A 71,695-nucleotide genomic window follows, 5' to 3' on the forward strand; every position below is an offset into this window, starting at 1 on the left:
GAAAGAAAGAAAGCAAGCAAGCTTGGAAAACATGTGATCTATTCCCTTAGAAAAGGTATAAGAAATTAGGAACGATGACATTGTAATAGCATTATCACATCAGAGCAGGAGGAGGAAGGCAGGGTAGAAAAACTTAAAAATTAAAAAGAAACTTAGAAATTAAGAGAGCAATACACAGAATGCAGGGACAAAGAGGAACAAAGAAGAAGCTGCAGAGAGAGCAGAAAGAGCAGACAGGCTTCTCCTTACCACGGGACAGAACAGGTCTTTATTATTATTACTGTTGGTGTTGTTAGTTAGTTAGTTAGTTAGTTAGTTAGTTATTTTAGTTATTTACATTTCAAATGTTATTCCCCTTCCTAGTTTCCCCTCAACATGCTCCCATGCCCTCCTCTATCCCCCTGCCTCTATGAGGATGCTCCCCAACCCACCCACCCACTTATCCTGGATCATCAAACCTCCAGAGGACCAAGAAGCTCTCCCCCTAGTGATGCCAGATAAAGCAATCCTCTGCTACATATCCAGCAGGAGCCATGCTTTCCCCCCACCCTCACTCCTGAACTCTTTGGTTGGTGGTTTAGTCCCTGGGAGCTTTGGGGGGTCTGGTTGGTTGATACTGTTGTTCTTCCTATGGGGTTGCAAACCCCTTCAGCTCCTACAGTCCTTGTCCTAACTTCTCCACCAGGGTCCCCATGCTCAGTCCAATGTTTGGCTGTGTATATCTGCATCTGTATTGGTCTGGCTCTGGCAGAGCCTCTCAGGGGACAGCTATACCAGGCTCCTGTCAGTAAGCACTTCTTGGCATCAGCAATAGTGTCTGAGTTTGGTGTCTGCAGATGGGATAGATCCTTAGGTGGGGCAGTCTCTGGATGGCCTTTCCTTCTGTCTCTGCTCCACTATTTGTCCCTGCATTTCCTTTTGACAGGAGGAATTCCGGATTAATATTTTGAGGTGGGTGAGTGGCCCCATCCCTCAAGTAGGGGCTATGCCTTTCCACTGGTTATGGTCTCTACAGGTTCTATCTCCCCTTTGTTGGATATTTTTGGCTAGTGTCCTCCCTGTTGGGTCCTGGGAACCTGGCATCTGGGACTTTCTAGTGGCTAATACCAGTTCCCCCTCCCCCACTGCTACACACCTACTTTCAAATTACTGACCTTTTATACTTTTCCCCATCTCCTCTCATATCTGAACTGCCCCTCCTTTTCTCTCCCCCTCCTATTTCCATCCCAGATCCCTCTCCCTCCCAGATTCCTCTCTCCCTTTACTTCCCAGAGATTATTCTCTTTCCCCTACCGAGTAGGACTGTAGCAACCACACTTTGGTGTGATCTTCTTCCTTCTTGGGTTTCATATGGTTTGTGAGTTGTATCATGGGTATTCCAAGCTTCTTTTTGGCTAATATCCACTTATCAGTGAGTACACACCATGTGTGTTCTTTTGTGACTGGGTTACCTCACTCAGGATGATATTTTCTAGTTCCATCCATTTGTCTAAGTATTTCATGAAATCATTGTTTTTAATAGCTGAATAGTACTCAATAGTGTAAATGTACCACATTTCCTGTATCCATTCCTCTTTTTAGGGACCTCTGGGTTGCTTCCAGCTTCTGGATATTATAAATAAGGCTGCTATGAACATAGTGGAGCATGTGTCCTTGTTGTATGTTGGAGCATCTTTTGGGCATATGCCCAGGAGTGGTATAGCTGGGTCCTCAGGATTAACATAGTAAAAATGACCATTTTACCAAAAGCAATCTACAGATTCAGTGTAATCCTCATCGAAATTCCAACTCAACTCTTCACAGAGATAGAAAGAGCAATTCTCAAATTTATCTGGAATAACAAAAAAAAAAAAACAAAACAAAACAAAACAAAAAAACAAACAGCATAGCAAAAAAAATTTTCAACAAGAAAAGAACTTCTTAGGGAATCACCATCCCTGACCTCAAGCTATGCTACAGAGCAATAGTAATAAAAACCGCATGCGTTGGTACAGAGACAGACAGGTAGATCAATAGAATAGAACTGAAGACCCAGAAATGAACCCACACACCTATGGTCACTTGATCTTTGACAAAGGATCCAAAACCATCCAGTGGGAAAAAGACAACATTTTCAACAAATGGTGCTGGTTGAACTGGCGGTCAACATGTAGAAGAATGCAAATTATCTCCTTGTACAAAGCTCAAGTCTAAGTAGATCAAGGACCTCCACATAAAACCAGATACAATTAATCTAATAGAAGAGAATGTGGGGAAGAAACTCAAATACATTGGCACAGGGGAAATGTTCCTGAACAGAACAATGGCTTATGCTCTAAGATCAAGAATTAACCAATGAAACCTCATAAATTAAATTATTTCAATTATTAAAAAGCTTCTGTAAGGTGAAGGACACTGTCAATAGGACAAAATGGCAATCCACAGATTGGGAAAAGATCTTTACCAATCTTACGTCTGATAGAGGGCTAATATACAATATATACAAAGAACTCAAGAAGTTAGACTCCAGAGAACCAAATAACCCTATTAAAAATGGGGTACAGAGCTAAACAGAGAATTCTCAACTGAGGAATCTTGCATGGCTGAGAAGCACTTAAAGAAATGTTCAACATCCTTAATCATCAGGGAAATGCAAATCAAAGCAACCCTGAGATTTCACCTCACACCAGTCAGAATGGCTAAAATCAAAAACTCAGGTGACAGCAGATGTTGGCAAGGATGTGGAGAAAGGGAAACACCCCTCTATTGCTGATGGGATTGTAAGCTGGTACAACCACTCTGGAAATCAGTCTGGCTGTTCCTCAGGCCTTTTCTTAACAGCAAGGCTGGCTTGGTCTTACTAAAGTGGACAAAGCCTTTTTCTTACAGACTTGGGTTTAATTCATTCAGCAATAAAAGGGTAGAAGCTTTTTCTTCCTCTATGTAATACAGATTGTAGCTTATTTTTCATCATGAATGAGTAAGTTCTTTCTGTACTAGCACTTGATCTTTTGCTCCATATACATATGTAAGTATGAATGTGTGTGCGAATATGTAATTATGAGATAAGTATGTAGTTGGGCCCAACTTGGAATGATAAAAATATATGAATATGTATGTGGGAATTTATATATGAGTGTATGTGAGTTTATGCATATTTGCTTGTGTAAAGTTTTTCCTTCTGCAAGTGGCTGTGTTCTGGTTCCAAAAAAGTTTATTGCTCCAAACTTCCCTCAGGCCTGATAAGTGATAAGCAAGGCTTCTGGGCAAGAGAGAAAAAAGCCCTAGCAATTAATCCTTTACTTAATCCCCAACTGTTTTAGGACAAGGTGCTAAATGCCAGTTAGTTAGCCTGTTCAGTTTTGTCAGGATGACCCATCTATTGGTGAGAATGGATATTGAAGTCTCACACTGTCAATGTGTGATGGTCAATATGTGATTTAAGCTGTAGTAATGTTTCTTTTATGAACTTGGGTGCCCCTTGTGTTTGATTGACAAACATTTTAAGATTACAATACCCTCTTGCTCGACTTTTCAGTTGATGAGTATGTAGTGTCCTTTCCTATCTCTCCTAATTAGTTTTGTTTTGAAGTCTATTTTGTCAGATATTAAAATGGCTACACCTCCTTGTTTCTTGGGTCTGTTTGCTTAAAATACCTTTTGTCTATCCTTTTATACTGATGTCTATCCTTGATGATGAGATGTATTTCTTAGATGTAGCAAAAAGGCGGGTCTTGTTTTCTAATGCAATCTGTTAGTCTGTGTCTGTCTCTCTTATTGGAGAACTGAGACTGTTGCTATTGGGAGTTATCAGTGGGCAGCAGCCTTTCCTTACTGTTATTTTGTTCTTATGTGTGGGTTTTTCCCTCGCTGGGTTTTTTGGGGTATGGTGAGCAAGGTGGAGAGAAGCATAAGGATGTTCTGTCTGTGTAGAGAATGATCTGTGACAGTCATACTTTAGATTGGAGTGAGTGAGTTTATGTAGTCAAATGACAAATCACAAGCAGAAGATAGATAGAAGCAGCAGATAGTAAAACATCAAGCCAGAAGTTTATAGCATACCCCAGAAGTGATTGCAATAGCCTTATTGAGAGAGCAAACATACCATCAAATTGAGAGCTTACAAATACCAGCAGCAATCAACTGGGAAAGCAGCTTTGGAGTTGGTTGGAGCTCCTGGTTGAGCATCCTCCTTCCATGCATGAGCTTCCAACTTGCCTTTCCTGAAGGCATTTTTATTTCATGGGATAAACAATAGTAACTGTCATTGGAAATGGTTTACTCGGGCCGCCCCTTCAGTCTGATCTCTCCAGAGTTCTAGATATTCTCACAGAGCCAGGCTTCTCGATAGTTCATTAGTTGGTCACTAATTGCCATATCCTCTGCCTACAAATAGCTCCCCTGGGAACAAAACTATCAGAGAGGTGGTATCTTTGCCCTGTTAGGTTTACTATGTGTGATGAAGACAACAACCACATAGCAGAGGTGTCCAAGCACAAGAAAAAGTCATTCTGCTGTGGTAGCTTCATGGTATCAGGAGTACAGACCAACTGAAGAGAAGTCTTCCAAAAGGCAGGAACACACAAGACAAAGGGAAGCCTGATGTCCTTCAGCTGATTGGCACTGATGTTTTTGGGTCTCCCTCATTAAATAAGGTCTGTTTCTCTCCCAGTATTCCTCTCCACATGAAGATTCCAGACATCATCTATCCCATGCATCTCAGTTCCTGGCACAGAGTCAGTTACAGATGTGTGAGGCAACCCAGGAATGAGAGAAAGAACCAGCTTGAAATCTGAAGGATCAGTTTGACTGCTCTGACCTTAAGATATTACAGGTAGGGATTCTGGAGATAATCCACTGTCTTCTCCTCTAGGAAGCCAATGATTGTCAACATAGGGGAACTTAGTATGTGAGTTTTGAAAAATAGACAAAACCAGTAGCCAAAGTCTGATAACAAAATTATTATATTGACAACTAATAGGTTAGTTCTTGAAACACTGTGACCTTTTGTTTGACAGTTTTTTACCAACTAAATGATGCTTTTTCTGAGCCAAAAGTTGACAAAAACAATGAAGAATTGTCTAATCACATTCTGGTGGTTACTGCTTTCTTTACCAAGGTATTGATGAGTCCATAGGATGATACCTATAACTAACTCAGTGTATATATGAGTGTACATAGATCAGCCTGATGTGTTGATGGGTCTTGGGACAGAGTTTCTGTATTATGTTTGTAAGAAACTCCCCTGGAGATTCCTCATAGAATCTGGTATTTACATCTAAGTCATGGGATGAGCTTTGTGAAGAGGAGAATTGAAGACCAGAAAAAAAGTTCATGGCCAGCTGAACTAGTATGCATGCCTCATACATGTCAGGTGGTAGACTTAAATACAAGGTTCTCCTGAAGACAGCAGCATCATCAGTTCAGGAAACACTAAGTGCAGAATAGTTGACATTGGTCTCTTTATTGTTCAAGGTATTGAGGATATGAGTACAGACTCAAAGATTCCCCCACTGGACAAGAAAGACCATCCTCTTGTTATGGGAGACATGTGGAGCAATTCATCTTCTCTACATATAAGGAGTTTCCCTGGCCCTGCCTGCATAGCCAGAGACAGAAACCAAGACACTCGGGCAAGTCTTATTTCCCCATGCATCTTCATCCTGTATTAAGGCCAACATGCAACTTATTCTGATGGAGTCTGTGTTCCACTAAAAGAAAAATAGAACTACTTGAGCCTGGGATGTCCCATTATGTAAGTATACTAACTAATTCCTGTTATAGAGCATATGTATTGTAAATATAACATGTTTTAGTCAAGTATTCAATTTTCCATAGCCAGGTCTTATTTATAGTTTTTATTGCTAAAATACTCTGTATTATAAACATTATTTTATATTAACAAACTTTAAGCTTACTTTTTGTTTGTTTGTTTGTTTGTTTTTCGAGACAGGGTTTCTCTGTGTAGCCCTGGCTGTCCTGGCACTCACTCTGTAGACCAGGCTGGCCTCGAACTCAGAAATCCACCTGCCTCTGCCTCCCAAGTGCTGGGATTAAAGACATGTGCCACCACCGCCCGGCTAAGCTTACTTTCAAATTTGTCCTGATTTACCTGGTTTGGGGCTTATCTTTGACGTTTTGATAACCATATAGAAGACTATATAATGGGAGCTATAAATTGGCCTTTTCCTCCAATCTTTTCCTTGTAAATAAATTATATTTAGCATGACTATAGACATGTTTCTAAGTATATTAAAGACATTTGATCACTTATAAGGTGATTTAACATTAAATTATCTCTTAATTACCATTCTCGAACTGTTTATAATAAACTATTTATCCTTGCTAAGATCTTTAACCTTAAAAATAATTTTAATTGACTTTCTTTTTATACCCAAGTAAATATATAATCATATAACCCATAGAGAAACTAGGAGTCTTATTTTTCCTAATTATACTTCTATAAATTCTAAACCAGTTTAATATACCAGTGTTGGACCTTAAAAGACAGCCAGGTTTCTGGTCAAGCACAGGCTAGAAACCGCCGGAGGCCCCAGGTAATCCTAAGGGACAGCTATGACCTCAGACTCTAGGCTCCTAGGTCTAGACTGGAGGTCGCAGCCCTCCATAGATTTGTGTCTTTCAGTCAGGTAGCCTCAAGACAGATCTCCATATTAATGAGATACCTAAAGGCCAGAAGGGCATAGCCAATTAAGCATTCCTTCCCAAACCCTCCTTCCTACAAAAGATACTTAATCTCAGACCTGCCCTGAGACACTGGAGTATGGTTTATCATCTACTTGCCACCATGATAATAAACATCTTAAAATTATGGACTGCCTAGTCTCTTAGCTTTCTATCGCTCATTGCAGACACCATCTGACCCACCGGCTTTGGGACCATGGTCAACCTCGAGTGTACCTTCATTGCCATCAAGCCAGATGGCGTGCAGCGCAGTCTGGAGGGCGAGATCATCAAGCAATTCTAGCAGAAGGGGTTCCACCTGGTGGCCATGAAGTTCCTTTGGGCTTCTGAAGAACACCTGAAGCAGTATTACATTGGCCTGAAAGACCATCATTTCTTCCCAGGGCTGGTGAAATATGTGAACTCAGGGTCCATGGTGACTATGATCTGGGAGGGATCAGTGTGGTGGAAACAGGGAGAGTAATGCTGGGAGCGACCAATCCAGCTGATTCTAAACCAGGCACCATTCAAAGGGATTTCTGCATTCAAGTTGGCAGGAATATCGTTCATGGCAGTGATTCAGTGGAGAGTTCTGAGAAAGAGATCTGTCTATGATTTAAGCCCAAAGAACTGATTGACTACATGTCTTGTGCCTATCACTGGGAGTATGAGTAGACATGGAGAAACCAATCCTTTTCAGCACTACTGGTGGGTTCCTGGACACAGCTCTTCATCCCACTGACTGGATGGATTATCTTTTCTAAAACAATAAAGACTTTGGAATTGGGGTGAGGGGGGAACTATGGACTGCTTCTTTTCATCGGGATCCAATGTAGGAAATAATGGAACAGGCCTTCACCTACAAGGCCACCATCTAATCTCCCACAGACGACCTTTCCGCATTCTCAGCCACAGCCACCACCAAGCCAAGCCAAGCCAACCACCTCAACAAGCCAAGGACTCTGCCCTTGGGGTACAACCTCCCCCTCTCCCCTTCCGCTGTGGGCCAATACAGCCTTGGCTCCCACTTTGTTCTCAGCCCTTCTGTGACTCCCGGTGGCACCTGGATGCCCAACAGCCTGAGAACCAGACTATCCCCAGCCTCAATGAAAGCCCAGGGACCTCAGACTGCGCTCCCCCACCCCTGAAGCAGAGTCCCATGGCTTCCCATAGCCCAACGCCCACCTGCCATCTACTCCTTTTAGCTGTATTTGTTTTTTTCTGTTGTAGAGCTTTCAGGTGTGCTGTTAAGCTGCTAGTGTATGTAGAATGGCTACTCCAGCTTGTTTCTTAGGACCATTTGCTTGAAAAATTGTTTTCCAGCCTTTTACTCTAAGGTAGTCTGTCTTTGTCACTGAGGTGGATTTCCTGTATGCAGCAAAATGCTGGGTCCTATCTACATATCCAGTCTGTTAGTCTATGTCTTTTTATTGGAGAATTGAGTCCACTGATGTTAAGAGATATTAAGGAACAGTGATTGTTGCTTCCTGTCATTTTTGTTATTAGAGGTGGAATTATCTTTGTGTGGCTATCTTCTTTTGGATTTGTTAGAAGAGGATTATTTTCACCCCTCTTTTATTGGAGCTTTCCCGCTATTATCCTTTGTAATGCTGGGTTTGTGGAAAGATATTGTGTAAATTTGGTTTTGTCGTGGAATATCTTGGTTTCTCCATCTATGGAAATTGAGAGTTTTGCTGGGTATAGTAGTCTGGGCTGGCATTTGTGTTCTCTTAGGGTCTGTATGACATTTGTCCAGGATCTTCACACTTTTATAGTCTCTGGTGAGAAGTCTGGTGTAATTCTGATGGGTCTGCCTTTATATGTTACTTGGCCTTTTTCCCTTACTGCATTTAATATTCTTTCTTCATTTTGTGCACTTGCTGTTTCGATTATTATGTGGCAGGAGGAATTTCTTTTCTGGTCTAGTCTATTTGAAGTTCTGTAGGCTTCTTGTATGTTTATGGGCATCTTGTTCTTTAGGTTAGGGAAGTTTTCTTCTATAATTTTGTTGAAGATATTTATTGGCCCTTTAAGTTGGGAATCTTCACTCTCATCTATACCTATTATCCTTAGGTTTGCTCTTCTCATTGTATCCTGGATGTTTTGTATTAAGAACTTTTTGCATTTTCAGTTTTCTTTGACAGTTGTGTCAATATTTTCAATGGTATCTTCTGCACCTGAGATTTGATCTTCTATCTTGTATTCTGTTGGTGATGCTTGCATCTATGACTCCTGGTCTTTTTCCTAGGTTTTCTATCTTCAGGGTAGTCTCCCTTTGAGATTTCTTTATTGTTTTTACTTCCATTTTTATGTCCTGGGTGGTTTTGTTCAATTCCTTCACCTGTTTAGTTGTGTTCTTTTGTAATTCTTTAAGGAATTTTTGTGTTTCCTCTTTAAGGGCTTCTACCTGTTTACCTGTGTTCTCAAATTCCTTGAGAGTATTATTTATGTCTTTCTTAAAGTCCTCTATCATCATTATTAGAAGTGATTTTACATCTGAATCTTGCTTTCCTGGTTATATGGGGAATTCAGGACTTTCTAGTGTGGGAGAACTAGGTTCTAATGATGCCAAGTACTCTGGGTTGCTGATGCTTATGTTCTTGCACTTGCCTTTTGTCATCTGTATCTCCTTAGTGCTACCTGCCCTGTCTCTGACTAGAGCCTGTCCTTCCTATTATCTTGGTTGTATCAGAACTGTGTGGGGTGGATGTTACTACTGGGGTTAGAGCTGGGGCCCAAGAACTGCTCAGTGCTCCAGTGCAGACCAGAAGGAACCAGTGCTCCAGGCCAGGAGTAAATTCTGTGTCCTAGTGGGTTCCAGTTACTCCCTGTTTGGGGCAGGTGTTGCTGTCTCCTTACCCAGGTTAGAGTTCCTAGGAGGCCCACTTCCTCTGAATTCTGTGAGATTGGGTGCAGAGCTGCCACCCAGGATCTGCTCAGTGCTCGGGCCCAGACAGAAAGGAGAGAAATATGACTCTTAATTCTTAAAATTAACCAAATAGATTTATATATCAGCAAATACTCAATACACAAGATGCCCACACAATTAGAATTGTAAACCCAATTGCCTAACCTTGAATGAATAACTACTTTAGACTGCTAGAGACAATTGTATATACATGGCCATCTTCTCTCCTCCCCCTTTCTCCTCCTTCCAACTTCTAGCTCCACCTACCTCTTCTACTGGCCAATCACCAAGCTCCACTGAAAATACAATGGGCAGGAAAAATCCTGCCACAGTAAAGGAAGAGAGAAATGTAATTATATTATAATCTTTTAAAAAATTATTCTGTTAAGCCTTTCTTTAGGATCAGCACACAGAAGCTGTAGTCCAAAGGGGTCCAAGTCTGTACCTTGTGCTGCCAGCTGAACTTGGTATTGTATAATAGTCTCCTAAGTAGCACTACTGATTTTGAAGGTCTGAAGGGGTCATGAAGAGAACCTGAGGCTTGACAACAGGAGAAGTTGGGAGAGGACACTGGGTTTTTGTTTGTTTCTTTTTGCTTTTCTACTTTTTAATGGATATTATATTTACATTTTAGATTTTATCCCCTTACTCCATTCCTCCTACCACCCAGGAACCTCCTAGCCCATCCCCTCCTCCTGCTTCTATGAGGATGTGCCCCCACCTACCCCTCCACTCCCACCTCCTCACCCTCAAATTCCCCCCCTCCCCCACTCAGTGTTCAGCCTTCATGGGAGGGAGAGGACATTGTTAAGGTACTTCTTCAATTGCTCTTGAAACCCCAGGATGGAAGGGGTCATGGAGAGAAATTAAGGCTTGGCTCCATGTGGTAGGTCAAAATCACTGAAGAGATGCCAACAGAGGCTATTAGTAAGGGTTCAGCAAAGCTTCAGCAGGGATTCCAGCATTCTGGAGATACCAGTACTGTGGGACACCCTCCAAGGACAGCAGCATCTATGGAGTGGAACTGACTTGAGTCAAAAAGACAAGCTGGGTGCTGTGAGTGGCAGAGCCATAAAAGTGCAACTTTCCAAGCTGGTTGGAGGCCAGAGGATCACAGATGAATCCCACACATTAGACCATTGGACATTGAGTGATTTCCTGTTGGAGTTTGGTTTTGCTTTGATTTTATGGTGACTGTGCCCTGGTTATTCCCTCTTGGAGAAAAAGAAAAGTAACTCACTTTGATTTTACAGGAGCCTGTGGCCCTCCCTTCTCCCTCTGGGCTGTTGGCCACTGGCCAGAGAGAACAAAGTGAGCAGAAGTTGAGTGGGAGTGGGGCAGAATGAGGAGGGTGGTTCAGACAGCATGAGTACCAACAAACAGATTGACTTTCTATATCAACTTCAGTGAAAGATCTCAACTTTATTCTGGGTGAAAGGGGGCTATATAGATTAGGGGGGGTGTAGGGAATTCCAAGTTATAAATAATTTATTGGCTAGGGTAGAAACCTGGGAATGCTTTGTTTATGTAAAAAGAAATTTCAAGAACCTGATAAACAGGTTCTTAACTGGGTGGGATGGGGAGGGGTGGAAAGTGAATCTGGAATCTGTCCATAGACTACTTGATTGTCCTCAGAGGTGTGGGAGATAGGGGCAGTGCACCAGAGCACACAGGAGAGAGCAGGGAGAGAGCAGTTCTCACTCCTGCCAGTGTCAAGATGAGATTTTCAGGATTTGGGCACCTCTCAATCTTGCTCTTACTCCAGGACAGCTCCCCAGTCCCATGAGACCATAGTTAAAAGGATTTGTATATGTTTGAGATTTGGTTATTTAGAGAGGCTGGAATTTTGAAAGAGGCTTTTGGTGTTTTAAAGAGAATAAACTTTAAAGTGTTTTTGAACTTTTAAAGACTGTGGAACTTTGAAAGTTTGCAGTGTTTGATATTGTGACATTGATATTCACATTAGATCTTTGGGATGACATGTTAAAGACAGGTACACCAGGAAGCTCTGGAGCTCAAAGAAGGTTTATTTATTGATTTATTTATTTATTTGTTTATTATTTAATCTTTTTTACATTCCAGTCTTTATCCCCTTCCTGGTCTACCCTCTGACTGTTCCAAATCCCATACCTCCTCCTCTAACTCTCCAAGAGAATGTCCTCACATCCACGCCCCTACTCCTCCAGACCTCCCCACAACTGGGAGCCTCAAGTCTCTTGAGGGGTTAGGTGTGTCTTCTCTCACTGAGTCAAGACATGGCAGTCCATTCTTTCTGCTGGTCCTCAGGGCATCAGTCCTGTTCCCTGCCACTACCTGATCATGTTCCCTTCTTCCCCTCCCTCTCCCCTTTCCCACCTAGGTCCTTCCCTCCCTCCCCACTCCCATGAGTGCTTTCTTTTTCCTCCCAAGTGGAATTGAGACATCCTCACTTGGGTCCTTCTGCTTCCAGCAAAGGTTTCTTATGTCATCTTGAACTCTTATTAACTCTTTTACAAGAAAAAAAATCCTTCTGGCAAGTTTTTACCAGTGAGAACATTTTAATACTAAAACCAGTTATATATACTAAACTTATGATAGACTAGACTATTAATTACATAAATCCAAGATCCATGACTATTTATTTGTCCCTGTGACCTTTTTAGCATATACAAGTTGCTTATTAAACGTCTTAGAAATGGGAGAAAAGGAAAATGACAGATTAGGTACATTACCATTGTCTCATTATCTGACACTTCAGCAACTCTGGACTGTGATTCAGGCTCTGCTCTCAGTCTTCCTCCTCCCAGAGGTAGGTGGAGCATCTTTCAAATATATCTGTAGGATAAATAGGAGGATTCAGTGTCATTGATAAACAGGCTATGATCCAGAAGCCACTGCACCATGAGTATCTCTGCACTGACCCCCATGAGATTTCTGGAATGCATCTCTGGGTTCCTCCAAGTGGGCTCCCTGATTGGCCTGCTTCTGCTGCTCTTTAAGGCAGCACAGTACTACCTGTGCAGACAGTGGCTGCTCAAGGCCCTCCACCAGTTCCCATCTCCACCCTCCCACTGGCTCTTTGGGCATTGGTTGCAGGTAGGAGGGAGTGGAACTGAGAGGAGATGAGGTGGGGCTTATACATTCTAGCTTTGAGGATAAAATCATAGAAAATTGAGGATACAGAAACTGGAGATGAAAATATTCTTCGAAGTACACAGCATCAATTCATTTTGTGTGGTTTTGGGGCCACAGATTCCAAGCTCAGGTGTGCTAGTAAAGGACTCTACCCCTGATACACATAAAGGACATAGCCTATAGTTTAACAAGTATGTGGCCTCTGTACAAACCCAACTTTGTTGTCAGGTTCTGCAAATCTCGAATAATACAGAGCTCACAGCTTTTTTTTATAAAAATTATTTATTTGTTTACATTTCAAATGCTGTACCCCACTCTCAATACCCCCTCACAGAGTACCACCCCCACATGCTCCTCTCCCCCTCTGAGAGGGTGGGGTCCCCTGGGGTTCCCCACTTTGGCACATCAAGATTCTTCAGGATTAGGCTTATCCTGTCCCACTGAGGCCAGACAAGACAGGCCTGTAGAGGAATTTATTCCACAGTCAGGAACAGCTCTAAGGGCTGCTCCTGTTCCAGATGTTGGGGGACCCACATGGAGACTGAGCTAATGATTTGCTACATATGTGCCTGGGGCCTCTGTCCAACCCCTATTTGCTCTTGGTTGGTGGCTCAGTCTCTGAGTAGAACTCACTTCTTTGGTAGAGGCCAGTTCTGCTGTGTCTCAGCTCTGTTCCACAGTCCTTCCTTGCTCCTGTCTCGAGACTTCCTAGCCTTGCACTTCCAGGGACAACATTCTTCCTGTGTGAGTCACTCTCCACTTAGAGCACCTCTGGTATCCCAACTGTTCTCTAAGAATCAGGCTAAACTTCTAGAGGGTTCTATAATGAGTCACTCAATGTGAAGACCAGTGTTTGCCTTGGCACAAGAATACCATTGTGGTGGAATCTTTGCCCCGTTGGAGTCACTGTCTGTGGTGAGAACAGACAAGGAGACAGGAGGGGTCAGAGCACGAGGAGAGAACAAATTCTTCTCTCACGGTTGCACAATATTAGGAGGAATGACCAATTCACATGAAATTTCCCCAAGATTGGTCACTTAGGGCTTAAACGATAACAATGGCAGGAAAAAAAATGAGGGAGATAGTATTCGGATGTCCTTCAACTAAGGACATTGATGTTTCAGATTCCCCCCATTAAATAGGGTCTGTCTCCCAGTTCTATCATGAACCCTGGATTGTGAGCTACATGGAAGCACACCATCCACTCCAGGTACCCAGCTTCATACAGGCATAATATAGACCAGGAATGAGGGGGAGGAGCAGTCTGGGGGCTAGAGGGTCAGCTCAGAGCCCCTGTCCTGCTATTCCATAAGGTGGGGATTCCAGAGCTAAACCACTGTTTCCTAGGAGGCCAAATTATGGTGAGCAGAGGCCAACCCACCTCATATGGGAAATATATTTGTCAGAGAAACGGCCAAAGTCTAATAGGAAAAGTTTGACTGTGCAAAATTGTTTTATTAATAACTTACAGATGAGTTCTCTTTTTCTTTATTTTATTTTTCCATTTATTTATGTATTCATAAGCTGAGCAGTAGTGATGAACACCTTTGATCCCAGCACTTGGGACGCAGAGGCAGGCAGATTTCTGAGTTCCAGGACAGCCTGGTCTACAGAGCAAGTTCTACATAGGCTACACAGAGAAACCCTGTGTCAAAAAACAAAAATTATTCATTCAGTGAGTCAGTCATTCATTTTATATCCCCATCTCTGCACCCCTCCCATTCCATCTTCCTGACAGATTAGCTCTTGATTTGAGACATAATCTATTATTTGACACAATTGTTACCATCTAAATGCTACTCTTTGGAGCTAGCAATTGACAGAAGTTATCAGTGAGACTTCTCTAGTGACATTGCAGTAATACTGATGGTCAATGTAGACACTCACTAGGTGAATAGTTTTTAATTTGTATAAATAGTACTCTGGCAATGCTGAATGACCCCTCAACTTCTGGTAGTTTATGGCAACTACATCTCTAAATTCTAACCTTTGTCATACTGAGGTGTTTATATTTATTGCCTCTGTTATTACTTAAGTTGGAAACAAGGACACATATGTGTACTGGATAGAAGTAGTGTCAGTAAGCTGCGACAGGAGTTGCAGGCAGCAGACTACCGCGTGTGTTGAGATTAGAAAAGGGGCATGTTACTGCGCTAAAAAGCATCTTCCCAGGTGTTTGCAGGGTCGAGCTGAGGAACTCAGAGAGAATCTAATCTTATACCTAATAGGAAACCCACTGGACAGTCCTTATGGCAGATTAAAATACAGAGAAGTTTCAAGGATGAATGTGATCAGGGAACACAAAGCAGTGTAACTCTAGCAGGATGGTTCTCAACACTTGTCATTAGAGACTAACCCACATTCCCCTGCTAGAGCACAAATCCAAATGCATTTGCTCTTTGATGGTCCCTTGTTCCTCAGAAGGAAACTGACATAGGTAAGTGCCAGAAGTTATTAGTGAATCCATCTGTGTTGTTCGTGTGCTCATCCACTGACTGCAGAAGGAGCATTTTGTTCTCTGCCAACCTCAGCTTTCTTTGAGTTTCTTATCCCTGCAACAGGTGAATCCTAAAAAGCCATCTTCAACCCCCACAACACTTAAATAAACCAGGAAGATACAGGGACTAGCCTGTCACAATCAGACCCTGAAAATTTTTGTTATGTATGCCACACAGTCCTGTCCTAAAAAGCATACAGAAGTGTCCTTACAGCAAGAAAAGTAATGTTCTGACCACTGTGTGAACCTGGGTTGCCTAGGGAAAGTGGTGTTCCTGACGATTTGTGCCCTTGTTACTAGCTTCTGTGACAGGATCTGCTGCATAGTAGGGCTTTAGTCAATATGTAATGGACAGATGAAGGGATGTGCAGAAGGAAGGACTCAGCAGCCTGTGGAACCATGGCCTCTCTCCATCCCTTCTGCACCCTGGCTGCTTCCTTGTGGGGAGCTAACAGTAGGCAGCTATCACCCTTGCAGCCATCTTGAGCCATATACCCTGACATGAGACTTGTTTACAATAGCCTACAACAGCTGAGCGCACTCTGATAACATCTTGCTTTAGATACACAGGATCTTCCCTTGGGTGTGTGAGACTTAAAAGTATGATTTAAAGCTGAGACTTAAGAGCCTGACTTGAAGGTGTGATTTAGAGATAAGACCTAAGGGCGTGACTTAAAGGCATGACTCAGAAGTGAGACATATAAAAAGCAAGAGGCAGAAAGAAGAACTTGCTTGACACTTGGAGTAGGCACTTGAGACTCCAGACAGGCAACTAGGATTAGACACTTGTACTTGGAAGAGAACTTGGATGAGACTCGAGACTAGAACTAGGAACTCAAAACTTGGAACTTGGAGACACTAGGGACTAGGAACTAGGAATTAGGACCTAAGACTTGGTACTAAGAACTAGGGACTTGGAAAGAGAGAAGAAGAGAGACTGAAGAATAAATGGGATTGAATCAGACTCTGTCTGGTCTCCATTCTTCTAGTCCATCTTCACTATCTCTCTTGCTGAAACCCGACCCTCAGATCGGAGCAGCTTGGGGCAGTGCGGGCTCTAACAACTTAGCCCCTAAGGCCTTTGGCAGTGCAGGTCCCAATACTGATAGAGCGGTCCCCGACATTTTGGCCCCCAAATGTGGGGTAGTGTGGTTCTCAACATTTTTGGCACCCAACGTGGGGCAGCTCGGGCTGCAACACTTCCTGTCTTTGAATTTATAGGATTCCTCTAAGTCCAGCCTCTTTTCTTCTTTCACTTACTTGCTTTAGTCTAAGAGTCTATCTCTCTTGCCTCAACCATACTGAATATTCACTCATTCACTGACTCCTCCCCTCATGTGCTCGTGTTTATGAAAATAAAGAAGGATTGTTGTGCACAATGCTGAACAGTTTGCTGAGAACTCGGAGATGTCAGATTTCAGAGCTACATTTGCCACCACAGAAATCACAATGCTCAGGAGCTGTGGGAACAGAGGGGAGGGACACTATGGGAAATCATGTCTGGGTCTAATACAATCACAAGGAAATAATATTTAGCATCAGAATCCTCAATCTTCAGAAAAACAGGGAAATCGACAGTTCTTCTTCTAACATGGCATTACATGGAGATTCAGGATTGTACTGGTTTGAATGGGTTGCAACACAAAGAGCTACAAGCTGGGCAGATAAGTCTCACAGTGTGAAGAAGCTCCTGGTCATGGGGTTGATAGAGATTGGTTTTTCCTCTGGGCCCCAATGAGATTTCTATTGCAGGCCTGTCTCCCTGGCTTGTAAATGATAATCATCTTACTATACCACCATATACCTATCTCTATGTTTATTGATCTGTCATAAATTCCTCTTTTCCTAAAAGAGGAATAGCAACATAGTGGGTTAGGTCCATTATCAATACCTTATTTTGCTTTGGTTCCCTTTACAAAAACCCTATGTCCTGATAGTGTTACATTTTGAAGTTCTAAGGTTTAGCATTTTAATGTATGATTTTGAGCAGAACAAGGTTAAGACATGAATCTAACAAGAGTAAGTTAATATTAACTTCTGCCCTGTGGAAGCCCTGGAATCTAATCCAGCAAGGCTATAAGGGCAATTCAGAGTGAGAGCTCTTACAAGGCCCAGCATTGAGTTACATTCTTACCTTTCTGCCATGTACACTTCCTCACACTCAAATACTTACCACTCTGTGAATAGATCCAGCATCATGTCTCTTATGTGTCAACTTATCATTCCACCTTCAAGCCTGTTGTTCAAGATGGTGTCATTTGCTTTGTTTCTCCTGGTGACAGTTCACAGAGGACCAGGAGCTGAGATGGATGCTAAGATATGTAGAGAAATTCCCAGGTGCCTGTCTCCACTGGATATGGGGGAGTAAAGTCTTCATCCAGATCTATGACCCCGACTACATGAAAGTGATTCTGGGGAGAGCAGGTGAGAATGGATCCCACCCCAGCAGAGGAAACTCTCCTCTCAAGCACATGTTCAAAATCTGATAAATGACAGAAGATTAGCCACTAAAATATGGGAAGTTTCTATTTTATTATCTCCCACTGCTCCAGCCACAGACCAGATGAAGGTCAACAATACCCACTAAATACTGAATGATTCTAAGAGTTGACTAGCTAGAAAATTTATTGTTTTTTTAGTTATAGTTTACTGTAATATAAATTGGGTTTGAAACATCTAATTACTGGTCATCCTAGGCCATAAGACTATGCCATGACCCACACACAGTAAAGGCCACACAATTTGGTCCTCTCTTTGATACCGAGAACCTTGTTGGTGTTCTTAACAGTTTTGACCAGTCTTGGGTGTCCATGTGCTAGGATATGAAGCCTACATTTCTGATTTCAGTTGAGAGTACCAAGAGAAGAGAGAGACAGCTGTAGTAAGAGAGGACAGAGACTCTGAGATTCACCAAGAACCGTGGCCTCAACCACAGCTGCCTTATGTGGTGAGTGTCAGTTCCCAACCAAAACTTCCTTCTTTTTCAGACCCAAAGGCTGACTTCTATAGATTCCTGACCCCTTGGCTTGGTATGTAACTGTAAACCAGGTCTCTGGTCATGCTACAGTTATGTTTTCTGAGTGCTAACATATTCCTAATGGATCCTTTCTTTCCTTCTAAACAGTCTTTACCTTTATTATTTTAGTCTTTATGTGCATATGGGTATTTTTCCAAATGGATGTCTGTGTATCATATGCATTCTTGGTGTTTGTAGAGAGTAGAAAAGGGCATAAGATGCCAGGTACTGGAGTTACAGACAGTCTTTAGCCACCATGTGGTGCTTCAATTTAACCTGGGTCATCTGGAAGAACAGACTGAGACTTAAACACTGAGCCACCTCCCAGTCCTTAATCTTCTTAATGTTGATGAGTACGGCCTGATGCTCTCTTCCTTCTCTGAATCTCATCTTTGTTTTTTCTAAACACTCTTGGCCCCATGTTTTTTGTGCTCCTACTACGCAGCCTTCAACTCCATTTAAAAAAATGTTTTCTATTTCAAACATGCAAAAACACTATTAGATTTTGTAGAGGAGTTCCTAAAGAAAGTTATGTTTTAGATTTTCTACTCCCCTGGTTCTCCCCATCCCACACCCTCCTAGTGACCTTCCAGCCTCCCTGTGGCCTCTTTCCACTCTTATGTCCCATGTGCCACATTGCTCCTCCTCCTTTTCTCAGTTCCTCTTGTTCCTCTGTTTCATTTCACAGCCTATGTGAATGCTTGCCACCACGTCCAAGTGCACAAATGCTATAAACTGGAGTCTGCTTATGAGACCTTTCCAGCTCTAGTCACATCTGTGCTGATCCCATCAGATTTAATGACCCAATCCTGAAAACTGTTACTCTTTGCTATAACTGTTTAGGATTTTCTTCTTACTCCATCATCCTAGAACTTCCACTCTCCCCCTCTCTCAGATTATCCCAACTCTTGCCCTCTTGTCCCACTAATTTAATTTTAAAAATTAAAAAAAAAAAAAAAAAAAAAAAAGCTGAGACGTGCTCTTTCCCTCAGCATTCCTGCCCTGGCTTATGCCACTGCCAGTAGTCAGAGAAACATCCCAAACCCTCACCCTGTTACTTATCAGTCAGCCCAAGGGAAGCAGAGACGAGAGCAGGCAAGACATGAGGCTGAGAGCCCTCAGGTCCCAGAAGATAGAGCAAGGAGCTTCACAGCCTCCAGCACCTTTACCATGTGTTCACTATGAGAGATAACACACATCTATCATGACTGGGGCAGGGAGCCCTGCACAGGAAGAACTTGAAAAGGGAAGGTGCTAAAAGTTACCGGCAGAAACTGTTCAACGGAAGGTTCTGAGACAGCCAAGGGATGGAGACAGGCAGAGGCAGGAGGATGCCCCTGACACTCCTACTAATATGACACAACAGAAAGTGTAAAATATCAATATGTGGTCCAGACGAAGCCACTTCCCCCTGGAGTCTGTGGTGACTGCTTCCCTGTCAAATAAAGTCTGTCTTCAGAGGCTGGGATGGGGGTAGAGGAGTCCGGAGTGAGGACATTGACAAGGAGGAAAATAGGAAAATTGCAACTGAGATTGAGTCTATTGCTTAGGGCTGTAACTCAAAAACTACCATACTTACCTTAAATATGCTAATATTTATGTTAGCATAAAGAAATGGGCTGATTGTATCTGAATAATAGAAATACTCTGTGTTGGTGTACCACTGTCTGTCTCTTCCCATCTCGGGGTTTGGTACTCTCACATATCTTGAAAGGGGCCACAGTGGACCTTGGTGCACGCTAGAAATCGGGATGAGGAACAAGGGCAAAACATTCACAAGCACAGTTTGGCAGGCCACACTGCACATGTATAATGGCCATATCGTCCTCGGCTCCCACCTAGTTCCTGTGGCTGCTCATAGATTTCCAGAGTGGGAAAGGAGGTCATTTCGCAAAGCAGTTTATTTTTGTTCGTGACAAGGAAGAGAAATAATTACATCAGCCTGAGCATTATTTCAAAGTCTAAATTCAGATCTTCTGAGGTTGGAAACTGTCAGACTTAAAATAAGACACCCCGGGAAGGTACAAGAAGTCTGCCTGAATTCAAGCGTGCACCAGTGAATGGTTAGCAAGGGTTGGAAATCCCGAAGGACCAGCATCTTCTTCCCAGGCAGGAGCTGCCCCTCCCCCCACCTCAGTTACACCAGGGCTCACTGGGGAGAGGGCTGGGTGATTCACGCCAGCTCCCTGCTGGAGAAAGCTACGAGCTTCCCACCACCGATACCATATCCTCCACCCACCCACTGCCCGCAGGATAGCGAGCTCGGAGTGATGGAGGCCTCCTGGCTGGAGACTCGCTGGGCGCGGCCCTTGCACCTGGCTTTGGTGTTCTGCCTGGCGCTGGTACTGATGCAGGCCATGAAGCTCTACCTGCGGAGACAGCGGCTGCTGCGCGACCTGCGCCCTTTCTCCGGGCCTCCCGCCCACTGGCTCCTGGGACACCAGAAGGTAGATGGAGGGAGGGGCGCCGCAGGGTGCTGCAGAGGAAGCCCAGTAGCCTAGCCATTCTGAGCTATTCTAGGACTCCCAGCCCGGGGGTGGGGGAGGGTGGGGTGCCTCTCAGCTTCTCTGCAATACTAGGGACTCTCGCATCCCCCCACCCCCAGGGAAGGGTTGCTAGAGAGGGAGGTTATTTGGGAAGCCCGAATATTGTAAAAGAACACTAGGTGTCAGCTCAGTCTTCAGTCGCCTTGGTATATCTTTTACGTGTATTGTTTAAAACTCAGTATCTGCTCTAACTTATCCTTATTAGTTGTAGAGAATGTGCAAAAGCGGACGCAATAATTGGCCCCCCTTGGTTCATTCAGACCAGGAAAAAAAAATATGATTGTCTTTTTAAAGCTTCCTGTAGAGGCGGGAGTGGCCACACCCCATTGCTCTGCGGATACTGAGTGAGGAAGGTTTGTTGAGTGCAAGGAGACCAGATCATCACTTGCTCCATGTCTCCTGCTTTTCAAATCCACTCCCTACCCAGACCGATAAATTCTATCAACCCATTGGGAATAGCAGCTGTGTGTGCTAAGTCCTAGGTCTACAAAAAGAAAGTGAGTGGCCTAAGTAAGGTACAGACTTGAGCACTAAAAGAAAATGAAAATCCTGCATTGGGAAGGATGATGTGCCTCCTCCTAGGATCCCCGGGGGCGGGGGGGGGCCGGGGGGGAGAACTGTGATGGCTCTGTGAAGAGCCTGCACAAACTCTCCAGGAATGGGTGGGCTGGAAAGCTTACACTGGGGTTTTTGCTCCTCGGCTTCCTAGACTATGTCTCTGCCATGTACCATTCCCATGTGCCATCTGCTAACTCAGGGTCCCTTCAAGTACACTCAGATGCACATAAACCACGCTTTCTTGTCTTGTCTTTCTTTTTTTCTCTCTCCTTTCTTTGTTAACATATTTTGATTGTTTGGGAGTTTGCATTTCAGGTTTGATGTGGACAATCAATCACTATAGCCCAGGCTGTCCTGGAACTCACTATGTAGCCCAGGCTGTCTTCAAACTTGCAGTGATCCTTCTACCTCTGCCTTCCAAGTACTGAGATCACAGGTATGAGCCACCACACTTAGCGACCGCATTTTTTCCCTTCATTCATCCAGCAGTATACACTTAGGCTGATTCCTGAGTCAGCCATTATAAATTAGAAATTTATGCCATAATGAATATAGAAGTCAGATGTCTCAATGAAATAGTAATTATTTATTTGGGGCATATACCCAACAGATGGATCATTGAATTTTTTAGATTTATTTATTTCATTTTAAGTGTATGAGTGTTTTTGCATGGATGTGTGTACATATACCATGTATGTGCCTGGTACCCACAAAGATCAAAAGAGGACGTCAGATCTTCTGGAGCTAGTTATAGGTGGTTGTGAACTGACATGTGTGGATTCTGGGAACCAAATCCAGGTCCTCTGTGTTAATAGCAAATGCTTTTAACTACTGAGACATCTGAAAAACATGTTTTTAATCTGGACGTCACAATTTTAGTTTCCATGAGTTCTGTCTAATTCTCCATTTGTTCTTCCACCAATTACCTTATATTACATAAACACACCACACTTTGACAATAGCCACTTCTTCCCCTCCCCTGCCACACACATACAACAAGGTTTCTTTGTGTAGCCCTGGCTGCCCCAGTGCTCAATATGTAAACCAGGCTGGCTTCAAATCAGAGATCCACCTGCCTCTGCCCCCCTCCCCCCAAGTGCTGGGTTAAAGGCGTGCACCACTACCTACCTCCCAGCAACGATAGCCATTTCTATTATTATTATTATTATTATTATTATTATTATTATTATTGTATTTTTATTTACTTTTTACTTATTCGCTTTACATCCAGCTCACTGCCCCCCTCCTGGTCACCCCCTTCCACAATCTTTCCCCTATCCCCTATGCCCTCCTCCTCTGAGTGGATGGGGTCCCTCTGGGTGTCCCTTACCCCACCCTGGCACTTCAAATCTCTGTGAGGCTAGGTGCTTCTTCCCCCACTGGGGTCAGACACCAGCCCTGCTAGGAGAATATATCCCACATGCAGGCAACAGCTTTTGGGATAGTACCCACTCCAGGACCCATATGAAGACCAAGCTGCACATCTGATACATATGTGTGGAGAGGCCTAGGTCCTGCCCGGGTATGTTCTTTGGTTGGTGGTTCAGACTCTGAGAGCCCCAAGGGTCCAGGTTAGTTGACTCTGTTGGTCTTCCTGTGGAATTCTGATCCCCTTGGGGACTGCAATCCTTCCTCTTATTCTCCCATCAGAGTCTCCAAGCTCTGTTCACTGTGGCTGTGGGTGTCTGCACCTGTGCGAGTCAGTTGGTGGATGACACCTCTCAGAAGACAGCCATGCTAAACTCCTGTCTTCAAGCATAACAAAGTATCATTAATAGTGTTAGGGATTGGTGCTTGCCCATGGGATAGGTCTCAAGCTGGGCTAGTTATTGGCTGGTCATTCCCTCAGACTCTGCTCCATCCCCAATCCCTGCATTTTTTGTAGACAGGGTAAGTTTTGGGTCAAAAGTTTTGTGGGTGGGTTGATGTCCCTATTGCCACCTAGGATCCTGCCCGTCCACAGGAGGTAGCCCCTCCCCCCCCCCATAGTTTTCTTAAGCTCAGTATTGTTTGGGTTGGCAATTTGAGCTGAGCGATGTCAAAACTTTTCTAGGTAACTTTGGCTAGGCTCACTAATGTGCCACAGTTCACAGTAGGTTATCAGTTGTATTATCTTTCATCTGGATAGCTGGATAGCATGACTCTGCTTACCTGGTGTCAAGGTCCCAGGATAGCAAGTGAGCAAATCTGGCCTTGCAAACAGTTTGTAAACCTCTCAGTCACATTTGCTGTACTCAAATTAATTGACCAGAGTCATTCATGAAATCAAGCCCAGAGTCAGGGTGGAAGAGCACAGAGCACAGTCATATTCTAGTCATATCTCCTCTGATGTATTGTAGTTTTCTACAATTTTTCTAACCCCTGCATACTTTTGTTTCCTTCCTATTTGTATATTGTTATCTTTTGCTGCCTAACAGATTTCTCTCAAATTTAGCAGCTTAAAACAACAGTTTTTATTTCATGCAGTTTATATAAGGGTTGGGATTCAGTAATGGCTTCCAAGCGCTGGGTGATGCTAACTCTAGGTCTCTAACAAGGTTGTGTGGAAACGGTAAGGGCTGCAGCCATCTAAAGACTGGATGGACAGAATCCACCTCCAAATCCACTCCCATGGTTCTTGACGGGTTTTGGCAACCTGGCTTCCCTGCACTGGCTCTTTCCATAGGGCTACTCACAGCCACAGTGCCCATTTGTCCCAGGATAGCCCATTTGTCCCAGGATAGCTCATTTGTCTTGGTTTGAGCGACAAAAGCCCCACATCCTCCAACACCCTCTATTCCAAACAAGCAAAAAGTTAGCCGTCCTACTGTCAACAAGGCAGCTTCCTTCCCTGAGGACAAGAGGAGAGAGATTAAGATGGAAAAGTCAAGAAAGAGGCAGCAATCTTTTTAAACCTAGCTGGAACTTATCTGCCACCACTTCTGCTGTGAGTAATTGGTCACATCAACAAATCCTGGTACACTGTGAGAGAGGACAGCACAGAGGTGGCATCTTAGGGGCCATCTTGTTGGTGGCTACCACAGTGCATTTAGCTTTGTGTTTCCATGATAGGGGCTGTCCTCAAATGTCACAGGATTTGAGGCTGTATTTTCTTATCCTGTGAGACACTACAGAGGTCTAGAAGTCTTTTGCACTCAGAGAGAATGCTCCTAAAGAGTAATATGTAAAAACCACTGTGGGAGGAGCAGAGCCATCAGCATCTAGTATCTTTTTACAGTTATATAGAGAAGAACTGCCCTTTCTGCTGCGTAGGAGGATGCCTGGGGACTTGGCATTCTGGAAGTATGGAGGTGAAAAGCTAGGACATCTCATTTCTTAAACAGCCTTTTACCTAGGTCCTTATTGTGGTTCAATGTCTCACTCTTAACTTCAACAGTGCCTAGTTTCTTCAGACCTCCAAGTTTCTCTGGCTTGGTTTGTGCAGAGAGTAAACTCTTTTCATTAAGTCCCTTTAGGCAACTGAGGTCGATGCTGATTGAAGAGAGACCTGAGATTCTGCCAGCACTTCCTTCAACCTGTCTCTCCTTCACACCTAACTCACTCTTCCTAACCTTCTCAGTCCTCAACTTCTGTTTACTTACTCTACAATCTCTTACAATCTCATTAGAGTTAATTTTCAACCCCACACTTTCCAGAATTTAATTTAAAAGTTATCCACTGAAGGCTGGAAAACAAATCTGAAAATTATCTCTCAGATCTGTCCTACCAACTACTGAGAATGAAGTATTAAAGAAGAAACAAAACAAAAAAGAAAAAAAAATTTAAAAAAAAAACAAAAGAAACAAAAAAATACAGACAAAAAGAGAAAAAAGTGAAAAAACAAAAAGGAGTGATTCTCTCGAAAAAGGCAAAGAAATAACTTATCTCCATTCCGTTTTCACTCTCACTAAAATCTGCAAGAAGTCACAAGTTGAATTGCTGTAAATGTTGGAAGCACCCTTGATTTCTGTGATTGTCTCATTGCAGACTGGCCTGTGGAGACTTGCCTAGTGCTATAACCAGACTTGCTGCTTCGATTGTGGGTGTCTTTGGGCTCTACTCTATCATTTGTTTTTGCCTTATCAGTTCTCAAGCTATTATCTAGAGTGCACACAAATGTTTAGCTGTCTTCCTAGTAGACTACTCTTGTTATTGTGAAATCTCCTGCCTTAAAGTCTACCATGCCTCACATTGGTGAAGTTACACTAGCTTTCTTTGATAATATGAGTATGTTAGAGTTTTCCAGGCATGTGAGGCTTTTTAAAAATTATCTTCTGTCAATACATATATAGTTTTTTTTGTGCATTCTGGCAATGTTTGTCTTTTTGCTTGGAAACTTTAGTATATTTACATATAATGTAACATAGTATTGACTTGTTCAAGAGATAAATTTGTTTAATGAGTGAAAAAACTAAAAACATATTTGTCAAAGACCAGGGTAAACTGAGGCAGGGGATAGAGTTGTTGATTGACTAGGGCAAGGATGCTCCCTAGGGGACCAACAAAGAATTCCTTTGGAGACAGGAAGAGGGGGGGGTGAAAAAACTCCTTGGGGGCCAGAAAAGGACATTAAATAAAAGAAGAAAGGAAAAGAGAGGGGAAAGAATCACACACACACACACACACACACACACACACACACACACACACTGGACAGATGAAGCAAACTTCAACAAGCTCCAACAATCAAACTCTAACTTTTTTATTCTCCCATGGCTTATATATACCAGCAAAATCTTTCAAGCTGTATAGAAATTACAATGTGACTACATTCTATTTTCCTTTTAGTGAATGATTATTTTTTAAAAAAAAAAAATGTTTCTCCAATACCTTACATGAAAAACATTATGTAGTACAGCTTAAAAAAAAAAAAACTATTCCCAAGAACCCACATACATTCACAACTAAGCAACCTGTTATAGATTAAGAAACTGTAAACACACAAGGCAATTTTCTCAGCCAGTTTTTCTTACTGGCAGGCTGCAATTTGTTGTTACAAAGAAAGGATCAATTATTTTATTGTTTACCTTAAAAGATAATCTTACAATTTTTTTTAAAAAAATCACAAATCTAAACTTTTATGTAAAAAACAATCAGTCATGTCTACTTTAAATCCTCAGGGTGCATATATACTCATTCACAATTTTTTATTAAATCATATCAGGAAGCCGAGGGCAAAAATTCATACAATAAATTTAATCATTATCTTGACCAACAGCCCAGCTTTAGCAAAAGAGGCACAGTTGTCATTGTTCTTATTCTTGACCTTAAAAATTTCCTAGCTTAACTATTAAGAGTGTGCCTTTCTGAACTTCAAATTGCTCATTAAGATTTTCTACATCAGAGCTACTAGCGTGTGTGTGTGTGTGTGTGTGTGTGTGTGTGTGTGTAAAATATATTCTTTCCTAGCATAGTGATTGAATTATTAAATTCTTCCAGCAGCAATACCTAAGAAAGATTAAGCACTATTATTGTGATTGCCAATGATACTGTCCAGTGAGGAGCTAGAAACCCCTTAGAATCTTCACACAACACATAGATTAGGAAGGATGTCAAGCCTCTGAGTACAAGAGGCACACTCCACAGCAGCATGAAGTCCTCAGGATATGTAGTTCTTGGGGCTCTGCCTCTCTGAGGCACATCCATCATGATTGTGCTAACCAGTGGGCTGCATTCCATGAGTTCTAACACCATTTGTTGTTCCTCTCACGCAGGAACAATGACATATGTCACTTAGTGAATTAAGGTGTTAAGTTCCATCATGACCACTCCAGAGTCCACAAAAACTTGTCTGCGCTTCACGTTGTGGTCTAGATCTAAAATGTCTACATATGCTCACATGTCTAAACACCTAATACCCAGCCAGTGGCAATTTAGAGAGGTTGGCTGGCAGACATAAGTCACTGGAGGAGGACCTTTGAGGCTTATAGCCCAAGCCTGCTCCCAGTCCTGTTGTCTCTGTTCACTGGCTCTCCATGATTTGAACAATCCATAAGCTCCTGCTGACAAACAGTGAGACATAATGCCATACCTTCCTTGCTGTGATGAGCTTTATCCCCTGAAACTGTGAGCCGAAATTAATTCCCCCCTTAAGTTGCTTCTGAATATTCATTATCTAGTACATTATAAGCCCTCCATAAATGCTCTCTGTTTACGAGTTAATACATATTTACACTGTTAGACAACATCATGATGACTTGAAGGTGGGAACAGCAGCATCATTTCAGGATCTAGGTCTTAAGATCTTGATCTTTTAGTAGACCTAGGTTTAGGTCCAGAGACAAACTCATGGATGAGAGTAGTTGACTGATAACACACAGATTTGAATGACTACTTTCTGCCTCTTCTGAGGATAAGAATAATACCACAGCATGTGGTGTGAAGTCACACAAGGAAGAATTTCAACCCTTACATTTCCTCCAAGGTGGAGATACCCATGACTGTGTTCAAATGTGTTTAGGAATCCCAACCATGCATGCAAACACCATAAGTAGATGCAAAGAAATCTTATTTTCAGTAATTTACAGGGTGTACTTAAGCCACTGGCAATCTCGTACCTGAAGGGTATGGGTGAGAGAGGTGGCTCAGTGAGTAAAGTACTTGCCTTGAAAGCAAGAGGACCAGAATTCAGATGCCCAGAACCTATATAAATGCCAGGTAGGTTTTGTTTAGAGCTCTGGGTTTTGTCTAGAGACCCTCCCTCAGAGTATAAGAATGAAGGGGATGGAGAGATAGCTCCACAATTTAAAGCATTTGTTGCTCTTGCAGAGAGAGGACTCAGGTTTAATTCCCAGCCCCTGTATGGTGGCTCACAATCATCTGTAGTTCAAGTTTCAGGGCATCCAATACCTTCTTCTGGATTCTGCAGGCACCAGGCATGCATGTGATGCACATACTTCCATGCAGACAAAATGAATATGCGTACAAATAAATCTTTAAAAACTAAAGATTAAAAAGGAATGATTGTGTCCCAACATCAACCTCAGGCCTCTTCATGCAAATGCAAACATATGTATGTACACCTCCACACACAGGTGTGTATTCAAACATGCATATACACATGTATACATATCAAATAGAGATATGATATATATAGATATAGATATAGATATAGATATAGATATAGATATAGATATATGAAAGAAAAGAGAGAGACGCAAAGGTCCTTCTGGCAGTGTTATTTGTACTCTGCATTATAAATGCTGGTAGACGACCATGCATGATAGCTCACTTCTATAACCCTGCACTCAGTATTCTGAGGCAGGATTTGGTGTGATTTCAAGACCAGCCTAAGCTACTTTATGAGATCCTATCTCCACAAAAGGAAATAAAATAGATTCTGGAAGCTAAGAGTTTTATCTATGTGTTTGTTTCAAAGTCCGTTCTGCCATTGCAGGGAAAGAACTGGATGTTTTTGTAGGGGTTGGCAGGTTTGTAGAGAGAAGTGTTTGTTGTTAATGTCATGAGAAAGAACATTAATCAGCAGTTAGAGAACAGAAAAGGAAGAAGAAAAGGTGAGCTACACAGTGGTCATGTTCAGTTGACCAACAGAAAGCTGGTAGCTTCCAGCATAAGAAAACAAACTGTGCAGCCAGACAGCTCTACCCTCCTCTAGGCCTGTGATGTCCTCAGTGAATGTGGGGGTTGGGGGGGGAAATCTCATCACCTCACCCTCTGTTGGGCAAAGCTCACAGGATGTGTCACATGGCAAGGATTTGGTCCAATGGTGGAACATGTATTTAAACTGAAAAAAACAAATACACTAGCCTTGTTTAGGACATTATCCCCAAGCTTATAGATCTTAGAGAAAGATTTTCAACTTCCTACATAAAGGAGTCAGGTCTCTCTGCTGTGCAGCCCAGTGTGGGCCATGAACTCACCCTGTGTATCTGTAAGACAAGCCAACACAATGCCAGCCCCACTGACTCTCTGATCTCCTGTCCTTTTTTACTGTAGTTTCTTCAAGAGGATAATATGGAGACACTTGATGAGATTGTCAAAAGGTACCCTTGTGCCTTCCCCTGCTGGATAGGGCCCTTCTGGGCATTTTTCTACATCTATGACCCAGACTATGCAAAGATATTTCTGAGCAGAACAGGTAAGGAATGAGATGAAAATCTGAGTCCTAATCCTGCTAGGAGTTGCACATGACCCACGGGCCCAGTCTGAAGCAAAGATTAGCTGTGGGGCTGGAAGACAGCCTGAGCAAGTATGGACAAGAGACAGATCTGCCCTTGCAAGGGGAAGTCCCATGTATCTCCCAGTTCCTTATCTAGTTTTGGCTCCAGGGCCCCATAAATCCCAGCTGCCCCAGCAGCGTGGCCAGAGACTTCTTTTGTCTCCTTGCTTTTGGGACTTTTGAGTCAACAACACTGATTCACACTGCATTATGAGCTTAAGTCTCCAGAGGAAATCAGAAACCTAACTCTGTGGGTCTGAACAGAAGCTAAGGTGATGAAGTGTTCACTTACCAGCCCAGACTCTTGGTTATGGTCCAAATTGTTCTCTTCCTTTGCAGAGGAGAGACCACTCCCTCTACCCATCCACTCGATCCATTTACAGGATTTCTATACGGATTATTTCATAACACAAAGCTAAAATGGCCATTTTGAGCTCTGCTATTTCCATTAATCACAAGCACATCAAGAGGCCTTTGTGCCTCACTATCTGATGTTTTCCAACAAGCATACACATCCTAACACCCGTTCTAGAAACCTGCCCGTGCCCTAGTGAGCCAGCACTGTTGAAGGGAATAGCAACCAGGGAGAGAACATGAGCTTAGGTCCTGGAACTCGTTCTTCTCGGAACTGAGTCAAGACTTGGGTTTTCCCAGCCTCCAAGGCCATAGAAAGTGAGCTGGGATTCCCTCCTGCCCACTGTCTGCACTGAGTGCAGGCAAAGGAAGAAAGCCTTCCCCAACATGAACTAGTCATGAGTGTTTTCCCTAATGCGGTCTCCTCTGCTTGGTTCTGCAGACCCAAAGACCCAGTATCTGCACCAGCTCATGACTCCGTGCATTGGTATGTATGTGTCACCCATTCTCACTCCAAGTCACTCTTCCATAGCAGAGTATTCCAAAGAGACTCATATCTGAACACAAAAGCATCAAAAAAGGGACATCAAATACATGTGGCATGAATCAGAGTGGGGGACCATGTGGGAGAAGGAAGAGAACAATCCAGAGAGAGGCAGGGGACACAAGGGAAGTGGGGTAGAGGCAGAGGAGGGTCCGAGTGAGCAGCAAGTATAATGACAGATAAATATGAATGAAAACTCCATGATGCAAGCCAGTGGTTTGTATTCCCACCTAAAAATATTATTTTTAAAGTTTAAAAATGAAATCTGGAGACACGAACTCAATCCCCATTAACCTACATAAAAAAAAAAAAGAGGATCATGATGGTGTGCATTAGTAATCCCTGGGAAAACAGGAATATGCAGGTCTCTGGGCTGGACAGCCAACCTAACCTATTGGTAAATTCCAAGCTAGTGAGAGACCCTATCTCAACTTAACAACAACAACCAAAACAAAAACAAAAACAAAAACAAAAAAAAACAAAACAAAAACAAAACAAAAACAAAACAAAAACAAAACCAACAGTGGATGACACATGAACACACAACATTTCTAAAGAGTAAGATCTATGAGGAGAGTCATCTAGGAGACAGTTAAAGGTCAACCCAGTGTCAAAGGTCAACCCAGCAAAATGTCACAGAAAGCACCCTTGTCTGTTTCTCTCCTCAAAGTCCCATTTTCACGGAAACACGTATGTGAGCTCTTCAGTCTTAGCTCCACTAAGGGAGGATTTAATTCTCTCTTCTCCCGTGTTTCCTTATATTTTTTCCTTTCTTTTCAGAGTTCTCTTATTTTTATATACCTCTCAGTAAAATTTTTCTCTGATGGGCAGTTTTGCTTCATCCTGCAAGCACCTAAATTAAGCTGCTTTCTTCTTGCCATTGCTGTTTATTTTAGACCAGGAAGGAATTAAATGAAAGAGTATAGGCTTTGGATCAAGAGCCCCATAGATCACACGCTGCTGTTCATGCCAACAGACTGCTTGAGCGTGAGCTTAGGGAAGAAATTTAATCTCTCTCAGACTCATTTTTCTCGTCTTTGAAATGATGAGAAGCCAGTGCTGCGGCTGCTGAGAGGTGAACGCGCATTCCCAGCACCTTATGCAATGGCTGGCGTTCTAAGAGCACCAAGCCAATGCCACCAAACAAAATGCCACAAACCTGGCATTTTCTTAGTCCTCGGAAAGGGATGTCATTCACAAAATCCCAGCACTGAGAGAGGAAAAAGAGCACAAAGTTTCACCCTACCCTAGAAATCATTTGCAGTTAATACTGAGAGAGGAGGGAAAATCAGTGATCTCCAGTGGAGTGTGACTGTGTGACTTAACCACATTTCAGGGCAGGGTCTGCTCCCAGGAGTAGGTGGCCAACACAAAACAGACTCCATGGTTTATTGTACACTTTGTTTTGGCTTGGTTTCATCTTATTTATTTCCTCTAGTTTGTTTGTTCATTTTGATTTTTCTTTCTTTCTTTGTTTTTGGGTTTCTCTGTGTAGCCTGGCTGTCCTGGGACTCACTCTGTAGACCAGGCTGGCCTCGAACTCAGAAATCCGCCTGCCTCTGCCTCCCAAGTGCTGGGATTAAAGGCGTGCGCCACCACTGCCTGACTTCATTTTTTGTTTTTTGATATTTTTCTTTTTTGAGAGAAAGGAGGAAAAAAAAAAACATAAAGTTGAGTAGGCAGAGAGGTAGGACCTGGGAGAAGTTTGGGGAGGCCAAAAATTATGATCAAAATACATTGTACGAAAAAGTGTAAAGGATGCTATTCAAACTTAAAAGTCTTACCTTGAGGTTAAGTGCCTTGTGTGTGCACACCTTCATTGAGTACACAATGCAGAATGCCACATTCCATCCCTGTGGAACTAAGGCTCATCGGGCCTCAGGGCCTTTCAGGCTTTGGAACACTTTCTCACAGTGTTAAACGCATTAACCCCTGTGTGAGCATCAGAGCTGACGTCCTCATCTGTCGGCTTCTTGACGTTCACCACTACTTTGTGTCTGCTCGTGAGTCAGTGGCATCAGGCTGTCTGTGTTCCTCATCTCCCCTCACCTAGTAAAATGCATGAGGTTATGTGCATTTTCTTCCTCAAGGAAGAGGACTCCTGAATTTAGATGGGCCCAGGTGGTTTCAACACCGCTGCCTCCTAACTCCTGCATTTCATCAGGACATCCTGAAACCATGTGTGGACATGATGGCCCACTCTGTGAACGTGATGCTGGTAAGTGAGACACTAGGTTAGACGTTTATATAGTGGATTGGGAAAAATTAAAGCTGATTTCTAGAAACTAATTATAATGCAAGTACCCGCTGAGTCATGATGTCTATGTAAGCCTTTCCTGACTTCTTCAGGTGATTAAAATACAAGAGCGGGTCCTCTGCCTTAGAGTCTAACACTATGTGGTAGTAAGACTCAGATAGCAGGTACTGTGGGACACAGGTAAGGAAACCATGTATAGCTAACTGGCTTCAAATTTCAGATTTACCACAAATATAAGCTGATTTGCAGAACAAGAAACCCCTAGGCAGAGTGATAAGAGCAAAGGACTGAGGAAAGGGTAAGTGCCTCTCATAGGTGGTGGGGATCTTTAGGTGAGTGGCTCCTTCCAAAGGGGCCTTCAAGGGCCACCCCTCTTGCATGGCTTTCTGGTTTAGAGATGAGTTTTATCAAAAGCTCTATTGACATAGACTTTTTTAATATTAAAGGTAGACAACTAATTATTAGTTTCTTCATAAATTTCAAATACCACAAAGCCAAATTTCCTTACTTAACTGCAAGCCCATATTCTGTTCCCAAGAAACAGTTGTTACAGGCTTGTGGCTGGGACAAACTTCTGCAGGGATGCAGTGGAACATCAGTAGGGAGGAGTTCTCAGGAGAGACTGGGAGAGCACCAGGTTCCAAGAAGGACAGGGGACAGGGAGCTGGGTGGGGGATAGCATCTTCCTCAGCTCTGCTCAGTGCTTGGAACAATTCAGCTCCACCAGTGACCATTTCATCCCCTTGTTTCTGCCCAATGCATTTCTCGGGCCCACGTTTCCCTGGTCACATACTGCCTCCTTCTGCTGAATGCTTCCAGAGCACCACGAGCTCCTTTCTTCCACACCTACCACATGCACTCATCAGCTCTCCTCAAATGCCTGAGTTGAAATATCACACTGAATTCTATTAATAGGTACAACTGATATATAGTCATTAAAAAACTGATTCTTTAACTATAAGCCATCTGACCAAATAGTAGACACTTCAGTGAAAGGCTTTCAAATTCTGCTTTGTATTCAGTCTCCAACCATTCAGTACCTAATTTGTCACCGGTAAGTACTCAGCATTCAGCACCTAGGCTGACACCTGTAGGTACTCAGCATTCATCACCTAGGCTGACACCTGTAGGTGCTCCACAATATAGGTTAAACTAAATTTAAACATTTCCATTCATTTGTATTTTTATTTTAAAAAAGTGTTTGTTGTGATAAATGCATTTACAACTGGAGGATGGGCACTTTGGGCAGGTTAGCACTCAGACAATACATTTCAGGCTGTGTGAGAAGGCTGTGTGAGAAGGTCTCTTTCTATGAGGAAGTAAGAGCCAGCTCCCTGAAGCAACACCTTTCCCAGGCCTCTTTCTATTCCCAGTGTTTGAATCAGAAATATGTTATTGTTTTTATTTGCAAATTTTAAGTTAAATATAATTATTGCATCTTCTCTTCCTTCTCCCATCAACTCCTTTCATGTTATCATCCCTTGTTCTCTCTCAAATCTATGATCTTTTTCTTTAATAATTACTGTTACATATATGTATAAATAAATACAAGTACAACCATTTAATGTTGCTAGTATGCATGTGTTTTCAGAGCTGACTGTTTGGTATTGAATAACCATTTAGGGGGCTCATTCCTGGGGGAGACTTACTTGCCCTGTCCCATCAGTCATTACTTGCCTGTAGCTCCTCATCTAAAACTGGGGCCTCAGACACCCCCTTCCATGTCAGCATGTCTATTGCTGTGGTACATAGCTGAATCTAAGATGATTTTGAAAAGCCTTTTGAGGTGTGGTGTGATGGTTGAGAGGTATGATGGGGTATCTAGTAAGATGGAGGGAGCTCCGAGAAACCCCACGTGTTGCAGTCTTACTTACACAGTGTGTACAGCTCTGTACCATTTGTTGCAGAGCTGAGACAGTTGTTGAAAGACCATTGCCAGATGTAAGTTGCGAGCCACGCTCTTTCTCAACGGCCTAGTGTGAGCTTCCTCTCCTCATGTGCAGAATAAACACATGGGCGATTTACTTCTGGCCTTCAGTTCCTGTCAGCTCAGGGCTTTGTCCTTGAGACAATAAGGGGAAAAGCAGTCAAGTAAAGGCCATTTGATGATGGTGATGATATTGATCTGGGCTTCCTCTGGCAGGATAAATTGGAGAAGATGTGGACCACTCAGGAAACAACCATCGAGGTTTTTGAACACATCAACTTGATGACCCTGGACATAATAACGAAATGTGCTTTTGGCCAGGAAACCAACTGCCAGATAAACGGGTCAGTGATGGGACAGTAAACAAGTTCTCTGTGATCTGAGTCAATCATTAACCCATGGCTCCATGGTTTTCTTCCAGCACCTACGAGTCTTATGTGAAGGCAACATTTGAACTTGGTGAAATCATATCTTCTCGCTTGTACAATTTCTGGCATCATCATGACATAATTTTCAAACTCAGTCCTAAGGGCCACTGCTTCCAGGAGTTAGGCAAAGTGATACATCAATGTACAGGTAAAAACACGGGCATGTCTTGGGTGTGGGGTGCCCAAATCCATGCACCACCATGCCTGTCTTATGTGTAGAAAGATAGGTCTCATGCTAAGCAAAGAAAAGAACTCTAGTTCTTAATGAAACTTTTATATAATCACTGCTCGAATGATTGCAACTTCTGTCCTTTAAGATAAGTGTATTCCCTCATTATGCATGTATTATGCAATTTTATTGTATGCAATTATTACTAATACTTATATAGCAAGGGAGCATTTCAGATTGCAAAATGTACATTGCATGTGGCTTTCTTGTGCAGTAAATTAGGTAATAATTACAAGCTAACATGCTTACAGGCCATAGGCATGTAGAAACGAGTAGATGTGGGTATTAGTCAAAAGATACACAAAAGCTGGATATGGTGGAGTGGGTTTTTTATCCCAGCACTCAGGAGGCTGAGGCAGGTGGTTCCTGTGAGTTTGAGGCCAGCCTGGAGTTTTGCCAAGTGACTGTTGGGAATCGAACCTGGGTCCTCTGAAAAAGTAGCCAGTGCTCTAACCACTGAGCTATATTGGTCCAGCCCCAACAGTAACTTAGTTCATAATTTCACACATGTATACAATTTTGATTATCTTCATTCCCACATTACTTTCTCTTGTCGCCCTCCTTCTCTTGCTGAATCCCCTCTTCCAACTACTCTCTCTCTCCTACTTTTGTATCTTTTTCTGAGTTTGCTGAGTTCAAATAGCTTTGCCTCCATGAACATGGATGAGAAACTAAATCCATGCTGTGTAGAAAATGTTTTTGAAAATCAAAGCATACAATCCTACTTACTTCCACCTAAATTCACTTAAGATGTATATTATATGGTAAATTCAAATAGCAAAATCGACCCCAGTTAAGACAGAAAACAAATTTTGTAGAAGGTGGTTGTACATGTTCTGTCTGTCCCATGTTCTGCTTTTGTCTGTCTGTTTGCTTACTTGCTTTTAGCCCCTTTAGTTGTGTACGTTGGGTAATTGATCTCATTGGATAGTTTCCATGAAAACAAAATTTAAGACTGGGGAGAAAAATGATTGGCCACTTGCATCTAAGTTTGTAGTCATCTTGTTTGTCTACTGGTAGAAACTGATTTTTGGTCTCTTCCATTTGAAACTTTTGTAAAAGGTTGTCTATTGATAGAATATAAACCACTCATACAAGTTTAATGTATTTAGATGTACCCACTCTGGACTCTGAACAGATGTGACCCTTGTGTGGGCGCTGTGTTGCTTTATAATGTATTTGACTTTGGTTGACTTAGCTGTCCCCTTTGGTAATGAAGACCTATTACTCTATGCAGAAAAGATAATCCAGGACAGAAAGAAAATCCTCAAGAATCAAGTAAAACAGGATGACACTCAAAAGTCTCAAAATTTTCTGGATATTGTTCTTTCTGCCCAGGTAAATGCACCAAAAGACTAGACCTGCTTAAACAGCTACTAACTGTGTGGGAGGGTGGATGAGCTAGTGCAATCAGGGACAGGAAGACAGAATAAACCTCTTCAGTTAAATCCTAGCAATAGACTGCTGTGAGCAACTGGCTCTCAGTGGAAAGACTGAGTCCTGCTAGGAGTCGGTGAATACTAATTTACCTGGTTGCCTTTATTTGGAGGTTATGCAATACCTTGAATTTAGAGACTCACAGAAAAATTGGAAGCATGGACAAGCACTTTAAAAGAAAACGCTGAGGATTAGATAATACCTGGAAGAGTGAAGAAACTTTCCAAGTGCTTACGAAAAGCTTTTCTTTTGTAACATTGGTTCTCCCTTGTGCTCTGAGCAAAGTGGGACTCATGTATGTAGTTGGTAAACTAAAACCGAAGCCTTTATTTGAAACTATAGCCTTCTGTAAAACTATCGTTTTGATGGTGTCTCCAAATATCTGTGATACATGTTTCATCCAGCAATCTTTGCTGGATGTTGTAGGCTGAAGATGAGAGAGCCTTCTCAGATGCTGACCTTCGGTCTGAGGTGAACACTTTCATGTGGGCAGGACATGACGCCTCTGCAGCTAGCATCGCCTGGCTCCTCTACTGCCTGGCTCTCAACCCTGAGCATCAAGACAAATGCCGGACAGAGATCAGGAGCATCCTGGGAGATGGGTCTTCCGTCACCTGGTAAGATAGAGCCCTGAGTATGTCATGTCACCCTAGCTCTCTTCTTGGGATTTTGCTTATTTCTTATTCTGGTGCTTTAATGACCACAGTGTCCCAAGGTATGTCAAAGCAGAGAAAGCAGGCCACTTGTCTCTTCTTTCTGAAGAGTGACCTGAGTTAACCCTATCTTCTGCAAAAGAAGTTCACTGTCCAGAAATCATCCAGCACTATTTTTTTTTCTACACAATGTTGTGTTTGTTTCTTTCACCCAAGCTCTGGCACATGTGAAGTGAGGAACTGACCTTAGGCTTGCATTTGGAGCTTCAAAGACAAGACTCTACATGGACTCCTGTGCTGAGAAAGCTGGAGAAGTAGACATTAAGATGGATGTAGATACACTAGCCCACCACCTGGTCACTAGTCAGACTTCAGGAGAGGGCAGACTTTGAACACAATATTAAATAGTACACTTAGTTATTGGGTTTTAGAAAATGTAGACTGCCAGGCAAGGTGGCGCATGCTTTAATCCCAGCACTTAGAAAGCAGAGGCAGGGGGATCTCTGTGAATTCAAGGTTAGCCTAGTCTACAAAGCAAATTCTAAGACAGTCAGAACTGTTACGCAGAGAGACCCTGTCTTGAGGCAGAGGAGAGAAAACGTAGACTGAGGACATTTTTAAAATGGAGACACTACAATAATGACTAAGATTTGGTACAGACCTTGTCCTCAGTGATCTGTAGTCTAAGGCAAGAGAGAGACCATCATACTATAAATTAAAGTACTCCTGGTAAGTTTAACAACAGAGATATTTGCTGACCACCAGATTTAGAAGACAGATTCTTACCCTGGCCAAGGATGGAAGCCCCTTGAGGATCAACATGTCTAGGAGAATAAACCAGGAGAAAGTCTCAACTCTACTTCACCAGACTTAATATATTTTGCTGTTAATAAAGTTTAGATAATGGACATACTCCTCAGACATGTTGTTTGAAAGAAACAAAGTATCCCTGATAAGCCATCACCACAACCCTAGTCAAAGGTACAGAATACAAGCATGCTAAAGACCACTGAGCCACATTTCACAAGCAAAGATCAGCTCAGAAAACAAAACTTGAAGTTCTAAAGGTAAACGAGATTTCACTTTAAAAGTAAGGAACCAAGAGTCATTTTCTACCATAAGTTCAAAGCTTCATCTAAGGAGAGAAGAGTCCCCTTCATCTGGGAAGACAGCTCAGCCACTTTAAAAAAAAAAAAAAAACCAGGAACAGAGGGCCAGCAAGATGGCTCAGCCATAGAAGCCTGTTAAGAATCTAATCCTCAGAATCCAAAGAGAGAAAACTGACTCCACAGAGTTGCCTCCAAACTTCGCATGTGTGCTGTGGCATATGCACTACATATACACACACACATGCACACATGCATGCACACACAAAGCCATCTATATAGCATAAAATACAATGTTAAATAATGGCTTTTTACTGATAAAATGTGTGCATGTTTGTTTGTATATATAAATTTATAGTTTACAATATGCTATTTTGACCCATTTTTGCATTTTGAAATAACTAAACAGGCATACCCATTAACTCTGCAACTATTTTTGTGGCAAGGACATTTAAAATATATTCATTGAGCAATTTTTAAATATACAGCAATATGTAGGGGAGGATGGCATTGTCGGGCATAGGTGGGAGAGGAAGTTCTTGGTCCAATGAAGGCTGGATGCCCCAGTGTGAGGGAATTCGTGGGTGGGGAGATGAGAGTGGGCAGGTGGGTGGAGGCACATCCCCATAGAAGTAGGAGGATGGGGGATGGGATAGGGGTTCCTGGGTGGGGGGGATGGGGAAAGGGGATCACATCTGAAATGTAAATAAAATATCCAATAAAAAATAAACAAAAATAAATAAACAACAAAGTATTAAGTGCAATTATGACAATGTAGCTCCCCCACATCTAACTGAAATTCTGTGCCTCTTACCGGTCTCATGCCTGATCTACGCTACCCCACTCTCCCCACTCTCTTCTTCTAAGACTCAACTCCTTACAGCCAGGTTGAACTGGGTTCACAGAGTGTTTGTCTATGTCTGACTCATGTTGCTTTGCATAATGTCCCCCAGGTCCATCGATGGGCTGACTTTCTTTTTACTGGCACACAGCACTGTGCTGTGTGTGCACCACATGATCTTTATCCACTCCTCTGATAACGACCCTCAGGCTGATAATTATCTGGACTGTTGTGAATAGAGCTTCAGTTGCTACATTGACTTCATTGCCTTTAAATATCTACTGATGAAGGAAATTCCTGGATCATGTGCCACTTCTTTTTGTAATTTTTTAGGCACTTAATGCTGCTTTCCATTTGGTTGCATTGGTTCATGTTAACACTGACAGTGTGCACAGATCTTATGTCCTCTGAATCCTCATGAAAATGTATCTCTCTTCTCTCTAACATGTGTGAAGTGACATCTCACTGTTAGCTTTAATCTTTATTTCTCTAATGATTTGGGATGTTGAGAATTTTTTTCACATGCCTGTCAAGTGTTTGTAGGTCAGTTTTTGAGAAATTGCCTATGTAGTTTCTTTGCATGTATTTTAATCAGTTTATGTTTAAGTCAGTTTTCTTGAGTTGTTGAGGTCTTTATATATTTTGAATATTAATTCTTTATCATATGTGTGATTTGCAAATGTTTCCCCATTTATAAGTCATCACTCTGTTATTTTCTTTGTCAAAATGAGGAATTTTTCCACTTAATGTAAACTCATCTCCTTTTTTGGTTTTGCTGCTTATGCTTTGAAGAGAAAAACTCAAAATACCTTTGCAATGTCAACAAGCATCTCTCAGCCAGTGGTTTCTCTAGGAGTTTTCCAATCAGATAGTATTTTAAAATCTTTATTCAATTCTGAATTGCGTTTTGGGCATAGGATAAGAATCTCATTGTATTCTTGATGTGTATATCTAGCTTTCTCAACATCAGTCACTGAACTGAATATTTTCCCCATTGTGTGGTCTTGGTACCTTTGCTGAGAATTCATTGTCCATAAGTATATGTGTAGGAATAGGTGCAGGTGCAGGTGCAGGTATAAATGTGGAATTCCAGGCTCTCCACCTGTTCCATTTGTTTTTTATTACTACAGCCTCACAGTAGTTTGCCAGATCAAGCATTGTCTCACACAAAGGCACTTTGGACTGTGAAATCATGGTTGCTGGGAAGAGGGGGGTCCAAGTGGGGAGCCTCCTATCCCATCATCTCACTGACTAGTCTGTTTTTATTTATTCACTAAACTTGGAAGACTGGTATGTCTGTTTCCAGCATGAATTCAATGCTTGATCTAGTCTGTTGTAATGAGTTAAGAAACAAATAAGGCTGGGTACAGTGCTGCATGCCCTTAACCCCAGCAGGGTAAGCAGATCTTTGTGACTATGAGACCACTATGGCCTATGTGAGTGAGTGCCAGGACAGCCAGAGCTACATAGTGAGACCCTGTCCTCCCCCCACCCCCAAAAAAAAGAGAGAAAGAAAAGAAAAAAAAGAAAAGAAAAAAGGAAGAAACTTAAAATTGACTCTTCTTAGTCTTGGTTGGTTTAAATTTAAAAACAGCCATTGAATCCTGGCCAGGTTGGAGAGAAAAAAAGTCCAGATAATTTGTTAACTAGTCTTTCTTTCAAGGAAAGAAAGGAAAAAATACTACAAACAAACAAAAACCCACATGTTCAAAGATTTATTCTTCTATAATTATGTGAGTGTGGAGGTTTATGCACATGAGTGCAGGTGCCATAGCATACACAAGAGGGTGTCAGACCCTCTGGAGCTGGTGTGGTTGTAAGCCATCTGGCATGGGTGCTAGAAACTGAACACAAGTCCTTTGCAAGAGCAACAAGCACTCTTAACTGATGAGCCATCTCCAGGCAAGAACAGGAAACACTTAACTGATGAGCCATCTCCAGTCTCAGACACATTAAAAAAACAAAACAAAACAAAACAAACAAACAAAAAAAAAACTCTATAATATACCCACTGTTTTCACTAATGAAATTTACATATGGCCTTCAGAAAATCTTAAGCAATTTCTCTCTTTGGCTCTTTGTCAGGCCACTTCTACGTTGGTTTAAAAGTCTTTTCTCAAGAAGATATATGCAAGTTGACTGGTCTATTCAGAGAGTTCCAGGCCATTGAGGACTACATAATGAAATCCTGTCTCAAAACAACAACAACAACCAAAATTCTTTTTCGCTTTTGCATTGATATGGGCAAATTTGTTTTTCTTAATGATGTTAAGTTCAGAGTAGACACAATTGCTCTTTTATTTCCTGGCCTTCGTGAGGAAAGAATACAGAACTTAAATTATGCATTTTTACAAGGCCAACACCTAAATTAAAGTAATTTGTCAGAAAAAGAATTATAAATGAGATTAGGCAGATTGACCAAATGTATGCAGTCATTTCTTGATCTCCTTTGACTTGCTAGTATGCAAACAAATCCTTTCCTCCTTTTCCTGCTCTCACTTCAGACTTACTCTGTGGGAAGAGTTCTTTTCATCTTGAAGGCAAAATCATTTTTTTTTCTTTAAGATTTACTCATTTATTTTATGTATATGAATACACCATTGCTCTCTTCAGACACACCAGAAGAGGGCAACAGACCCCATTACAGATAGTTGAGAGCCACCAGGTGGTTGCTGGGAATTGAACTCAGGACCTCTGGAAGAGCAGCCAGTACTATTAATGCTGAGCCATCTCTCCAGCCCTTGAAGGCAAAATCTTAAGGAGTCTCATAGAGCCCCATCTACTTGCCACCCTCGTGCCAGTAACTAGTCTGTCTGGTCCAGGGCATCTCAAATCATCACCCACATCCTCATCCATCTGGAGCCTCTCCCTCCGTCCCACCTTGATCGAGGAAGCCAGTAGAGTGAGGAGGGTTTGTTGTTGGCTTACCTTATTGACCAGCTTCTCCTTATCCTGAGGTCCTGACCCTGTCAGAAATGATAAAATCCAGTATGAAAGGGAAAGCAGTTGGAACTACCATGATTGTGCCAAAGGTTTGCCAAATACTTTGTGTTCCTCCTTTCTCGCAACTGTTACAAATGCAAGCATATTAGAGACTCTTTTTCTGGAACTTTCTAGTGGTGACTTGTGGAGCAGGGAAACTCTGGACACAGTGCTTCACCAGCTGGTCTGCAGCTCTCCCTCCTCCCGTCAGTTCACCGATCTTCCGGACATCCTGTGAATCTCTACCTTGCTTCTGCTACTCCCCACTGCCAGTCTATCTGCTCTGAGTCACTTGTCATTCATTCTGTTCTTCCCAAACTCCAGGGAACACATGCCAAATCCTCTAAGTGACCCAAAATAAATCTCCTTTAAGATGAGTAGCACACACACTCCAGTTTCTAAGGTACCTCTACATTTCAACAATTCTCTTTAAATGATTTTTTCTTTAGTCCCATGAGACTCGGGCAGACGCGGGATTTGAACCGGGAGAGAGCAAAGGGCACAGGGTCGCCCTCTGGAGGCCAGCGCCTAAGCCACTGCACCACCGCTCATTCGCTAGATTCTTTTTTTCTCTCTTAAACTTCTTTAGCCTCTTCTTCAGTCTTTAGCTGTTCCTTGTACATTCTTGCTTTACATGAAGAGCTAACGGTTGTAACAGTGCTTTTCAGAATCTTGTTGTTAGGCATCTGACATCTGTGTGTCTATCACCTTTGGGACTTCAGTTGACATGGAAACAGGAAAGACTACACTTTAACATTGTGCTATATAAACCTAGACAAAAATCACTTTACCCCAGCAGTAATGCTTACCAGGAAAATAACTCAAGTAGAGAACAACTAATACAAAGTGGATTTGAAGTCTAAGTCACTCCCTCCCTCCTTTGTCCTCACAGGGAACAGCTGGATTCGATGTCATACACCACAATGTGCATCAAGGAGACACTGCGCTTGATCCCTCCCATCCCAGCCATCTCCAGGGAACTCAGCAAACCCCTTACCTTCCCAGATGGACACTCGCTGCCTGCAGGTCTTCATGCTGTTCTCCTAAGCATGAAATTATGAAGTTCACAGTGACAATGATTCGCAGGATTTGGAGCGTTGGGGAACCTCTGGGTTGGAATTAGGCAGCTACTGAAAGGTCAGAGGATAATTCCTCAATCATATGTGAGCTTCAGTGACCTTTCTAGGCCACATAACCAACTGAAAAGCTGTTAGGTTTCAACCTCACTTTAAGAACCCCAGCCAAGGGTTTCATCCATTATGGGACATTGTCTCTTTGATAATATTTGTGAGGCTGAGTGCGAGATCCACAGGACATGAGCATCATTATATTAATGTGAGAAGGGGAGTCTTTATCACCAGAGCAACCTTAAAAGGGAATAATACTTCTCGTTTTCCCCTTGGAATGTAATCTTAAAGGATATGTGGTCAGTACTCTACAGTTTACAAGCATGTCTACAATATTCTTAATCTCTCCAAAAACCCATTGGGAATCCCATATATGTACAAAAGGTTAACAGACAGGAAGCAAAGCTAAAACTCATAGAGACCCTGTACTTCCTAAGCCATGTGCACATGTCTGGGCAGGGCACATAGGTGGCAGTAGGATCTCATGAGACACTCTTTCATTGTGTTTTAGTACCAACAAGTCGGCAGGAGTACTGAGGCCAACCCTTCAACCTCTGTAATCTTGTTGACAAAACCAGAATTATTTTGGATAAGAAAATGATATTCAAATTCCCTCTCCTTTGTCTTTTTTTTTTTTAATCACCAACCATATCAATATTTGTCCCTTTTATGAATGTACAGTGCCAAAAGAAACTCGCCACTGGTAGAATAACAGAACTGTCTCTATGAAGTACTGTTTAGCTGTTAACAAATACTTAAGTAATTTCCAAACAGAGCAGAAAGCTTAAGCACAGTTTAGTGCTTTGGTGGGACACTGACAGCTTCCTAGGATAAAATTATGAATTAAATAAATAACTGCTTTGAAAACTGAAGTTTAAACCCAAGCCCATCTCCACCTTGTCTTTCCCGGTGGAGCATTGGCACACAGCTCAGCAAGAACTAGCTAGCTCTTTTCTCCCGGATAAAACGTCTTGGCAGAGAGCACACTACACCAACCTTTGCTCTGTTTCCCTTCTGCCTCAGGAATGACTGTGGTTCTTAGTATTTGGGGTCTCCACCACAACCCTGCTGTCTGGAAAGACCCAAAGGTAAGAGTGTCTTCTGTGGTTGGGTTTCAGAGAGTGATGCTGAGTGGGTCATGGGTCCACAGCTAATCATGCAAATGGCTCTACCGTGAAAGTAAACAACACTAGGCAAACAAACATAAAAGTCAGAAATGTGTAAAACTCACCCGCTAACGATCCCGTCCTCACCTCACATCCTCTATCTTTACTGCGATCTGAAAGACCTTAGTCCCACAGTCTGCTCCCAACTGTCACTGTTTCTGCCTCATTCCCTCACCTGACAAGCTCTTCCGAACCCCTGTGGAGGATGGCGGGTGATATCTGCAGGACTGTGGCTGCTCAGCAGAGTAAATTGGGCAGCTCAGCCTCTCTTTTATTGTACGAAGCCATCAAGATCCTGGTGATACTGATGTCACATTCAAGTTGCTCAGCTCCAACACTTTGTAAAAAAAAAAAAAAAAAAAAAAAAAAAAAAAAAAAAAAAAACAACTATTTGTGAAGATATGGGCAGAGTTTAGGGAAAGCAAACAAGAATGGATAGCTTTCAGAATCATTTAGCTTTATCTGGACCTGATGGGCCCCAGAATGGAGGGTTACAGAACCTGCAGGGAAAGAGTCAGGAGCTAGGGGGGGAAACATCAGCTAAGCCTATTCGGTAGAGATATTGCCAACCTAAGACTGTCAGCAGGAGGGAGCCGATGAACAGTCAACACCCCAAACTCTCTGCAGACAGTCTTCAGATTCCCACCAATGCCTTGTATTATCAAAATCCAGTTAGAAACTACAAGAGTCAGCTGCCTGGGGGCCAGAACAAGCTCAGAAAAAGAGAAAAGAGGGCAGGGACAGGCAAGGAGATGTGTAGCAAGCCTGACTTGATTTAATATTCTTGAAATTCAAAACACAAGTACTGGTGTTCTGTGTAAACCAAGGAGATGTGTAGCAAGCCTGACTTGATTTAATATTCTTGAAATTCAAAACACAAGTACTGGTGTTCTGTGTAAACCGTTGGGGCTTTAGATGTACTCTGTAGACTAGGAAGCCGGACCATTACATCTCATTTGGGTCAGGCTTCTGAGTGTGTGAACTCTTAGACTGGCTAGCAGACAAGTTGAGCAAGAGCCAGATAAGCCCTCCAAGACTATAGAGGTGTTATTTATGTGACCACTGAGCCACTTGGCTAATTAGAATTGCAATGTAGAGTTTGAAGACAACTCTGTCTTCTCTTAAAGTGAAATATTTTTGAAAAAGAGAGTTGTACATCTCTCAAAAGTGAGATATTTCCCTAATATGTTGAGTACATGATAAACTTTTGTTCAATGAAATCTATTATTAAAATTAATGTCCCCCAAAAAAGCCACGGGGTAGTGGCACACGCCTTTAATCCCAGCACTTGGGAGGCAGAGGCAGATGGATCTCTGTGAGGTTGAAGCCAGCCTGGTGTACAGAGCAAGTTCCAGGACAGCCAAGACTACACAGAGAAACTGTCTTTGAGGAAAAAAACAAAATGTAATGTCTTCTTAGCATGTGGGCAGCAGAATGTTTTAAATTGTTTCTGTGGTGTGTGTTTTTGTTGATCAGCAGTAAGTAGCACCTTTAAAATGTGCTGTTGGCAAGATGGGGGTGTCTTCTCATTTCAGGTCTTTGACCCCTTGAGATTCACTAAGGAGAATTCTGATCAGAGACATCCCTGTGCCTTCCTACCGTTCTCCAGTGGTCCAAGGTGAGGTGAACATAGAGCTGTGGAAATTTTTCACAAAAAGCTTACTTATGCCTGTCAGCCCCTCAGCACCATAAATTCCTTCCCAGAACCCATCTCTTCACAAAGAACAAAGCCTCTTCCTGTAACAGCCCACGTGAGTCAAGCCTCAGGAAGCAATCCTGCAGTATAAATATTGCTCACAGGTTCAATGTCACCTCCCCTTACAGGAGAAATATGTTGTGGATGACTCTAGGGAGGATATCATATCAGAACCTCCAAGTCCACATTCTTGCAGGGAAAGCTATAAACATAAAGCCCAACAGTTTCAATGATATTTGGTGTGAAAAATCTGCTTTACTGTTGTGAGGTATAAGAGACTTTTTTTTTTCCAGGAAGAAGTAACACAAACATATCTACTCACCCCAGAAAAATTACCTCCAACAGACCATAGTAAATAATGTGTTAGAGTCTACTTTTCTGAGACACCATGGCCAAGACAACTTATAGAAGTTTAGTGGGGGCTTACAGAGTCAGAGGGTGAATCCATGACTGTCATGAACAGGGGCAAGACAGCAGGAATGCAGGTGTGACACTGGAGCAGCAGCAGCTGAGAGCTAAATTCTGATCTACAAGCATGGGGATGGAGAGAGAGAGAGAGAGAGAGAGAGAGAGAGAGAGAGAGAGAGAGAGAGCGCTTAACTGGGAATGGTGAGGCTTTTAGAACATCAAGGCCCATCTCCCAGAGGCACACATCCTTCAACAAGACACGCCTCCTAATCCTTCCCATACTGGTCTATCAACTGTGGGCCAAATATTCAAACATAAGAGCCTATTGAGGGCATTTCTGTTCAAACCACCACAAGCTGCATCACCCAAAAGCCCAAGCCAGCACAAGTGACTGTTCACAAAAGCTGTCACCCTGGAGCTCTCTGCACAACTTGCAGGCATCTGAGCAAGTCTGAGAGGGCTCTGGGTAGCATAGCTGGACAGTCTCCTTCCCAGCAGCTCGTTACTGCTTCTATAACTCTGGAAAGGAGCCTCATGAATCTCCCAAGTCACAGCTCGAAGTCAGTTCACCTCTGGAGTTTCTTAAGTCCCTTCCCTCCCTCCTGCAGAGAATATTTCAATCAGAGGAAACTGCTAAGGAGCTGTGGACTCCAGACTTATTATTCTAGAAACTTACCCCTTTCTCTCCTTCGGTGTCTACAGGAACTGCATTGGGCAGCAGTTTGCCTTGCTGGAGCTAAAGGTGGCCATTGCCTTGATTCTGCTCCGTTTCCAAGTAGCTCCAGATCTCACCAGGCCTCCAGCCTTCTCCAGCCACACTGTCCTCAGACCCAAGCATGGAATCTATTTGCACCTGAAGAAACTCTAAATGTTAGATACTAGGGGAAATGACTAAATTTCTGTTTGTTGTTAAGTTAGCTTTTTAGCCAATGGTCCAGGCAAATGGAGAAGAATCTAAGACTGGTGGAAGAGTTGCAGGACTGCGGGTTGAGACATTTCTACAGCTGTACGTTAGCCAAAGATATTTTCAGGTAGCACATGTGACCATGGATATGTATAACTTGGGGAGATTGACAAATTATTTTCTAAGATTATTACCAAGCTTATCTGAAGTGAGAATTTCTGAGTTCACTGGAGATGCAGGTATACCATGTGATGTCTTTCTGGAAGCTATCTTATGAGAGGTTGTTTTGCTGATGGCAGACACATGAAAGGATGTTTCACTGAGAACAGACACATTGTGTTTGAGAGGATACCTGATGTTTGGCAAGAGTAAAAGTGCAACCCAACAGCGGACACGCGCTGGCATTGGTTCACCTTGCTTTCTTCACTGACCTTCACTTGTCCTGACTCCATAGAGAGAAACTCACCAGCTGCTTCTTATCACTCCAGTGGACTCCTGCCAGTTTCTTCTGGATCAAGCTGCTGCTGATTTGTGTGTAGTCTTTTGCTAGTGGACTGGACTGCTGACAATGAAGATTGGAATCACCTCAAAGAACTACTTCTAAATAGGTCCATGTCCCCCTTGTCCTATTATTGATCTTCCTCCCCCACCTTTGGTCAGTGGGGTATAAGGGAGGTTGAAGCGTTAAGAATCTTTATTAAAGTAGGCTTTGGAAAACCTAAGCCTATACCTATCACTAGGTGACATCTATGTATTTTCTGTTTTTTTAATTGTTTTGGAATTATACAAGTAACAGGATTTATGTTGAATGAAAGCCATTTCCAGCACTAGGAGGTGTACATAAAACCCAGCCTCACCTGAGCCACTGCCCTGACAGAGCCTACTGCTTTTCCTAAAAACAGAATTGATATGCATTCTTCCTGACTCTTCCCTGCATATTTCATAAATAGTGATTGTGTGTGTTCTTAGACATGTGATCATATTTGTATTGGTCTTGCTTTTTCTCACTTAATAAAAAATTCACCCTAATCCTTATCACAAGGTTGTGATATGTGAATATTATATGATTTATCTTAAAATATTTCTACTATTGGATAATTAAATTAGTTATAATTCTTAAATGTATTTATTGACCTTTTCTCTCTCTCTCTCTCTCTCTCTCTCTCTCTCTCTCTCTCTCTCTCTCTCTCTCTGTATTCATGTGTATCTGGGTGTGTATCCACATGTGTGCACATGCATATAGAGGCCAGAGATAAGCCAAGGTATCATTTTTCAGGTTTCGTCTGCCATGCTTTTTTAGATAGGATCTCTTACTGGCCCAAAGCTCACCCAGTAGCTTAAGCTAGATGGCTCCTGAGCCCCATGATCTGCCTGTCTTTACCTCCCCAGCTCTGGATAGCAAGAATGTGCCACCCCTCCCCCATGCCTCATTATTTCCACACGGGCTCTGGGAATTGAACTCAAGTCCTCAGGCTTGCATAGCAAGATTTTACCTATGAGCTACTTATCTAGTCCCTATCTTTATGGAGACAACACTATCTATCTTTGTTTTTGTATGATGTTTTTTCTTAGTTATCCATATATTCTTTATATATTATGGATAATAATTCTTGCTTACAACTTTTCTTTGTAATATTTCAGATTCCTTTACTCTTGTTAATTTGAAGGCATGGTTCTTTTACATATGAAATACTTTAATTTTGATGATGTAAGATGTGTATACACACTTTTCTTTATGGTTTCTTGGTTTTGAATCTTAAATAAAAAAGTCTAAATTTAGACTGTTACAAAAATATTCTACTTACATTTCTGGCACTAACTACTCTTATGAAGCTTAAATGGGAACTGCTTAATGATTTATAAGTTCATCACTCATTGGAACCTAATCAGAAATTAGATTAGTTTTTAAGTATAGAAGAAGTCCTTTAAAGGGCTTTCAACTAGAGACAGAACTAGAGTGAACTGCACTTTAAGAAAGTTTTTCTGAGCATAGTGATGCATACCTATAACCCCAGCACTGAGAGGCTAAAGCAAAAGAGTCATAAGTTCAAGACCAGCCTGGACTACAGAGAAAGAGGGGTGTGTGTGTGTGTGTGTGTGTGTGTGTGTGTGTGTGTGTGTTTCTGTCAGAGGAGAGAGCGTCTGTGTGTTGCATCTGTTGCATGGATAATGAACAAATGATGATAGGATAGAGGAGGACAAAAGGAGAAAGCAGAAGAAAGGGACACAATCAGAATTCTAGGTCACAGATTAGAATAGATGTTGGATACTTAGCTGGCAGAAAAGAGACCATGATCATAAAGGTGGTTTTCCCAGGACAAGGCTCATCCATTGCTAACCCCTAAAACTTCCCCAAATGTGGGAAACTTGACTTGTAGTTGGGGACTATATTCATGTTCTCCCCTGAATTAGAAGGGAAAAAAAAGTAGATGGTGCTTGCCAAGGATGGTGGCAGTGAACTACAGGGGAAATGAACATGAAGGTGACTTTGATGGCATTTAGGAGAGTAAAGAGAACTTGTGGATTGTCTGGAAGTGTGAATAAAAAGGCAGAATCCAAGAGTTGAGAAACTGACCACCGTCATCCTGTCCAATTACAGGAAGACTTCAGAGAACCAGCCTCCTCTCCATCAGTCTGTTTTCTGGAAATTTTAATTATGGGGAATTATGGGGAAAATAAGCCAAAGGTACTAATAAACATGGCAGCCTAGTACAAGGAAGGATGACATGTGGATCCAAAAATTCCCTTCATCAAACAGAAAATCCACCATCTCAGGATTAATAAAAGCCATATATCTTATTAATAGTATATGAAGAGATAAAGAAATATGGCCTCAAATGTAATGATACCGAATCTCCCTACAGGTGCAGCTGGCAGGTCCACACAACTGTAACATGCGCTTGCATTCCTGTTGTCTCCTCTGTGCCCATATGCAAAGCTGCAGAAGCCGGAAGCTATGCATACCTGGGGAAAGAGCCCCTTGCTTCACTGTGTAATTGGTACTTAACCAAGTAAGGCTAAATAGGTGCTGCACTAATTACAGCAACTACAGCCCTGAGTGCCTGAGTTACTCCATAACCCACAGCAGTGAAGATCCCAGAGGCTTCTTTTACAAGCTAACCTGTGGCCTGCTGGAAAGTTGGGTGGTTCTTGATTCCTGAGTTCTACAAGCTGTGACAGCATGTGATCAGCATCGCCCTAGATGCTGTTTCTGTTTTAAAGGATCTGTCACAGGGATGCCTACATTACAATCTGTTTATAGCAGCGATGACTCAGCATCCCTCCCACATCCTTTGTCCACTCCTACATAAATAGAATTTTTAGCTGGGCACATAGCTACCAGCTACAGAGTATATTCTCTGTCTCTGTCTATCATCTCTGTATCCGTCTTTGTCTCTTGGTCTCTCTCTCTCTTTGTCTCCCTCTCTCTGTGTCTCTCTGTCTCTGTGTGTGTGTGCGTGTGTGTGTGTGCGTGTGTTTGTGTGTGTGTCTGTCTTTCTCCCTCTCTCTCTCTGTCTCTATCTCTGTCCCTCTGTCTCTCTATTTCTCTCTGTCTCTCTGTCTCCCTCTCTCTGTGTCTCTGTCTCCCTCTCTCTGTGTCTCTGTCTCTGTGTGTGTCTTTCTTTCTTTCTTTCTTTCTTTCTTTCTTTCTTTCTCTTTCTCCCTCTCTGTCTCTCTGTCTCTATCTCTGTCCCTCTGTCTCTCTGTCTCTGTCTCTATCATCTCTGTATCTGTCTTTGTCTCTCAGTCTCTCTCGGTCTGTGTGTGTGTGTCTGTCTGCTGTCTGTCTGTCTTTCTCCCTGTCTTTCTCTCTGTGTGTGTGTCTCTCTCTCTGTCTCTATCTCTGTCTCTCTGTTTCTGTCTTTCTGTCTGTCTCTCTCCCTCTCGTTCAAGTGTGTGTGTGTGTGTGTGTGTCCCCTTTCCCACTCTGCGTGTGTGTGCACGTGCATGTGTATGTGTAGGCCAAAGACCAAAACTGAGAATCTTTTTCAATCACTCTCTACCTTACTTTTAGAGACAGGGTCTCTCACTGAACCTGGAGCTCGCCCATTCAGCTATACCCAGGGTTCGTCCTGTGCACAAGCTGCTGTGCCTAGCTTTTCACAGAATGTTGCAGACCCAAACTCAGCAGTAAGCACTTACCAACTGAACCGCTTCAGCCTGATCTTCTAGTGAGATACATCATGCTTTCAAATATTAGGCAGAACTATGAAAAGAAGTGATATAGCTTATCTCAGGCTAATATCATCGAAAGGAAAGCTGTGTGCCATCTACTTCCTGTTTATTTCCTTATTTGAAGACAGATGTGGTGACAGAACCTAGAGCCACTAACTTATATTACTGCCTGAAAGTTGTGTGTTGAAGATGACAGAACAATGCAGAAAATGCATAGAACAAAGCATCCCACTAGCTCTAGGCCATCTGCCTCCTCGAGGCTTCGGTGTGCAAGACTATTAAACTGTCCTAGTGAGACCTTACTGTTATTGTAGGCTACATGAACAATGCTTTCCTTTATATCTCTCAAAATAATCAAGAGCTCTAAGCTTCGAAGCTTTTTAAATGTTCAACTACTTGTCAAAACTTTGATGTTAAAATAAACTCCAGAAAAGAATGGAGTGACTTCCATACCCAAACAGCCACTCCCAAACCAGGACTGGCAGAAGAAAAGAGACATCTTAAAGGAGCCACAGAGGCCTGAACAAAACACCATCACTTGTTCACATTGCTCTCCGCCCCCACCCAACCTGGAGATAACTCACAAGCAAAAACTGATGCTCAGTTTCTTAAGCACTGGTCTTGGTTTTGCATGTAGTTTAGCATGCCCCACCGAGCTGCAGACCATGTCACCTCTTACTCTTCGTCTTCTTTAAAGCTCGCGTCTTTTAACAAATCTGAAGAAATCGTGGCTCCTCCTCTTGGAATCTTGTGCACAAAAGCACAGAAACACAGTTTGTCTATGGTTTAATGGCATTGGCCAATCCAAGAGCCCATACCTGGACCTCACTGAAAGTCCTTCTCAACTTTAGTGGAAAACAGCCATAATTAGTAAAGAACCCATTAGTTTGGGGGAAGAGGTAAGTCACTCACCCTGTCTCAAAATAATCTGTCTCAAAATAATCTCAGAACACAAACACATAACTTTTACCTCCTGGTAGAATTTTTAAAATGTAATTAATTATATATAATTTCTTATAATTTCTATATAATACACGGTTGGTTTTCAAAGTCCCTTTGCCATTATTATAGAATATAATATGTATATTCCCCCTTATAAGTAGAGCAGTAAAGTTTCTCTGTCAATCTTTTCGAAAATATTTTCTATTAAGAGGGCTAGCCCTGTGGGTCAGTGGGTAGAGTGGCTGCCTAACTAGCACAAGGCCCTGGGTTCAGTCCTCAGCACTGAAAACAAAAAGACAAAATGTCTCATAAGAACATTGACTATGCTTCCTTCCTTCTTCCCTTGTTTCTCACTCATTGTTCTATGACTATGCTGCCCACCAACTCAAAGCCTCTGCCGGAACAGTGCTCTGAGATGCATATCCGATGCCAAAACAGGTAATGCAATGACACTTAGAGGATATCCTTTTTCTTGCTCCATACTTGTAACATGTGTTTGTGGAATCCAGATCTCTATCTAACCAAACCTAACCACACAGCATCATTAACTGTAGCCACAAGTTGATTCCATATTTACCCTGTACACTACCACCTGGCAGTGTAAAATGAATGAAGGAACACCAACCAGAGACTGTCAAATACCTGTAAGAATGCCCAAGTCAGCCGTGATAGATTGTAGAACCATGAAAGGCAGCCTGGTTTCTGATGGAGCACCCCTGAGACCCCACAAAGTCCCCTGAAAGGGCCGGCAGGCATTTTGCCACACTCCCAGACTCCAGGCTCCTGACACGAGGCCACAGCCCTCCATAGATTTGTGTCCTTCAGTCACATAGGGCAATGACCCCATCCCCTTCACAGGTAAAAGATGTGACCACAACCTCAAGACAGATCTCCACATTAATGAGGTACCTAAAGGCCAAAGGGCGGAGCCAATTAAGCATTCCCTCACAGACCCTCCTCCCTGAAAAAGGTATTTAACCTCAGGCCTGCTCTAAGAAAATGGGGGTACAGTTTCTTATCTATTTTCCATTATGACAATAAACATCTTAAGACCATGGACTGTTTCTCTTCTTCGGGATCCACCGTGGGGAACAGTGGAGCCGGCCTTTGTCTACAGAGCCGCTGTCTAATCTCCCATAGAAGACCTCTGTGCATTCCCAGCCACAGCAACCATCAATCCAAGAAAGCCAAGCGAGCAGCTGTGACCAAGCAAGACTCTCATCCCCATGGGACACAGCCGGAGCTTCTCCCTCTTTCTCCCCCTTTGGCCACTGGCCAATCCAGCCCGTACCCCCCCCCCACTTGGTTCTTGGCTTTTCCATAGCTCCCCTCCAGCAGTGCTTGGAGGCTCAAGAGGCTGCGAACCAGACTAGCTAGCTCCAGCTCCCTGCAGGACTTCAGACTGCATAGTACCCCCGGAGCGGGATCCCGTGGCTTCACATAGCCCCACGCCAGTGTGGGGAGAGCACAATCAAATTTCCCGAACCTCTGTCTTCCCCAAGTGGCCTAGCCCCTTGGCGAGACAGACGCGGGACCCACACACAACAACCCAACAGTAGCTCACACCTTTAGTTCTATCCCTCAGGAGGCAGATCAGCAGCAGGCAGATCTTTGAGTTCCAGGATAGCCAGGTGTATGCAAGTTCCAGATCAGCCAGAGCTGTGCAAAAGAAGACAGAGAGAGAGAGAGAGAGAGAGAGAGAGAGAGAGAGAGAGAGAGAGAACAGGGGAAAGGGGGAGGGGAGGGGAGAGGGGAGAGGGGGAGGGGAGAGGGGGAGGGAAGGGGGGAGGGGGAGAAGGGAAAGGGGGAGGGGGAGAGGGGAGAGGGGGAGTGGGAGAGGGGAGAGGAGGAAGGGGAGGAGAGAGGGGGAGGGGGAGGGGGAGGGGAGAGGAGGGAGGGAGGAGGGGGAGGGGGAGGAGGAAGAGGAGGAGAGAGGAGGAGGGGGAGGAAAGAGGGGGAGAGGGGGAGAGGGGGAGAGGGGAGGGGGGAGAGGGAGAGGGGAGGGGGAGAGGGAGAGGGGAGGGGGAGAGGGGGAGAGGGGAGGGGGGAGAGGGAGAGGGGAGGGGGAGAGGGAGAGGGGAGGGGGAGAGGGGAGCGGGGAGAGGGGAGGAGGGGAGGGAAGAGGGGAGAGGGGAGAGGAGAGGGAGGGGGAGAGGGGAGAGGGGAGAGGGAGAGGGGAGGGGGAGAGGGGGAGAGGGGAGAGGGAGAGGGGAGGGGGAGAGGAGGGGGAGGGGGAGAGGGGAGAGGGAGAGGAGGGGAGGGGGAGAGGGGAGAAGAGGGGAGGGGGAGAGGGGAGAGGAGGGGAGGGGGAGAGGGGAGAGGAGGGAGGGGAGAGGGGAGAGGAGGGGAGGGGGAGAGGGGAGAGGAGGGGAGGGGGAGAGGGGAGAGGAGGGGAGGGGGAGAGGGGAGAGGAGGGGAGGGGGAGAGGGGAGAGGGGAGAGGGAGACCATAGTCCCCTGAAGAGCACAGACAGATGCTAATAATGAATAAAACCTTTCCACAGGACAACACTAACTCTGGAAGACCCAGTATTTGCACTTAATAACTTATAATAGAAAAGGTACTGCATGTCACCATGAACAAGTGGGATTTATTTCTAAAATGGAAGAATGATTCAACATCTAAAAAAAAAAACTGATCAGTGGAATTCACGTTAACAGAATAAAGATGTGAAATCACATGACCATCCCAACTGATACAGAAAAAGCTTTTAGTAAAATGCAGCATTTTTTTTCTAGTTTAAAAACTACACTCTATAAACTGGGACTAGAAGGAAATACCTCATTTAAACAAAAGCCTGTGTCTTTTTAAAAATCCACAGGAAATATCAGCCTCTATCCTGAAAGACTGAGCTGGGGGGGGGGGGAAAGACTGAAGACTTTTTCCTTACATCAGGAATAAGACATGTTATTTCAACATTTTTATTCAACATAGTACTAGAAGTCCCAGCCAGGGCTTTCCTCAAACCTCCCTGTGATTCCATCAATGGGCACTCTTCCCAGACCTCAGACTTTCTTTAAGTCCCAGTAGAGTGGAAATTTCTGGTTCTCAGTTAGTTTTGTGAGAGCTATGTAAACTGTCCCCTCTGCTGTTGAAGGCACATCAAGCAGTGCTCAGTCGGGGAGTATTACCAAAAGAAGCACTTGGCAAAGAGAGTGCCTCTTTTGTAAACAGCTTTTGGAAAGTATTTGCCCTCAAAGCAAACTGGAATCCCATACATAGACTGTTTCCACTGCTTAATGATCAAATGTCAATGGGTTCAACCCTTAAGAAAAAGCAAGAAAGCATAGACTTTGGAAAAGCCTCAGAAGGACTTGGATTCTCTGATGGGGTAGCTCTATTCCTGGGAATTGGTCCTAATAACACCCATTATGCTCCAGGCCACTGCTGTATAATTATAGGAGGATCATACTGACAGAGACAATGTCAGAGCAGAGAGATCTTTGGGGAGGAACCAGAAGCTAGCCCTCAGCTCTACCCTGGACAAAGCACTGAGACCAAAGGACACTTGGAGAGATGAAAAGAGCACAGTGATCAGGTGCCCTTCAAGGAAGTGCAAGCTTTGGGTGTGCTTTCCAGGCATGAGAGCCTCCAGGCTTAGCTGATCCAGATGGGCTCCAGACTAAGCCTAGGCTCTCCCAACCCTCCATTTTAAAAAGGGTCCTTACAAAGAAGTAAACAAACTCTGATGCTACCAAATGAGCCGTGTAACAGGGCTGGGATAGGCATGGCCAATGGTGGGCAGGCAGGTGCTCTGTCTATACATGGTGACCCTGGAGGTACAGAATGGTAATTCTCACACTATGGCTTGACTCCAGACTGCCACAGCAAATGCTAGGGGCATCCTCATCTTAATGTCCATTTAGAGATGACTGAAATGACGAAAGACTTGTTCAAGCTCACACAGCCAATGTAAATGTCTAGCTGAGGCTAGACACACAGATGAAGCCAACACACAGGTATTCATTCAACAAATGTGAAGCACTTCCACTATGCAGGCAGTGCGCCTGCATCTCTGTAGACACTTGGCCCTCCAGGAGTTCACAGACCAGAGCTTGGCCCATCTGATGAGTGTGGTGTGCAAAGAGATGACAGAGAGCCATCCTGGAGGTGGTGAGGCCAATGGAAGAAAAACCAGAAATCCCAAGCACGGTCAGCACAGGCCCTGAGGCATTAAAGAACATGATGGGGAAGGGAGGTGGGGAAAGTCTCAATGTTGAGTTGGGAGAGAAGCAGCTGCCAAGGAAGAAGGCTGAATCACAGTGTTGCCATCTAGTGGCCACTATAGGCATTGCAGACAAGACGCTAAGCGAAAACTGGAGGGGCAGTTGTTAACGTTCAGTATGCATTGACTGTAGGCGTTCTGAAGTCAGGATAACTCTTTAATGATTGCCACAACCTCATAGAATGGATATTATTTAGTTCTAATTTGCATACTTTGGTACTGAGTATCTTAGTCAATAATTTTACCAGCATCACCTGAATGTCAAATTGACAGATGTCCAAACCCAAGCCCAGAAGAGACATCGGGCTACTCATGTCTTGAAGTGTTCAAGGGTCACCCTGTTGACAAAGGACTGGATCCTGGCTGAATCTTCATGTTGAAAGATCTCTCTGACTACAGCATGGCAGAGGCCCGAGAGTACAGAAGAAAGATAAAAAGAGGTTGCTGCAAACATCTAAGCAAATCATCTGCTGGATCAGGGAAGCTATGGGGTAGAAGGGAGTGTGTCAGAAAGTAAACCATGATAGAGCTGAGGCAGCGTGGAGTGGCCCCTGCCTCGGGTCTGGTGATTGGGTGTATAGAACAGAACTAGGGTCTCTGCTAGAGAAGATCAAGAATTCCACTGGGGACCTAAGGAGCCTGTGGCATCATGTATGAGGAGATGAGGATGGAGCTGCTCATCTGAAGTTGATACTTGCTGTAAATGAAATAGGTAAGGTTCCCATGCCAGTCATTCAACAAACTAACAGGTCTGTGTTGGGCATTTGAATGTTACAGACATGATCTCTGTCTCCTGGGGCTCTAAATGGTCATCTTGACCAAACAACAGCACCCGCCCTCATGTGTAAAGGTAATCCACTAACCTGCACTGACACTGAGTAGCCAGGGCAAGTCATCAGGACTAGGTGCATAGAAGAAAATGGCTGCTGTCTTATTTCTCTGAACACAGGAGACTCTAGGACCATTGTATCTTGTAGCACAGGGTAGGACTAAAATGTCCTTGATGAGATCGGTCTCAAGGAATGCTATAGATAGAGTGAAAGCAATGGAGGCAAGGTAGAAACCACAAGTGAGAGTTAGAGCCTTCTTGCCTTCTTGAAGGGAATCCAGCCATCCTCCCAGATGTGCCATCCTCCCAGATGTGCCATCCTCCCAGATGTGCCATCCTCCCAGATGTGCCATCCTCCCAGATGTGCCATCCTCCCAGATGTGCCATCCTCCCAGATGTGCCATCCTCCCAGATGTGCCATCCTCCCAGATGTGCCATCCTGAAGGGAACACACACTCTGCAGTAGCTTCCACTTCACCTGCACACCCCACAGGGAGCCCATCTCTGGAGCAGGGCAAAGAATGAATTTAAAGTCAAAACACCAAGGTTCAATGTCCCTAGCTGGTTGTGGATATTTTTTTCCTCTAAAAGTGAGCCATCCTGTGGATATCTAGCTGACAGTCAGGAAGTGCCCTACATATACACCGTAGCCCTCAAATGCTGTGTCAAAAAGCACCAGTGCCATCCCCAATCTCTAGATTTGGATTCTAGGACAGTCCCTTCTCATCCTCTTGCTCTATTGTCTAGCCCAAGGGATCTGACATACCTTCTCTAGTCCTTCCCACCTCTCTCCTTACCTCTCCCCGGTGCTCTGTGTTTCTTTTCCCTGGTGCCAGCCCCAGCCTCACCATCCTCATCCTGTACTACCCAGCCTACTGCTAAAATAATCCAAAGGCCTGGTTATTTATTGATGGAGTCCACTATATACTTGTGCTGGCCTCAGTGCTGTAGAATGGCTCTGCAGAACCAGCTCTAGAACGATCACAGCCCTGGAGGTGTGGTTCTGGAAAGCAGCTGGGTCCTGCATGGTACATGCCCACCAGTTATGGTTGGGAGTGGTGAGGCCCTCTAACCTGCCTCTTATCCATCTCCACATGTGACCCTGGACAGGTACTGCCCCTTACATGATGTCATATTAATCAACTAGGCTGTGATTCTAAAAATCTGACTAGGTATTGTATCTAATTTAGTTTATTATATAATGATAGATTAATTTTAAAATAATTAACATGCTGTGCACTGTGTGCTGGGTGGTATTCTGGGGTTTATATGCAGTCCTGCTTTCTTGCTTTCTTTTTTGACATGGTCTCACTATGGAGCCCTGGCTAACATGTAACTTATTATCTTATTGTGTGGATGAGGCTCAAACTCAGAGCTCTCCCTGCCTCTGCTTCCTGAAAGCTGGGATCAAAGATGTGTGCCACCAAAAGTTGTGGGAGTGACCAGCCACTATGTGGTTGGGTTTAAGACTCCATAAGATGGATCCCAGGCCTGGCACTGCTTGAGTGTCCCAGAATCTGAGATAGACCATGGGCCTAGAGGAAAGCCAAACACTAGTACTGCTAAAGAAACATGGCCATATAATGACTCTTTTTTTTTAAGATGATGATTTATTATATAAAATTATAATTGGCAAAATACAGAGAATTATTCCTTTTATCTTCACATATGTAATACAATTACCAGGGAAAGTGTTAACATTTGGAAGAAGTTATTACAAATTACCAAAAGGTACTCATTTGGTGAAGTCGTTCAAGTTACAAATTCTAAATAAATATAATGCCCTCCAAAATACATGAACTGTAAAAACAAGCATGAAAACAGTGATCTTAAATAAAGATTCCTTTAGCAGAAAACAGGCAATGAGAAACACAAGAAAAATGTTGCCAAGTCACACTAAAAAGAGTAAATCAAATATTTCCTTTATTGGGATGGTTAAACTAAATAAAACATAAAACTAAACAGGCAGTGAAGACTTAGTATAATGGTTGTTTTTCTACCGATAACAAAGGTCTGGAGACCAGGCATGGGCTGGAGACCAGGTGCTTTTCGTCACAGTTACTCTGGCCTTCTACTGACACTCAGACGCATCAGGAAGGAAGAAAAACCACCTAAAGTGGGCAAATCCTTGTCTGTGAACACAATCAAATTCATCTCTAGTGTTAAGAGTAGAAAAATCTGCTTGTACAGGATGACTCTGTATGTCAGCAGTAACCAGGGCAAAGGTTTTACTGCCAGGAAAAAGCAGCGGAGAGAGCTCTGATAGGTTGGAACAGTCATAGAAAAGTGAAGTCCTTAACAGAATACGTTACCGTATCACTGCAGTTTCATTTGTAACAAACAAAATCAAGTGGTTAAGTTTGCAATTAAACTATTTTAAAAATAAAGCTGATAAATGAGTGCACACCATATGAATCATGTTGGATTATTGTATGCTAAATCCTAAGTGCTGTTAGCAAACACACATGCTACAAGAAGAATTGAGACAGTTTCACATTTCAGAATTCCTGAGTCTTATCAGGGAAAAGGAATACCATAGCCCCAAACAAAACATCAAGAATATAGCAGCCAGCACAAAAAGTGGGCTTTTTTGTTAATGTTTATAGTTTTAAAGCTGAAAAGATACAATGACTCTTAGCAACATTCAGACACACCCATAGGTCAGGTGCTGCTCAGCAATCATTAGAGAGGCTTCCTCCTGCAGGACACGGGAACTAGCACAGAGAGCCGCAACTGGACAATGGGCAGAAAGTAAGAGACCTTGAAACACTCAGTCCTAAATGAGATGCCTTTATCAAATCCCTCTCCTCAGGGCTCAGAAAGCTATGCAGACGAGGAGGCAGCAAACGAGCCTCCAATTGGTAAGAGCCACTGTAAGAGCCAGAGTAGGGAGCCCCAAGGAAACAGTGTCTTACAAACACAGCAAGACTGATGCACATATGACCTCATAAAGACTCTGGCAGTATGCACAGGATACATGGGATGCAGGGGATACATGGGATGCACAGGATACACAGGATACACAGGATGCACAGGACACATGGGGTACACGGGATGCATGGGATGCAGGGGATGCACAAAATACACAGGATGCACAAGACGCACAGGATGCGCGGGATGCACAGGTAGAAGCCAGATGGAGTCCCACTGCTGAGAGGAGAAATTGACTTGTGCCCCGATCCCTAACCTAGAATCTATCTCCAATTGACAACTGCTTGAAAAGGAAGGATCAGCTTTCTCCAGTGGCATCTCACTGAGCATACAAACCACTCTTAAGGGAGGCCCCATGCCCAGGAGTAGATGAACAACATAAAATTAACTCAGTGATACCTTTAGAGATGCTTGTGTCAAAACGATTTATCTGGGCATTTGGTTGGTTGGTTTGGTTCGTTGTTGTTTTCCAACATAATATTTTTATTAATTCTTTGGGTGTTTCACATCATACACCCATCTAACACATTCGGTAGAGTCCTTCCTTGTCCACACACACACCCTTGGGACCTCCTCCAAAATAAAACAAACCTTGTGTTATCTATATACTTACTGGAATGTGGTCCAACTCTGAGTGTTCGCCCCCCTGCATCCCTGCTGGGAGCCATCTATTGTGGAGGGCTACACTCTGGCTTCCTATCACAGTTCTTAAGAGTTCTCTTCAATGGCTTCTTGGTTAAGCTGGTTTGGGGTTTGTTTTGTTTGGGTTTTTTCCCCGTTTTTTTATTTTTGTTTTTTGAGGGAAGTGGAGGTAGGGGTTGTCACAGAACTCTTCCATGTCCCTCTTTCTCAACAGTGCATCTGCAGTCATTGATGTCACTGCCAAAGTAGCTAGCTTACTGGTCTTTACTGTCCACAGAAGCATGAATCGTGGGCTTCCACGTGGCTTCATAAACAAGGATCTCACTTGCAGTAGGGCCACTGACCCAGATAAAAGCCTTTATTGCAGCTGGAATCACAGACATCATCATGGCTTCAGGCTATAGCATAGACCAGTCATTGTCCAGCCTTCAGCAATCAACACAGACCCAGCCACAGTAAGACCATAAACCCAGACATGGCCCTTGACAGCATCAAGGGTCCAGACATCACCATGGACCAAGGGTGGCAGCAGAGGCCACCCACATCAGTCTGGCCCCCGGCAGTAGCGTTATCTATAGACATAAGCATGACTTCAGGCTGCAGCACAGACCACAGACATCAGTATGGCCTTTGGTATGGTCTTCAGTGGTAGTACAGGCCACAGGCATCAATCAACACAGACCAGGCCGCGGTAAGACCACAGACCCAAATGGGGCCCTCTGTAGTGGCACAAACCTGGACACCAACTAACCTTGTTTTTGCCTTCTGTAGTTCTGCTTCTGGCTAACTGTTCTTGTTAACTAAAGCATGTCAATCCAGGACATGGTTTTCAGGCTTAAAAGCTCACCCTGAGGAAGGTTTGGGCTATACTGGGATCCCGTGTGGACGCCAGTCAGCTAATAAAGACTTTCTACTGGCTTACACCCATATCCAAGCAATCTCCTCTAGTGGATACCTCACAACAGTGTTTCCTTTACTATTCACACCATCTCTGTTAGACAACATTTACTGCCTCATTTCAATTCTAGGGGTTCTTCAAGTACTACTACAAGTCCAGGCTCTCTTGTTTCTCTCTTGTTTCTCTCTTGTCTCTCTCTCTCTCTCTCTCTCTCTCTCTCTCTCTCTCTCTCTCTCTCTCTCTGTGTGTGTGTGTGTGTGTGTGTGTCCTCCAAGATTAAAAGATGACACTGGGTCCTTGGAGCTGGAGTTACAGGTAGTTGTAAGCTGCCTGATGTAGGTGCTGGGAACTGAACTCTGCTTATCTGGAAGAGCAACAGCACTTAGGTATTGCTCTTAGCCTCTGAGCCATATCTCCAGCCCTAGCCTGGGCTCCTAACAACTCAGGGAGCACACAACCTAAATAAAACAGGACCTCTGGCTCAGACCAAAACTACATTCCCAGTTTCCCGTCCAGTACTGGCCCTGTCCATGTCCCTCTGCTGGCTACTAAGCGTCCTATGGTTGTAAATCGAGCTTCATTGCATATACACTCCACTGGCTCCTGTATCTATCATCCTCACCACGATCTACTGGCATTCATGATGCCTGTGAAAACTGGATAAAGAGATCTCTCCATCTAAGTGGCACAAGCTGAGGGGTGCAGGGCTGGTTAGTGCAGGAGCCAGGGACCTCTCTGTGCCCTGTCCTGGTTCCAACATGTTTCAGCCAACATGTTTCAGCTTGCCTGGGATTGAAGCTGTAAAGCTGTGATATATATATATATATATATTCATTCTCTCTGTGTGTCTCTGTCTCTCTGTCTCTGTCTCTCTTTCCCTGCCCCTCCCTCTTTCCCTTCCTTGCCCGCCTCTCTCAAGCCCCCAGCAAACAGAGGATGCCACCCACAGGAAATAGCAGGAGATGCAATAAACATAGGCACAACTGAGAGGTGCCTAAGACTCTGGCAGATAAGGTCTGAGTCTGGGCATGTGAGGAGATCCCTACCAGAAACTCAAAAGCTCCACTGAAGCTAAGCAGGGAGGCTCACACCTGCAATCCCAGCACTCGGGAGACTGGGGACCACACCAAGTTCAAGGCTGCGCTTCAGAATGAGATTGTATTTTTTGTTGTTTGTTTAATTTAAAAAAAAAAAACCGCTGGTTGGCCTTTCCCACGGAGTGTAAAGCCACCAGATGGCAGCAGAGCTGCCGATTCCAAAACTGCATCAGATGACCATCACTGATCTTCAACCCTGTCTGGGGAGGGGTCTGCGTGTACATATACATCCACATCCATGTAAGTGGAAAAATATACATACAGGTGGACAGGCTTTTGAAGTTTAGTCCCCTTCCTTTGCATCTTTTCACCTTCCTCCAGCTGCCCTTGACCCTGTCCACCCTTGTCATAGTACCAGTGGTGTGGGAAGAATGGTTCTCTTCCTGCTCCGGTGCTGTGGGGCTCCTAGAGCTGGAGCTAAAGCCAGACGTCGGTCGAGAGGTAGCCCAGTGGTGCACTGAAGCAGGTAGGATATGTACAGAGAAAGCACCAGGCTGGAGGTGTCTGGAGGCTGGTGTGGGAGGAACCTGGGAGGAAGAGACACTTTCCCAGTGTCTTGCTTCCTGGAAAGTCTTGGGAGCAATGGTAACACATCAGCTGCCCTGGTTTCCTCCCAGTGTGCCTCCAAGGACGCTATTACAGTACATTTCATTGAGCAGGGACTGGATGATCTGGAAGTGTAGGGATCCCATAGACCGAGCATCTTGGAGCCAAGCTTGACTCCTGTGTACTCGTACAGCAGCTGAAAGCTGAGAAGGTAGGCAAACTGTGGAGCTTAGGTCCCGCCCCCCCCCCCCCAAGGTCTGCCAGGAAACAGGTGCCTCGTGCCTGGGCCCCAAGGAAAGTGCTGATGTCTCCAGCCTTGTGCTTGTTTTGAGGCTGGTCTAGGAGGACTAGGAAGCCTGTGACTTAGCCTCACAGCCTCTTCCCCTGGGCTGGGGAAGGAAGCTCTACCTAAGAGTTGCCTGAAGTATTATAATAGTCCTTGAAGCATAAAGCTATTTCTTGCGCATTACTCTGAGTATGAAGGAGGTAACCTTGAAACTCATCTCCTTCACCTGCCACTCCGTCCCACATCAGGACCACGGGGTAGATAGAACTCCACAGCCTTTATCAAAACCGACCGCAGGCAGTAAGTTCCCCTTCAAGACTAGCTGAAGTCCAAAGTGCTTCAAAGCCTCTCCACCTTGTCAGTCTGGGTGTTTCCATTCCTGCCTGACATATGTGTGACCTATGTCACTCTGTGAAATCCACACGTTTGGGGTGGGATAGAAAAAAGAAGGTTACAAGTGTCATTCCAGGAATCGGAAAGCTAAACTGTCCCGAACAGCAGGAGAGTTTGCTTGTGCACTGGCACAGAACCAGTGGTAGGGACCAGCCAGAGATGAGGTGACACAAGGAAGTGAAAGGTTCCAGACGGTGCATAAGACTTGCAAACCAAGTATAAATCTTAGGGAAACTTGGAGGTAAGGAAAACTGGGAAGAATTGGCTAGAAGCAGAAGAGACAAGAGAGGAAGCCGGCAGCGGGAATCAAGCTTGGGTGGAGAGGGAGCAGGGGGGAGACTGGGCCGGATACAGAGGACAAAAAGCAAATCCTAAGAGGCTAAGAAAGAGACAAAGAGAAACTGGATGGCCTAGAGGTCTTATGTTGAAAGCGAAGAATGAGGCGTGAAAAGGGGTGTGAATCCGTGCGGCCCCGCCCCTGGTCACTCGGGAGCTCCGAGTCCCCTCCCCAGCGGGGGGTGGGGCGCTCGCCTTCAGCCCAGCCCCAGGCCCCCAGAGGCCACCCCTAGGGACCCTTGATGCGGCCCAGTAGATGGTGGGGGGCCCAGCTGGTGCGTTATCAGTCTCCTCCAGGAGCCGGTCTGAGCCACAGTGCGGCTGACAGTCTGAGATTAGGCCCCGCGAGGGTCATTAAGCAGCGGCCTGGCCCTGGCCCAACCTCCTGTCCTCCTGATCCGACCAGTCCGGCAGGTGGGAGCTGGCGATAAGGACGAGGGTCTTGGCGGTTCTGGGGCGAGCACTCCTTACTCCCAGCCTCTGGTCAGGATGGGAATGTGAGTGGGGGAGGAGCGTTGTAGGTCAATATCAGTCTAGCCCCAAGCACCAAGGCTCTGAGAGCCTAGCAGGGCATCTCGGCAGTTGCTGGGGGACAGGATTAGCTTCGGAAGAAGCAGGTCTCTCCTGGTAACACCTCACAGGTGGTTCTGTCCTGGCCCTGGCAAACTGGGGGTTAGGGAGTGGAGGTAGGAGGGAGGCTGACTTGAACCCACCTGTACTTACCAGGAACAACTTGGGAGCAGAGGTGGGAAGGAATGTGGTCACCTACAAGGGATCAGGTCTGGCTGGACCAAAGAAAGGGAGTATTTGTGCCTTAGCCAAGACCTAGCCTCAACTATCTTCATTTTCTCCCTCAGTGAGAAAAAAGCTGAGCTGGCTGGCCCCTGCCTTTGCTTTCTGCGTTAATCAAGGAATGATTTCAGAAGGATAAGGAAAAAGGAAAAAGAATAGTGCTCACACTTCAAACTGGCAGAAATGGGTGAGATGGCATGAGTTAAATAAATAAATAAAAATTAGAAAAAAAAAGAAAAAAAAACCCACAACACAGGAGCAACAATCAGTGTCCATAAAGCTAAAGACCAGAGAGGGAAAGACTTGCAAAGATCACACAGCAAGACAGGGAAACCTAGAACAGAAGCATTACTTGACATTTTCTGCCCAGAGCTCTACCTCTGCTGCAGGCTGGCTCCTAAACCCTGGAGAGATGACTTGTGGGTACTCCTTGAGACAGTCAGGCAAGCCTTAGACCACAAAGTAATCTCTGTGAGCCTGAAGCAAGGATGCTGTGATATGGTGAGACAGGTGGCAGAGAAAACATTTGGAAACAAGGGGGCTCTGGCCACCCTCTCCACACAGGCCTCTGGATCTGGAAGTGAGTCTGTTTGGGGTTTTTACTACAGGATAAATGCTGTTTAGTGAGACATCTTGACACAGCAGAGGTGTCTGTCTTTTCTCCTCTGCCAGACTGTCTTCCCTGACTCCCATCTCGCCCAGGGCTGACAGTCGGAATACTGGTGAGGATTGGGTTCTATTCTAGCTCTGCCAGAGACTAACCAAATCCTCCATACAGGATCATGGAGCTTGGACTGATGGCAGCTCTCCCAGAGTCACACAGTAGGCTGACAGGAGACTGAGAACACAAATCTGGGCTTCCTCAGTCTCAGCCCCAGCTTGCTTTCTCACCTCATCAAAAGTGACAGTACACCACTCTGGAGCCCTGGGAAGGGAAGGGAGCTGAGCAGAGTGGGGGGAGTGTTGTATAGGAAAAAATCCAGAAGATCCATGAAGAGCTGGGGGCTGGGGTGTTCTTGCAGAAGGGCCCAGCCTTAAACAGGGGCAGTGTAAAAGCTCCTAGGCTCACACAGGTCTCTGGCCTCGTCCTGCCCTCCGCACAGGGGAGACATTTGAAAGGGACCAGGGCTAGGGATATCTGGATACCCAGCTCGCATCAGGGTCTTCCTCTCCTGGGAAGATCTTTTGCCTGATTAAGCCAAAGAAGGGTTTAGTTTGAAGAGACAAGAGCCACTGACAGGCAGGGATGAATTCAACTCTCCCAGGAATGTCCACACCCATAGGGAGTTCCCCATACATACTCAGACACCAGAGGAGATACGCTCTCTCTTATTCCCACCTTGACACAGCCTCAGCCTCTCCAACTGGGTTCCTAAGTCCCTAGCTCCCTTATGGAGCCATGGCTTCTGGATAATCTGTGAGTTCACCATGGCAATGGATCCTAGAAGGTAGTTATCATAATTGAAAAGAAATGGGCACATGAGGCCTTGCTTAATGGCTGGAAGCTGGGTCAAAGTCTCCACCCCAGAAGTACAAAAAGTCTTTTATTTCACAGAAATAAGAGCCACTTCCATAGTTGCAGGAGGAACGGGGAGGGGAGGGGAGGAGCTGGACCGGGCATCTCTTTACAAGGCTCCTCAGAATAGGGTAGAAGACCCCAGGAGACCCCAAGGCCACAGCACATGCTGTGCTCAGCTTGGTCTGAGTCCTAGCCCGAGATGGCTGTGATTCAAGAGAGGTGAGAGAGTCAGCTTGTGTCAATAGATTCCTGTAGAGCAGTGACTGGGTGAGATGGTGGCATCAACTCTATATCCCCTGTAAACTGGGACTGGGGTCATAGAGGAGCTAGTCACATGGGTGTGCTGCGGACCCTGCCCTCTTCCTCCAGAACATTCTCGAAAGCATTCTTGTGCTCGCTGGACCTGAAAAAGGACGTAAGGCTTACTGGATCATTGGCTTCCCATCTCCATTTCCCCCTCCGGCAGCACAACCACCACCACCACCACCACCCCACCTTCACCATCCTGCACCAGCTTTCTCTCCAGAATTAGCATCTGAGCGGGACAGGGAGAGGAGAGGCCTTTCCTTGAACATATCTGGACCTGTGTGCCTGGACTGGAGGTTCCTTAAAATGTCCCCACCCAAATCCCCTGGTTTCCCATTGAGCCTCCAGAGAACTCTTTTTTTCACAGATTCACTGACTCCCCTTTTCAATATTGAACCTCTTCTCCCCATGAGGCCCACTACCTCCCTGACTAAGCCTTCTCCCTTTGTCTTCCTCACAGAGTCCTCTTCCTAGCTCTTTCTCTTCAATCAGCCCTTCCCCTTGGCTTCCCCACCTTTCCCAACTCCCCCAGTAGCACCTCACCTAAAACCGGACGCCATTGAGGAGTATCTGCCGTCCATTCCCACCAGGACCCCATCTGCCTTGTTTCCAATGATCATCACCGTGCTCCCAGGCTCCCTGGGGAAGAAGAGTATCAGCAGGGCTCACCAATGCGTGTCCACTCCAACCCATCCAGGAAGACTCTATTCTGGGACCTGGTTCTCAAGGTGCAAGCAGAGAACACCCAGAAAGCACCTCTGTCCCCACTCCAACCCCCACCCGGGCCCTGTAGACACCAGCTTTATCCTCCTCCTCAGGCCTCACAACCCTCTAACCTGATCCACAAGGAAAATGGGGAACATAGACATTTGTAAGATGCTTGTCCTAAATCTCAGGTCTTTTTCCACTCACTCCATGCACTCACCTTCAGCCCCATCATAGACCCAGCAGGACTCAGAGTACATCGCAAATTAGGCATGGTTGGTTGGTGGCCACTGAAGGCAGAGACAGAGCTAACAGTGCATTTGCCTGCCTTCCCATCCCTGAAACTGCTTTTTTCTGGGTCCCTTATACCTGCTCAGCTGTCCTCAGGCATTCCACAGGCATGTCACACCAGACATGTCCCACCCAAGTCAATTCAGCTTGTTCTCAGTGTCCTCTGACTTAGGGAGTCTTCTAGAGTCAACCCTGTCCTTCCTCAGTGCTCCCTACTGCCTCCCTCCATCAACTCCCAGGCTCCCTCCCAAACAGCTCTTAGACCCATCCCTTTTCCAAACTGCCTCTGTCCTGTCCAAGTCTAGACTGCCCAGCTTCACCCTCTCTAAGCTTGCTTGTTTCACGTACCATGCATGCACACAGAACAGCTAGAAGAACTTAACTCAGTTAAAGTCATCTCATCCACTGATTTCAGCTGCACTGACATAAAGCCTCCAGTCTAGGTCACTGGCACTGCCTGACCCAGGTCCTACTGACCTCACCAGCCACGCACTGGAACTCTCCAACCATCTCCATCCCTAAGCTTCTTGTACATACTCCAAATGCTATGCAGGGTTGGTAGACCCCTGGATGCCAAGCTACTCTAATGACATCTGAGAAAAGACTCCCTGAGGCAGATGTAGCTTCACCTAGTGGGGCTCTTGATCTCGATGCATTCATGCCTGGCGACTGGTCTTGGTGCCAGGCCCCAAACTTGGGACTCAAGTGTATTTTCTTGCAGTACCCTATTCTCTGACTGACTTCTTGTACGTCAGGTTTTGGAGTAACTGTCTAGTCAATAAAGTCATACTAATTAACTCCCTCCTAGTCCCCATACCACCTCAGGCAGTGTCCTGTACTCTCTTTCCTTCAGCTTCATTTGACTTGAACTGCTTATCCAGTCTGTGTGCCTGATATGTAGCTGACTCTCCAAAACAACAGGGCCTTCTATTTCAGGGGGAAGGTCAGGCTCCCATCCCAACTCCATGGATAAAACAAAAGAAAAACCAAAAAAACAAATATTGAGACACCTAGTGTGGGAAGCCATGGCAAGGCCTTACTCTTGGCAAACACTCACCCTTGGCTCTCCTATCTACTCTTCTTCTTTCTGCTTACCCTCCATGATCCACTTGTCAGTTCTCAGAACTTCAAACAAGGCCTCATAGCAACCCACCTTAGTAACCCTTCCTCTTGATCTTTAGATTTAGACAACATCCTGCTAGATAGATGTTTTTAGAACCCCTGGTAACAGAAAGGCTTTGTAAGAATAACTTAGTTAGGCCCCACAGCTGCAGCTAGCTTCCTCCACCTGCAAAGCCCCCTTTCCTTTCCTACCCCTCCCCATATCCTGTTTTTAGAGTATATAACAGGTGTGAACAATAAAAATTTTGCCAGCTTGATCAGACTTCTTGACATGCTGTGCCTTTTTATTTTCTCGTGCATCTCAGTCCTCTCCACAGGGTCTAAGGGTTCCTCTTGATTTCCAGTTGGCCTGGACACCTAGGAGAGAAGACTTTTCTCCCAAGTTCATGCTGGAGGCAGAAGGAGGTACAAGAACTGTGAGGCCCACCAATAGATCTCAGGCCTAGGAACCAGAAAGGCTCCAAGCTGACTCTGTCATCAACTCTGCCTAGGTACTTGAAGCCCTGGCTTCCCTTTCTCACAGCGACAAGACTTTAGTGAGAACTTCTGGGCCCATCCCCTACTAAAATAAAAGCAAAGGTTTGAGAGCTACCCTGACCACTAGGGGCTGCCCAGCCCAGGGCCTTCACATGGCACATACGGCTCCTCCTGGCACCAGAAGTGGTTGACAGCGAAGACGATCGCAACAAGGACCAAGAACACAGCGACGGCAATGAGCCCTTGCATCCAGGGCTGAAGGTTCCCTAGACCTGGAAAAGGAAGAGGAGCTGCAGGCACAGAGCAGTCTGGGCACTCTGTAGGGCCCTGGGAGACATCTGAGTGGCCAGTATAGACATAGGCCTGTCCACTCTTCTAAGTGTGAGGGAAGGATGGGGCTCAGGGCCTACTGAAGTTTGAAGAAAACCTAAGCAACCAAAAAGGGAGCGTGCCTCAGAGTTTACTCTGAAGCTCAGGCTCCCAGAGCCTCCTTCTTGCACACACCCCCAACAGTCACATGCAGCCCCACCACCCCCCAGGAAGTGTAAAAAACACAGAGACCAAAGGGCAGCTCCAATGGCTGGTTTAGGCCTCCCTGTCAGTCTGCTGGGAGTGGCCTAGGCCTCCCTGTCAGCTGGGAGTGGCCCCTCCTCCCTCCTGCTGGCCCAGAGCTGCCAGGCCAAGGCTGGCATCTGGAAGATCCAGTTCTAGAACATAAAGCTTCTCTGGGAGGATTAGGAGGGGTGAGGTCTGGTCAGAGCTGCTACAGCGCTGGCTGCTCAGCTGGGCTGTAGAGAGGCAAGATAGTTAAGATGTTGGGTTTTAGATCGGAGCCCCTTTATCCTTCCCAACGGGGTGGGCAGGGCACAAAGGTCAGCGGTCGGGTTACGGTCTAGCCATGTTCCCCTTCTATTTTTTTCACCCTTGATGTCAATTCCAGCCCTTAAAACTTCCAGGAGTTCTCCTCAGGCCCCTGGTAGCCCCAAGGAAAACCATTTCCCCCATTAGACTGAAGATCTCACTCTCCAAAGGCAAGACACCCAGCAGCTAAGAGTCTCAGGAGGAAAGAGAAGACAACAGGAGACTGGGGGGGAGGGGTGTCCTGCCTTTAAACAAGACTGTATGACTAGAGCCATCCTATGCTATGAGAGGCTGAGCATCAAAAGACCTCAGCCTGCCTCATTCCCACCCCAAAGTCCTTCCTGGAGTCCACCTCGATGCTCTTGTGCTGCAGTAATGGCCTGATTGTCCTTAGTGCTGTCTCTGAGGGTGACAGGTGTTGGTGAAAGAAAGAGTCACGGAACTCTGGGCTGTGGCCATGGCAGCTCCAGGTTAGCAACCCCCAGTAGAAGATGCACATGGTTGTTCTGCAAGGGTCAGTGTTTGGATATGTCCCTTCCCACTCTGTCCAGGAAACGGGCTCAGGCCCATTACTTTGTCTGGACTATGATGCTCAAGCATTGGGAACAACCCTGGGAGGTCCCCTTCCGTTTTCCTTCTTCTGTGGCTCTTACAGCTAACTCCTCACAGACACTGGGGACCACAGTCTTCTGCCCCTCCTCTTGTGACTCTGGGGAGAGCTTATAGAGCAAGGAACAGAGTCAGAGGCAGAAGAAAAATGGTCCTGGACAGGTTCCTTCATGAACCCATATAAGCTACTCAA

General features: G+C 44.3%; 2 protein-coding genes and 1 pseudogene across 4 annotated transcripts in view; 2 read left to right on the forward strand and 1 right to left on the reverse strand.

Moving 5' to 3' along the window:
* The first annotated feature begins 6,873 nt into the window (after positions 1–6,873).
* LOC117709315 (nucleoside diphosphate kinase B pseudogene) lies at positions 6,874–7,338 on the forward strand (annotated as a pseudogene).
* Positions 7,339–20,146: 12,808 nt separating this feature from the next.
* LOC117708828 (cytochrome P450 4X1) lies at positions 20,147–48,554 on the forward strand. The gene is made up of 12 exons (XM_034502728.2): positions 20,147–20,645; positions 29,238–29,379; positions 30,257–30,301; positions 32,449–32,576; positions 34,759–34,886; positions 34,964–35,118; positions 36,437–36,537; positions 37,063–37,253; positions 43,111–43,244; positions 44,369–44,433; positions 46,047–46,129; positions 47,318–48,554. Exons 1-12 carry the CDS (start codon positions 20,259–20,261, stop codon positions 47,481–47,483), a joined length of 1,725 nt encoding a protein of 574 aa, XP_034358619.1. The 5' UTR covers positions 20,147–20,258; the 3' UTR covers positions 47,484–48,554.
* Positions 48,555–67,103: 18,549 nt separating this feature from the next.
* The window catches only part of Pdzk1ip1 (PDZK1 interacting protein 1), a 5,818-nt gene continuing 1,226 nt past the window's right edge, over positions 67,104–71,695 (reverse strand). For all 3 annotated transcript variants that reach the window (XM_034501571.2, XM_076934422.1, XM_034501570.2), the window contains 3 exons: positions 70,196–70,304; positions 67,981–68,076; positions 67,104–67,534 (listed from right to left, as the gene is read on the reverse strand). In XM_034501571.2, the coding sequence (XP_034357462.1) occupies positions 67,462–67,534; positions 67,981–68,076; positions 70,196–70,304 (278 nt within the window). In that variant the 3' untranslated portion in view covers positions 67,104–67,461. The remainder of the gene's footprint in view (positions 67,535–67,980; positions 68,077–70,195; positions 70,305–71,695) is intronic.

This window comes from Arvicanthis niloticus, chromosome 5 (genome assembly GCF_011762505.2).
Source record: "Arvicanthis niloticus isolate mArvNil1 chromosome 5, mArvNil1.pat.X, whole genome shotgun sequence".
Lineage (NCBI taxonomy): Eukaryota > Metazoa > Chordata > Mammalia > Rodentia > Muridae > Arvicanthis > Arvicanthis niloticus.

Coding starts and splice junctions, on each gene's coding strand:
- LOC117708828 (XM_034502728.2), top strand. CDS start 20,259: ATGGTTAGCAAGGGTTGGAAATCCCGAAGGACCAGCATCTTCTTCCCA. Junction 32,577..34,758: donor ACTCTGTGAACGTGATGCTG/GTAAGTGAGACA, acceptor TTCCTCTGGCAG/GATAAATTGGAGAAGATGTG. Junction 36,538..37,062: donor ATATTGTTCTTTCTGCCCAG/GTAAATGCACCA, acceptor TGGATGTTGTAG/GCTGAAGATGAGAGAGCCTT.